General features: G+C 49.6%; 1 protein-coding gene across 1 annotated transcript; it reads left to right on the top strand.

Moving 5' to 3' along the window:
- Positions 1-21,941: 21,941 nt before the first annotated feature.
- On the top strand, positions 21,942-52,658 carry Spocd1 (SPOC domain containing 1). Its single transcript, XM_051172076.1, has 14 exons — positions 21,942-22,718; positions 40,222-40,263; positions 41,387-41,536; positions 41,983-42,062; positions 42,626-42,733; positions 43,519-43,678; positions 43,825-43,941; positions 46,166-46,291; positions 48,979-49,162; positions 49,288-49,438; positions 49,789-49,933; positions 50,571-50,660; positions 51,132-51,318; positions 52,009-52,658. Exons 1-14 carry the CDS (start codon positions 21,942-21,944, stop codon positions 52,656-52,658), a joined length of 2,967 nt encoding a protein of 988 aa, XP_051028033.1.
- Positions 52,659-71,049: the final 18,391 nt, after the last annotated feature.

The following is a 71,049-nucleotide window of genomic DNA, read 5'->3' on the forward strand; positions in this document are numbered from 1 at the left end:
AGCGGTGCAATTTTATTCCTATCAGCGTGTTCTTAGCTATGTGACAGTTTTAGTTGCCTCTGTGAGTAGAACCCAGGGTACCGCACAGAGGCTCTTGCTTGGGTGACTTCAGACCAGCCCTGGGATGCATGGTTGGCAGTGCAGGGACCTGGGTCAGGAAGCACACCTCACAGAAAGTGCTGGAGTGCCTTCACCAAGGCCTCCATGAAGGCAGCAGGTGGGTCTGCATAAGGCTTCATAGCAAAAGGTTGGGCTAAAAGCAAGAGGAGGGTTAGGCCTCAACTGAAGGAGGTCAAGGTCAAGAGAAAGAACCTTCTGGAAGTGTCTTCTAGGGCTGAGGGACCTGACTTTGTCATCAGAGGGGTCAGGAAAAGGATGGATGCTGAGATGGGAGCTGTTGCCATAGGAGCCACTCGTGGGGATGTGGCCAAGATGCTCCTCCACTATGGCGCCATCACGGCCTCAGAGCCAAGAGATTCTGTCATGCACTAAGTTTCTTAGTTTCTCTGTCCTCACCAGCAGATAAGGCTGACTTCTGAGGACCGGTTTCCGCTGTCTCTGCTGGGCTGTCACTGCACGTGTAAGGGACCGTGCCTGTGCATGGTGAGTTCATTCCTGTACAGGGTTCCTGCTGGTTCCAGGGGACACAGATGGCTCTGGGTCCATAGCTCGGCAAACAGCAGGGCTGGGGCTACAGGTACCTACTCAGTACATACACAGTGTGTGCACCCCGTGCCGAGCACAGGGTGCTGTGTGAGCAGTGTGCAGGAAAGATGCTTAGGTGGATGTGGGGCTTTGGAGAGACGGACGAGGTATTTCCCCCCTGAAGGGTCTTAACTTGTGCTCCAAAGGAAGTCCCCTGCTTCCTCTTGTAGAACATCACAGAGTGTTCCGGTTCATCTATTTTCTTCCATTTTATAAAGGGTTTCATGTAGCCCAGGCTGCTCTGTAACTCACCACATAGCCAAGGATAGCCTTTGGCTTCTGAGCCTTTCTGTTTATATGATGCCGGGGATCACACCCAGGACTTCATGCATGCTAGGTAAGCAGGCTACAGAATAAGTCACATCCCCAGCCCCATTTCATGAGTTTTCGCAGAGGCCAGGGGTGGCAGGTGACCTCTGCAGGTATGGGCAAGTCTGATGACCTGGTAGGACAGGTGCTCCCACTTACAGTAGAGACAGAAGCATGCGTGGAGCACTCTCCTTAGGTGAGATGGGAGTCCAGCTTGGTAACAAAGCCTTGGACAGTCCAGGGACACAGCCATAAAGAGCACTCGGGGACAGAGGCTGTATGAGACACAGAAAGGCTGGGTGTGGGGGTTCACTTTTTTGTTTGTTTGTTTGTTTATTCCAGACAGGTTTCTCTGTGTAACAAGCCCTGGCTGTCCTAGACTCCCTTTGTAGATCAGGCTGGCCTCGAACTCACCACACTTGGCCAGTGGAGCGTGCCTTTAATCCCAGTACTCAAGGGATAGAGGCAGGCAGATCTCTGTGATTTCAAGGCTGGCCTGGCCAAGACTACTTAGAGAGATATTGTATGTATGTATAAATAAATAAACAAATAAATAAATAAATAAATAAATAAAGGCACACAGCTGAAGAACAAGGCAGCACCAGGCTGAGAAGAGCAGAGAAGCGCATTTTAGGCTAGAGGACAAATGTGCAAAAGGTCCGAGGCTGGAATTGGAGACTCTTTGGTGCTTTTGGAGAGCTAAACATTAGCCAGAGTGGCTGGTCTTCCATAGAGCTGTCACTAAGTGGGTGTTCCTTGGGATTTCTCCAATAGTCTCACCATCTATAAGCATAGTAAGTTTGAAGACCCACACCCACACCCACTGTGTTTCTGCTTTCTCTTCCCCAGCACACAAGTCAGGTAACAACAAAGCCATGCTGCCTGTGGACCCTGTCTGCCCCCCCCCCACGCACACACACACACACACACACCCCTCCTCAATCTGTAAAATGGAAGGAAGAATGGGATTGCTGATGAGCTGTTGGGATTTTTCTGCCATCAGTAGTGCAGGGACAAGGGCAGAGGAGCTTGTTCAGTCAGTAAGACGCTTGCTGTCACTCGCGTCTGTCCTCAAGCACACAGGAAAAGCTGGGCCTGGTGGTGCACACATGTCCTCCCAGCACCAGAGGCGGAGACAGGGCAATCTTTATGGCCTCTGGGGCGGTAGCCAAGTCTAATCAGTGTGCTCTCGTCCAGTGAGAGACCCAGACTCCAAAAAATAAGCTGGATAGCTTCAAAAGAACAGCATCTAAGTCTCTCTCTCTCTCTCTCTCTCTCTCTCTCTCTCTCTCTCTCTCTCTCTCTCACACACACACACACACACACACACACACACACTTTATATACATTGAAAAGCCTTTATCACCAGGCGTGGTGGTGCATGCCTGTAATCCCAGCACTCAGGAACTCTGTGAGTTCGAGGTCAGCCTGATCTGCAAAGTGAGTCTAGGATGCCAAGACTACGCAGAGAAACTGTCTCGAAAAACCAAAAACTGAAACAAACAAACAAACAAAAAGGCATCTAGCTGGGCATGATGGTGCACACCTTTAATCCCAGCACTTGGGAGGCAAAGGCAGGCAAATCGCTGTGAGTTCGAGGCCAACCTGTTCTACAAAGCAAGTTCAGGACAGCCAGGGCTCCACAGAGAGACCCTGTCTCAGAAAAACCAAAAAACAAAACAAAACAAAAAACCAACAACACAAAGGCATCTATTGACATCTCCTTCCTCCCTTTGTCAGATGATCTCCTGGCCTGGCCACCTTTCCTCTGTCATGAGCCAGCTCACTTGTCACAGAAGCTTTCCTTTCACCTTTGCAGCATTTAGGAAAGAACTTATCTACAGCCTTGGATGCAGGGCCCAGCACGTACTCACATCTTCAAGGACCTATAGCAGAGATCCAGGGATGAACCTTGGACTAAAACTCCAGGTCAAGGTGAGGAAGAAGCAAGTTCTTCCATCAAAGCCTCGCTAGGCTGTTCCCTAGCTGCCAGGCTTCCTGTGCACCCCAAACAACAGCCTGGCTGAAAATAAAGTTTTTGAGTCACATGCATGCGCGCGCGCGCGTGCGCGTGCACACACACACACACACACACACACATACACACACTTACTTAACTGTGATTGTTTCTTTTTGCTTAGGCACCCAAAGGATTATTTATTAATTTTACAACCTAACAGTTTTTTAAAATTATTTATTTTATTTGCATTGTGTTTTGCTTGCATGCATGTCTGTGAGAGGGTGTCAGATCATCTGGAACTGGAGATACAGACAGTTGTGAACTGCCATGTGGTTGCTGGGAATTGAACTCAGGACCTCTGGAAAAGCAGACAATGCTCATAACCACTGAGCCATCTCTCCAGCCCCCCCAACAGTTTTTTTTTTTCTTACAGTTTTCCTGGGTATCATTAACTTTTCAAAACACCTCACTTTTTTTTTTCTAAAACATTTTCTTTACGTCTTAAAAATATTTATTTTATGTTACCTTGGTTGGTTTTTTCAAAGACTTCTTACACACATGGCCCATGTTAGATCTTTGTCACTGTAATGGAATACTTGAGGCAGGCTACTTTATACAGAAAAGAGATTTATTTATTTCACAATTCTGAAGAGCATGGCGAAGACTCTGGTGAGGGACCCCCTAGGATATGTCACATCATGAGAGAAATGCTGACGTATCTCTATTTCTGTGTCATCCCTTCCCCTCGCCTTGTGAAGCCACTTGGATCCAGTCATGTGAATTTTATTCAAAAGACCTAATCAAATCATTTCTTATAGGTCCCACCTCTGAACACATAATCAGCCTGACTTTCCACCTTCTTCCTCCTCCTCCTCCTCCTCTTCTTCTTCTTCTTTTAGGATTTTATTTATTTTATGTATGTGAGTGTTCTATCTGCATGTACACCTGCATCCCAGAAGAGGGCGCTAGAGGGTATAGATGGTTATGAGCCACCATGTGGTTGCTGGGAATTGAACTCAGGACCTCTGGAAGAGAAGACAGTGCTCTTAACCATTGAGCCATCTCTCCAGCCCCAGTTTCCAACTTCTTAATATTGTTAACCTACTACACTGTGGCTTAAACTCCTACAGGAGTTACTATTATCTTTATTCTGTGCTAGCAACTGTAACAAAATGCCCAAGTCTGGGTACTTTAAAAAGGAAAGAAGTTGGTTTAGCTAATGTTCTAAAGATTCAAGAGCTTGGCACTGGGCTGCTGGCTCTGAGGAAGGCTTCATGGTAGATGATATCTCAGTTGCAGAGTGGCCGTCTGTGCAGTTTGGGTCCTGGAACTTTGACTAGAGCCATGGACAGATGCACAAACAGTAAAACCTAGGGCAGGTGGGGTTCTGCGTCCTCAACCCTCAGTGGTCTCCATGAGTGAGAAGTTTGGGGCTGCGAGCGTCAAGAGGAAGGAAGCTGCAGTGGCTAGAAAAGTGATCTGTATGGAACCAGGACCAAGTTCTCAGCACAAAGGAGACTTACTTCCCCCTGAGGGACAAAGGGCAGGGAATAAGAGACAGACACAGGAGGTAGAAGAGTAGGGATGTGACAGAGGGAGAAAAGGCCAGGATATTTGTCCCAGGTCAGGAAACAAAGGACCGCCTCTGGTTTGAGAGCAGACTGAAGTGGCCCATAGGCAAATGACAGCTTCTAAAGGTCAAAGGAGGAGCCCAGTGTTAGGGTGAGGTGTTTAATTTTAAGAGGGCATGTTAATTTAATTTTAATTGGGATGTTAATTAGGTAAGCCAAAGGGGGCATTTGATATCTGGACTTCAATACTATGATAGCTGGACATGGTGGTTGGCCTCAAGAGGAGGAAGTGGCCAAATAAGGGAATAATAGACTTTGGTGTCTAGCTCTAGGAATGTTTTTTTTAGCAAGGCAGAGGGAATAGGGGAGAAGGGCAAAGCCTGTCAGAGCCGTGTTTGCCATGCTCAGTCTGCCTAGAGTCCCTTTAGCTAGTCTTTGCACACATTGGTCAATCATTTATAAACACTTTGACTCCCAATGAACACGTTGCCATCCTCTTAACCTAATTGCCTTCCACTAAGACCCACCCCTTAGAAATTCCAGCATCCAGCAGTGTTACACTGGGGTCAGCCTCCAGCAGGTGTGTGACATACTCATAGCTCCCCCAACCACAACAGCCATTTTTTTTTTCTCCAGTCAATTAAATTTAAAACTGGTCTATTTCCTTACTCTGGGGGCTGGGATTGAACCCAGAGCCTCATCCACGCTGTGCCAGCCCTCGGCCACTGCATGCGACTTCTAGCCCACTTCCTTCCGACTTTCCTGGTTTTCCCCCATCTCCTTTGCGCTTGTGTTTTGGTGGAGTTTTATTTTGTCTTACTTTCAAGCTGACTTCCTTTCTGCAGTCCTGCCATCTTCCGGCTGTCCTTGCCTGAGCCCTGAGCCATTTTGTTATCTTGTTATTCTGTTGCTTTCATTTCTTCTCAGGTGTCCTGTGTTTATTTGATTGGTCGGTTCCTCTTTTCATCTCCTGGCTTGTCTTTGCCCTCCTTGGCTCTGGTGTTCAGACGTGGAGGAGGTTCGCTGTCGACCGCTAGTGTTTGGATGCCGTGGACTTTCTCTAGGCAAGCATTGGCAAGAGGTCCTGGTGGGGAGGAGGCAGGGCTATTCCAGGAGAGCAGAATTTCCCTTTTCTGTATGAATTCCCTGAGCCTTTGTGTCCTCACAGGTAATGACTGCTTGAAATCGAGAGCTGCCTCCTCCCCACACCTCAGTTGCCTGGGTGTAACTTTTATTTATTTTATTTTTTTTAAGATTAAACAAATTTAAATGATGTATGTGTGTCTGGGTGTGAGTTTGTGCATGAGAGTGCAGTGTCCATGGAAACCAGAAGAGGGTGTTGGATCCTCTGGAGTTACTTACAGGCAGATTGTGAAGCAATGGGTTCTGGAAACCAAACTTGGTTCCCCTGCAAGGTCAATATGTGTTCTTAACCCTTGTGCCATCTATCTCTCCAGCCCCTGAACATGTTTCTTTAAATGCATATTGGTATGTGTGTGTACAAACATGTGTGTGCATGTGCATATGGAGGACAACCTTGAGTGTGTGTGCATCTTGGTTTTTTTGAGACAGCGTCTCTTTTTGGTCTGGAGCTCACCAATGAGGCTAGGCTGACTGGCCAGTGAGCCCAGAGGATTCTCCAGTCCCCACCTCCCAACTGCTGCCATTACAAGGAACTGCCACTGTGCCTTGTGTTTGCAAGGCAAATGCTTTATTTACAGGGCTGTCTGCCAGCCACCCTGCCTCCCCCACCCCACCCCCCACAATACACACATGGTGCCTGTGGAGATCAAAGGACAGCTTTGGGGGGGGGTCAATTTTCTCCTTCCACCTTTACATGGATTTGGATTTGAGGCATCGCTATGAGCCACCTTACTGGCCCTGTTTTGCTTTTTCAGACAGTTTTGCTCTGTCACCCAGGCTAACCTGTAATTCACTACATAGCTCCGGTTGTTCTTGAACTCGCAGCCTCAGACTTCTGAGTGCTGGGATTATAGCTGTGTGCTAGCATTGCCCAGAATGAGAGTGGTTCCTAATTCATCTGTAGTGGCCTCCGCTTGACGCAAACCAGTCAGGTTCTGGGAAGCCACCACACTCCAGGTAAAAAGCCTCCACTTTGTGCAGCCATGTCCCCCTCCCATCCTGCTCGGAAAGGGGACTCCTCCCAGCCACCTCGGTTTCCTTCGGTGCCTTTCCATGCACTCTGTTGACCTCTCTGACCTCATCTTCCGTGGGCCGCACTCTGCCCACACTGGCTAACATCAACCCTTCCCTTCCCGCCTCAGCTTTGACCCCGATGCATCTTCCCTTTTCTGTCTGGCTGATTTGACTCAGCCTGCAGGCCTCAGCTGAGAAGGTCGGTCCCCCCAGGAGACCAGACTCCCGGCAAGGCTCAGGCAGGACTGCGTGGAGTTAGGACACACAGCGCTCTGTGTTCACCTAGGGAGCGACTGGCCTCTTCGCTGTGGTGTTCAGAGTGGAAGGCAACAGGAGCTGGGATTCCCACAGCGCGGATCCAGGCAGCTCTTGGCACAAAATGATTACTGCGGAGAAAAGCACTTCCGCGTCTCCCTCGGGCTTTAGTTTCTATTTTTCTTTCTTTGTTTTGTAGAAACAGGGTCTTCCCTCCCCCCCTCCACCCCCGAGACAGGGTTTCTCTGTGTAGCTTTGGCTGTCCTAGACTCACTTTGTAGATCAGGCTGGCCTCAAACTCAACAGCGATCTGCCTGCCTCTGCCTCCCGAGTGCTAGGATTAAAGGCGTGCGCCGCTGCCGCCACCACCACCACCGCCCAGCCCGGAACAGGGTCTTATAATGTGGCCCAGGCTGGCCTTGAACTGGTCTTCCTACCTTAGAATCCCTGTTTCCTGGGGACTGTAAACCAATGAAGAGGCACAGAGGAGAACGCACGGCCTCATAGTATAGATCTGGCCTAAGCATGGGTCAGTGGCAGGCTGCGCTTGTGAGCTGTGGCAATCTCTGAGGGAAGAGGGCCGAGCTGTTGTCTGGAGACAGCTTTGGTATTCCCTTGAATTGCATTTTCTTTGTGCAAATGGCACTCAGGCAGCAAAGGGCTACGTTTAAGAGGCAGGGAGAGCCCCTGGCCCGCATCTATCTTCTACATCTGATAAGTCAGAGAGAGCGCTGGACCTGGAGTCCTGAACTAAGACTTGTCATCTCTCTGCCAGGTCAGGCCAGGCCACGGCTGGCAGGATTTACCACCCATCTTTGTGCCTTGCTGTGTCTTCCCTTGTCTGAGGGCCCGAGAATATGAAAGCAGCTGGGGAATTAACTGGGCAGTATGCATTTGCAAGCCCTTGGCGGAGAGTCCGGCGGAGGGTGGGTACGAGGTACAGTTTCTTTTTTATCAAAGCAACTGTTTTCATTTTTCCTCCTGTTTTCTGCCAAGCTTTTATCAGGTCCAGATGAACCTTTTGCACGCTGTGGGTACGCTTTATATTTAACTTTGCAGTTATCCTTGCTTATACCAAGGCGATGGCTTTGATATTTTCATAATTATTTTGTGGTGGAGCATCAGGCCACTGGATTGATCCGTTCTTATTTACACAGCCATCTTGCTGCTCTTGGACTCTTTCTGGGGCTATAAATAATTCTGGGCTGAGTTCTGCACTCTGTGTTAGCAATCCTTTCATTTGTATTGCATTTGTATCTCTTCTGTTGAGGCCAGACTATTCTTCCGTTCTTACTTACTGCTTCTGTGTCCTTCTGGGATTGTCTGTTCTGTTCATGGCCTTGGGCTGGATATCACCTAGCAACTCAGACTTTTTTATTGGTGTTTAGAATCTATGTAATGCAAATGCTTGGGTGAATTTTCACTTTAGGTTTTTTTTTTTTTTTTAAACAAACAAACAAAAAAACCCCAAAGTTTTGCTATGTACCCCTGGCTGTCCTGGAACACATTATAGACCAGGCTGTCCTCAAACTCACAGCAATCCACCTGCCTCTGCCTCCCGAGTGCTGGGATTAAAGGCGTGCATACAATTTTAGTCATCTTTATGTTACATAAATTTTGAAAGGTTTGTCTTTCTGTCTTTGCATTTGGAGTCGTCTCCTCTTCTCCATCTCTCACCTTTCAGCCCCCACCCCTTTTCTCTTCTTGAAACAGAGTCTCACTCTGTAGACCAGGCTGGCCTCACCGAGATCTCCCTTCCTCCGCCTCCTGAATGCTGGGATTAAAAGTGTCTGCCACCACATCTCTCCTTCCTTCTCCTCTCCCTACTGCTCTCTTCTCCTCTTTTTCTTTTAGGCTTTCCTTGATCCCAGGCTGGCTTCAAACTTGACGTGGAGCTGAAGATGACCTGGAACTTCTGAGTCTGTCACCTGAACCACCATTCCTGGTTTACGCAGTGCTGGGGCCTGAGCCCATGGCTTTGTGCTAGAAACATGAACACATCACCTAGAAACATGAACACATCGCCAAGCCTAGTTTCTTTTATTGAGTTTTTCCAACAGACATCATGCAGACTTCTGATGTGTGTGGCAGATGTGTGACGAGGCATTGGGGAACTGACACGGCAGGCTCCTGTTTGCAGAATGGGGGTATATCCATGGAAACCATTGCAGTGTGGCCGGACAAGCAGAGAAGTGAGAGCAGAGGCAGGGGGTGGTGGGTCTCCGTACCAGCCTCATCCTCAGAGCTCCCATGTGCTGCTCCCTCAAACCTCACAAAAGTCCTGTGACTTGTCTTTGGTGTTTTGAGACAGGGTTTCTCTGTGTAGCCTTGGCTGTCCTGGACTCCCTTTGTAGACCAGGCTGGCCTCAAACTCACAAAGATCCACCTGCCTCTGCCTCCCGAGTGCTGGGATTAAAGACGTGCGCCACCACGCCCAGCTGTTAAAAGTCCTGTGACTTAACAGCTATTTTTATTTACCCCATTTTGAAGATGAGGAGAACAGCTACCTGGTTTCCCCAAGCTCCAAAAGCAAGTCTCAGCCAAGCCAACAGCGTCCGAAATCAAACAGAGGGTCTTCAGAGCCTGACTTCTTCACCAGCTCACCAGCAAGGATGTGTAGCTAGCGAAGGCAGTGGCAGTGGGACCTTTGAGTGGAAAAGCCTCCAACGGAGAGGTGAGTCAGAGCTGAGAACCGGAAAAAAGAAGATGAGGGGCTGGAGGATAGCCACAGATCGGGGCTGGCAGCCCAAAGGCATGAAGAGCCTTCCCTTGCGACACTGAGTAGCCAGAGATCTAGGCTCTAGAGTCCCCCCTCGGCTTGTTACTGCCCACCTTTTAGTAACCTCTTTTTTTTCCACTACAGCTTCCATGTGAGATGCTAAGGGCATGGAGATGAGCGAGACACACAAGGTTCCTGCCTGCCTGGAGTTTACAGTCCAGGTTTGGAAGAGGGAAGAAGGAAGATGGTCTGAATACTTGTCATTCATAGATGCTCAACAACCTCTCAGATTCTTCCCCGGGGCTGCAAATATGGCTCAGTAGTTATAAGCACTGAATATCCTTCCAGAGGAGCTGAGTAGATTCCCAGCACCAACACAGCAGCTCCCAACGATCTGTAACTCCACTCCCAGTCAGATCTACTGGTGTTGTGTATGCACATGGAGCACGGACATACATGTAGGCAGAACACTCATTACACATGGATGAATATATATATATATCAGCAATGGAGAGGCAGAGGCAGGCAAATCTCTGTGAGTTTGAGGCCAGCCTAGTCTACAAAGAGAGTCCAGGACAGCCAGGACTACACAGAGAAACCCTGTCTCAAAAAAACAAACAAACAAAATATTTAAGCTGGGTATGTGGCACCCATCTTTAATTCCAGCACTCAGGAGCCAGAGGTAGGCAGATCTCTGTGAGTTCAAGGCCAGCTTGGTCTACAAAGTGAATTCCAGGACAGCCAGGGCTACAAATAAACAAACAAGCAAAAAAAATTCTTCCTGAATTTTGAATCATTCCTAGTAACTTAAGTTACCCAGGTGGTAACTCAAGCCCAAGCCCAAAATGGACTCCCTTGCAGCTACATTCAGGTGTGTGACCTAGACTCCTCCAACAGACATTTCAGGTATGGATGGGATGCTGGCATCTTGGTTCTGGAATTGGTAGCAGCTCTCCCATGAGTCCCTGCAGAGTGTGACTTGGAGAGACTCTCCAAAGCTGCTTCGAGAGATTGCTACTCTAACACCCCCAATAAGTTCTACTTAAACCAGCTGCCTGCAAGCAGGAGTACTAACAAGTGTGTGAAGAGGGAAAACATCCATTTAGATACTCAGAGGAACTCCGGGCTGGAGTGGCTAAGTCCCACCCACAGAACCCAAACCCATTAGAATACAGAGGATAGGTGTTCCCACCTGGGTGCTACTGGATGGACACACTCCCCTGTGCCTAGTTCAGCCTCCCATCCTGGTGCTGTGGTGGAAGTTCTGGTTATGTTATGTAAACATGTTTTTGTTTTGATCCCAAGTGTGGGGTGTGAAACAGACTCATGAGAGGGAGACTGATCTTTGTCAGCTGGAGATTGCCTCAGATGGGAGGCATAGTTTTTTTGCCAGCGGGAAAACATCCTTGTGTGGACTCTGGGAGGGTATAAAAAGGAGCCCTGAAACAGAGAGGAGATCGCTTTGCATCACCTTGCGTCACTTGGCTTGGCTTCGCTTCACTTCAAGATGCTCCTAGAGAGAAAGAAATTCTTCGAAGAGGCTGCTGCTGGTGCCTGCTGTTGCTCTCAGTGCTGCTGATGTGTTTGATATTGGTTTGCTGAACTGTTAGAATCCTGATAACGAAGAGTGGAATCGTCCCAAAGAACTGAGTCTAAAAAGGTCTACATCCCCTGTCCCTACTAACCTTTTCTCTCCTACCTAGTGTCAGTGGATTGGAAGGGAGGTAGAGGCACTAAGGAACCCCAAATAATGTAGTTTTTTTTTTTTTTTTAATCAAAGCCTGAGCTGGAGAGATGGCGCAGAAGTTAAGAGCACTGGCTGCTCTTCCAAAGGTCCTGAGTTCAATTCCCAGCAATCACATGGTGGCTCACAACCATCTATAATGAGATCTGGTGCCCTCTTTTGGCATGCAGGTGTGCATGTAGGCAAAACACTATACATAAATAAATACATCTTGAAAAAAATCTAACAGGTGTTTGTATCTTTAAAAAAAAAAAAAAAAAATCAAAGCTACTTGTGCTGCCGGGTGGACATTCTCCCCTTGTGCTCAGTCCCTCGGGGGCTACTTACACCCTAAGTCGATCTTTAGTCTCCCTTCTTTGATGTGCTTTGCTCTCCTCTTCCCTGGTGAGGCACACAGGTTGCAGCTGGCTGGGAAGAGCCTCTATTTGTGGTACCCAGGCCCAAGGCTCTGGATCTTTTGCAGGGACTGCTACTGTTCATCGTGTGTTGTCACGCGATCCTGTACCCAGGTCAAGGATCATAAATGAATGAGGGGCTAGAGTTTGAAGCTTGGTGGACCTGTCCCAGGAAGAAAGGACAAGTAGAGTCGGTTCAAGACTGTGGCCCTGGGCTGGGGCTGTCAGCTCTAGTGTATCTCCCAGCAGGCTGGCTCAGTGCCCTTGGGAGGCAGATTTGTGCCCTTGACATCACTGCTGATCAGCTGAGGAGAGATAAACAGGGGCCTTCGCCCACCGTTCTGGATCTGCTTTAATGAAGCCAGACTCATGTCCTGGGGGAATAAAACAACTAGGAGGGAGTTGGGGGGAATCGCACAGACAGCCTTATCCACAGGCCCACAGCCTGTTAGCAGCCTGAGATCCAAGGCTTTTTCTGTCGGAATATATTTCTCTGCATTTCCCAAGGCTGGTGGATCAATAGCTACAAACAGCCAAAATAAATTTCTGTCTCTGCTCCCCGTGCCTTTCGGATGGAGGGATGGACTGCTAGGAAACTCAGGCTCAGATCAGGGGTAACAGCTTCCCATGGGTGGGCACACTGGGGTCATCACAGCACTTTGCAGGGCAGGCCTCCAAAGATGGAGAGACTTAGCCTAGGAGGGGGGGGGGCGGTGCACCTGTGCTTGTCCTGTTGGCCTCAAGGCCTCTCTGAGTGTCACTCGTTCTGAACATTGTCAGTGTCTGCAGCTGGAAGCTATGTGCATCCTCTGGGAAGGGAAGCCTTCTGTTCAAGGTCACACAGTCAGTGCATGGCAGAGCTTGCCCGCCAAGCTTGTCCTCTTAGGCTATCTGGCCTCTGTACACAGAGGAAGCAGCCAGGGAAGAAGCTGGAGATGTCCTAGAAGTCTCCAGAGGAAGAGGGAGGATCGTCCTGGTTGCAGCACCAAAGGGTGTAGAGAGTGTCAATTCCAGACTTCAGAAGGACCTGCTGCTCCCTAGGGCTGCAGCTCTATTTTTAGCCTCACATCCATCAATAAATGGAGCCTGGTGGAGCCAGAGACTCCTGGCTGCCTGATAACTAGAAGGGAGAAGATCATTTATTAAGCACTTCCCGTGCGGGGCGTCATGTGGTGCCTCACTGGACTATCAGTTTTGGTCTGCGCAACACTGCTCTAGTCACCATGATAAAAACCCATCTATGCATACTCAGAAGCAAATGAAACTCAAAGAGTCGGGGAAGTTGCTCGAGGCTGCGTACCTTATATACTGAGCCCTGATCTAAACGCAAATCATCCTCAGGTCTATGGGCTCGGAGTCTACGTCCCATGATCCCCCATCACTACTTAGATGAAATAGGTCCTGGCTAGTGGCAGTCTGGTCAGTAAACAGTTACAACTCTTTTGTTTTGTTTTGTTTTTCGAGACAAGGTTTCTCTGTGTAGCCTTGGCTGTCCTAGACTCACTTTGTAGACCAGGCTGGCCTCGAACTCACAGTGATCTGCCTGCCTCTGCCTCCCGAGTGCTGGGACTAAAGGCACGTGCCACCACCGCTCGGCGGCAACAGTTACAACTCTTAAGGTTCTGTCACACATGAGGAGGCAGGAGCTGGCGGAGAAGGGTTTCCAAGTGACCTGAACCTTGGAGTCCCTAGATAGAGGGAACCTGGTGGCATGAGGCTGGAGAGCAGGGCAGAGGTGAAGATGAAGAGTTAAGACATGCCAGCAGCACACATCAGGGACGTAACAGTCCAGGGACATTGGAGAATCAAGCTTGCAGGCCAGGACAAGATTGAGAAAGATCTTGAAGACAGGCCTGGGGGAGCAGCTGCTGGAAAAGTGCTTGCCGGGCAAGAATGAACGAGGATCGGAGTTCAGATCTTCGACGTCTGTGTGAAAGCCAAGTGAGGCCGTGTGCACTTGTAAAGCCCAGGGCTGAGAGGCAGAGGTGGGAAGATCCTTGGAGCTGGACGGTCAATGAGTCTCACTGAATCAGGGAGCTTCAGTGTCAGTGAGAGACCTTGTCTCAAAGAATATGATGGAGAGTGATTGGGGAACACACCAGATTCTTCTCCAGTGACGGACACACACACACACACACACACACACACATATGCACAGAGCATCTTGAGTGCAAGCTGTCATGGCATAGAAAACCCTTCATCGTGGAAGCTGTAGTATGTCACGGTGTGTCCCACATCCCTCTGTCACCACACATCTTCACTTGCAAATGTTCCTTGCAATGAGTCATTGGTCTGGTTTGAGATCTCTGGCTCCCGTGACACCAACAGTATTGGATTCTCATCGGGACTCCTCCTGGCTAGCCTGTTGTCGCCCTGTGTCATGGAGATCCTGCAGCTTTGGAACAGCGGGACTGGCCCTTTCACACATCCCAACCATTCTCAGATGAATGAGGTGGGCCAAATCAGAGCTGGGGATCTGGGCCTAGGTGGTAGCCGAGCTGGTCATCAGCTGCCACCTCTTTGTCTTTGTAACTCTGAGCCCTGCTGCTGTTTTCTCCTCCTCCTCTTCCTCCTCCTCCTCCCCCTCCTCCTCATTCTTCTTTGGTTTTTTAAGACAGTGTTTCTCTGTTTTTAACCCTGGCTGTCCTGGAACTCACAGAGATCTGCCTGTCTCTCCCTCCCCAAATGCTGGGATTACAGGCGTGTGCCGCTGTTCCTGGCTTGCTATTTCTTTTAAAGGCAGGATCACAAACATTCGAGGTTTCTAGCAAGCTCTTATATAGCCAAGGGTGACCTTGAACTCCTGATGCCCCTGCACGTCACATCTCTTGATACCACACAAAATGTATGCAGGATTGGAGATCAGACACAGGCTTCATGCATGCTCGGCGAGCACTCTGCTCACAGAGCCCCATTCCCAGCTCCTGTGTTGTCCTTTAGATAAGTTTGTTCATACCCTCAGATGGTGACACTTAGTCCTCTGGCCACAAAGTTCCATGAGGCTGAGATGGTGGAAAGACTCAAGGAGGGAAGAGGTGCTATTTCTGCAGAGGTAAGACGTGAAGTCCTCACAACAGAGGTGTAGCCAGGGATCGGGAATCAGACCCCATAGCAAGCGTAGGAGCGAATGGAAAAAAAAACCCAGTCTTTTTCTCAACTGCATTCAACATGAGGGTGACATCAAAGGTCTCTATGAAGGTAGAGAATCACACAATCACACACACACACACACACACACACACACACACACACACACACACACACACACACGCTGTGTACAAATGTCAACTGAAAGAGCAGATAGTGGCCCAAGCAGAATTTTTGTTTGCTCTGTTTTTGAAACAGAATTCACACAGCCTCCAATGGCCTCAAACTTGCTATGTGGCTGAAGATGACCTTGAATTAATGAGCCTCCTGAGCGTTGGGTTTGCAGGCATGGACCACTATAAACAATTTACCCAGTGCTAGAGATCAAACTCAGAGCATCATGCATGCTAGGCCAATACTGTGCCAACTGAGCTACACTGTGCCTCCAGCCCCCAAATTGGATTATTTTCAACACCAAGTAAAGCAGTGTTGAATTATGTATGACCCATAGATAAAACATCCCGGGTCCACACTGAGAGAAACTACTACAGGAGTGAAAGCAATCAAGGAAGTGGGACAGAACCCGGCCTGTGACATTCCAAATGTTGTGTATAGAGTTTCTGCACCTGTGGGGAGATGGGACACATATCTCCATCGTGGAAGACTGTGGCCTTGTAGATGACATTCTTATCAGAGTTCACAGTGGGAAGAAGTAGTGGGAAAAGCCACCTGTTGATTGGAGAAAGCTGACCATGTGACACCCCCCCCCCACCTCATCCAGGTGGTCCGGGTCTGCATCAACCGTGATATCCTATGGATGTCACACGTATCCACTGGCAGCCTTGGTCAGGTTGCCAGCAGCACCTGGACATCTTGGAAAAGGGCCACCAGTCACATGCCTGTACATAGCCACTTTCACCAGCTGTGACAGCTGCTGGCTGGGACTGTCAATGTCCTTGCAAGAGGAGGAACCCAAGCCTCTGGTGGAATCCTCAGCTGCTGTAAACCCAGAGGTACCACGATCGTGTTCAGTCCCTTCACTGCTGCCCAGGACTCAGAGGTGCAGCCATGTGTGTGACATCTCCAAAGGGCTCCGTTAAGAGGACGACATTGCCCAGTGATTTGTAGTTATGGGGTTGGCAGCTTCCAGTGGCAGCAGGTGTGACCTTGAGTGCAAAGGAGTGACTGTGTCTAGAAGAGTCCCCAAGGATTTAGAAGGACAGTGCCGCTTGTTACTCTCAGAAGTTCTTGGGCGTGGTTATGTCTGATTGGGGGCGGGGTGGGGGCGGGGCCTCAGAACACAGAGCCTCTGGCTGGGGGCTTCCAGGGTCGGTCTTTGGTTTTCTAGCTCATGAGTTTAGCCACTATGAACGTGTCCTTCAGCAAATGAGGGACCCTGGGAGCGTGCCCATCTCACTCTCATCCCTGATTGCTTCCTGTGGTGGTTTGAATAAGAACGGCCCCCAGAGGCTCGTAGATGCATAGCCTTGTTGGAGGAAGAATGTCACTGGGGGTAACTTTGAGGTTTTAAAAGCTCAGACCCAGGCTCAGTCTCTTTCTCTCTGCCCACGGCTCAGGATGTAGCTCTCCGTGCTACGGGTGCCACCATGCTCCCTGTCGAGGTTTACCTCTGAAACTGTAAGCCAGCCCTCAATTCAATGAGGTCATTTATAAGAGTTTCTGTGAGCCAGGCGGCGGTGGCGCACACCTTTAATCCCAGCACTTGGGAGGCTGAGGCAGGCAGATCTCCCTGAGCTCAAGGCCAGCCTGGTCTACACAGTGAGTTCCAGGACAGCCAGAGCAGTTACAGAGAAACCCTGTCTTGAAAACACACACACACACACACACACACACACAAACAAACAAACAAAAAAACCAAAAAAAACCACACACAAAAAAATAAGAGTTGCTGTGGCCAAAATGTCTCTTCATAGCAATAGAGCATGCACTAAGACACTAAGGCACTTTTTTTTTCTGAGACAGGGTCTCTCTGTGTAGCCTTGGTTATCCTGTACTCGCTTTGTAGGCCAGGCTGGCCTTGAACTCACAGCGATCCGCTTGCCTCTGCCTCCTGAGTGCTGGGATTAAAGGCGTGCGCCAGCACGCCCAGTACTAAGACATTTCTTTGGGTGTGAATTCTGTCCCATTTTCTGGAAGTCACCTCTTTGTCCTTTTCATTCCTTTTTCTAGCAAGCCTTTAGCTTGCTTCTGTTTTTATGCACCCCCCACCTCAATTCCTCAGCATTTCTGCTCTGCCCAGCTATTCCTCCTACAATCACTGATAACCCAGGACCTCACAACAAACCCTTTCTTAGTTTTTGTTTTTTTTTTTAGGAGTTATTTATTTATTATTATGTGTACAGTGCTCTGCCTGCATGTACGCCTGCTGCAGGCCAGAAGAGGGCACAAGATCTCATTATAGATGGTTATGAGCCACCATGTGGTTGCTGGGAATTGAACTCAGAACCTCTGGAAGAGGAGCCAGTGCTCTTAACCTCTGAGCCATCTCTCCAGCCCCCCTTTCTTAGTCTTTTATTTCCAGGCCCTAATGCCACAATTGTTATTTAATAGAAACTACTTGGAAACATAACATTTATTTCTACCTATGTAAGCTGAGTGGGTGGTGGTGGTACTTGCCTTTGGGATGCAGAGGCAGGAGGCTCTCTGTGAGTTAGAGACCAGCCTGGTCTACGTAGTGAGTCCAGGACAGCCAGGGTGACACAAAGAAACCCTGTCTTCAAAAACAAAAACAAAACAAAAGTGAGATGTGTTTATGATAGGAGAGAGGGAAGTAGCAAGGAAGAGGAAGTTGTGAGAGGAAGGAGAGAGAAAGAACACACCACATGCCGTAGATGCCAGATACTGTGCCAGCCTGAGGATGCCAGCTGTGGCAGAGGGTGTGCACTCAACTGCTGGCAGAGAGCAGATGGGCATAGTCACTAGGGAGCATTGTTGGGTTTTAGTAAAGTGGAGCCTTCATCACGCCTCTGGTGCCGTGTCACCCTTCCTCAGCTCCCTCCGGTTTAAGCAGTTAAGATCATGTGTTATTCTTTCAGAGGACCTCAGTTCAATTCCCAGCACCCATGTCTGGCAGTTCCCACTCACCCATAATTCCAGATCCAGGGGATCTGGGATTCTTTAAAAAGATTTATTTATCATTATGTATTCAGTGCTCTGTCTGCATGCACACCTGCAGGCCAAAAGAGGGCACTAGATCTCATTATAGATGGTTATGAGCCACCATGTAGTTGCTGGGAACCGAACTCAGGACCTCTAGAAGAGGAGCCAGTGCTCTTAACCTCTGAGGCATCTCTCCAGCATAGGATCTGAAGTTCTTATGACTTCTTCCGGCACACACAGACACAGACACAGACGCAGACACAGACACACACAGACACACAGACACACAGACACACACACACAGACACATGCACAGCATAGGCACACAGAGCATGCTCAAGCATACACAGAGAAACAAAGATGCATATTTAAAAATAAAGTAAATCTTTTTGTTGTTTTGAGACAAAGTTTCTCTGTGTAGCCCTGGCTGGCCTGGAACTCACTCTGTAGATCAGGCTGGCTTCAAACTCACAGACAGAACTCCACCAGACTCTGCTGGGATTAAAGGTGTGCACCTTCAAGGCCCAGGTATAAAGTAAATCTTAACAAAAGAAAAAAGAAAAGAAGAAAGAAATTTGCTGGGTGAGGTGGCATGTGCCTTTAATCCCAGTATTGGGGAAGTAGAGATAAACAGGTCTTTGTCAGTTCAAGAACAGCCTGGTCTACATGGTGAGTTTAGGGCAACCAGACACTTGTAAAACAAAAAAGAAAAACAAAACAAAACCAAACCCCAAACAACAACAACAACAAAAGAAATTTCACACCATGTATATTATTTGTGGAACAATGGGAAATATAGAAAGCAAAAGCAGAAAATGAAGAAGAGCCAGGCAGCATGGAGCCTGGCATGGCCTCCACTGTTGGCCTACGTTTGACATCACAGGACACTGCTTTAAAATAGCCTTTGAAAATGCTGCCCCACTCCAGTTTAAGACTCTTAAAATAGTAACGTGGCTGTGGCCAAGTCTGGGAAACACTCTACCCGTGCTGAAGGTTAATGTCACTGGTAGCTGTCACTCGCCCCAGGAGGACGTGACAGAAGACACTTCCCCTCAGTGGCCCTCTGCAAACACCAACTTAATCATGAGAAAGCCCTTAGAGAAAGCCCAGCTGACAAACACTGGGCACCCTTCACAAACCGTCAAGATCAGGAGAAGCAAGGCGTGACTGGGACACTTTAGACCAGGAGAGCAAAGGAGAGCTAAGTGCAATCCACTGCCTTACGCTGGAGCCTGCGACCCAAAGGGAAGAGAGGACTCAGCCTTTAGCGGCCTGTGGCTGGCTGCTGAGCTGGAGGGAAAGTTCCTTGATAACACAGGGCACAGATAAGCAGGGGAACAGGAGAGGCTTGCGCGGAGCTTCTAGAAATATATACATCTGCACCTTCCCAGCCCCCCTCCCCCCAAGCTGGAAATTATACTGAAATAAATAAGCTTTTAGGACAAACATTATCCTTGGGTTCCACATTAAAAAAAAAAGTATGTTTTTGTATGTGTCTAAAAAGACAGTTTTGAAATATCTAAAGCAGGAATTTAGAAACATAAATCCACAATAGTAATGTGAGATTTAAAAATACCTCACTGACATAGGGGTATTTTTAACCCATGACTGCTGATACTTAAAACTACCTCACCGAGGGCCTCCGTGGGTAGAGCACTGGCCTAGCATGCCTGAAACCCGGACTGCATCCCTGGCACCTCATGAGCCCAGGGGTGGCAGCAGTCCACACCTGTGATCCCAGCACCCTGGAAATTAAAGTGAACTTTGGCTACTCATTGAGTCCTGAGTTTTGAGGTTCATGAGGCCCAGTCTCGAAGAACCAAAGCAAAGCAACCCAAAATATGGCGGGGGTTGCGGGGGGTAAGGGAAGGGGGGAGAGAAACAGGGACACAGAGAGAGACAGAGAGACTGACTGATGAATTAGATGAAAGGTAATGTCAATTCTGCTCTCCCATTCCAGTGTGCGTTCTTATTCAGAGGACAGAGGACAGGCAGTGGAAGCTGCTTCCCAGAGTCCCTTGCAGCTGGTATTTTATTTATCCATTTCTATTTAATTTGGGATAGAGACTCAGACATCCAGACTGACCTCTGAATGCAAAGGCAGAGAATGATCTTGAGTGGCCTTTAATTTTATGTATCCCCACCCACCTCTCCGCTCCCACCCCATACTTTAAACCTATGTAGCCTTAGCTGAACTGGAACAACCTACTATGTAGCCAGGCTGACCTCAAACTCACAGAGATCTGCTTGCCTCTGCTTACTGGGTGCTGGGATTAAAGGTACTATGTACCACCATGACCAGTAAATGAAAATGTTTAAAAATTAAAAAACAAACAAACAAACAAAAAAACACTGAGTGGTGGGGGAGAATGGTAAATGAAATTGAGCAGCAGTGGCGCACACCTTTAATCCCAGCACTTGGGAGGCAGAGGCAGGCAGATCTCTGAGTTCGAGGCCAGCCTGGCCTACAGAGTGAGTGCCAGGACAGCCAAGGCTACACAGAGAAACCTTGTCTCGAAAAAAAAAAAAAAAAAAAAGTAAATGAAATAATTGAATGTGGGATTAATAAATACTTAATTGATAATAAAGTATAATTACTGTGGATAATGAATAATGATTTATTATATGATTGATAATAACTATAAATAATAATTATTTTAAAATTAATGAATTATTAAGTACCATGTCATTTGGTTTTTAAAATTTAGGAACCAAGTGATATGGATATGAGAATGTACCCACAGTTATGAAATCAGACAAACTAAATCAACCACAAAGAAAAACCCCGAAGTTCCCCCAAGTGGAGGGCTGGGAAATGAGAGGAAGTTTAAACCTTTCTATTTCTATGCGTTCCACTGGGCTGGAATGCACCTAGATATATTATTGTCTTCCAGGCATAAAATAACTAATTAGGAAAACTATCAAATTTGAGTCTAGCAACCCCTTGGGGTCTCAGACACCTCCTCCACTCTGTTTACTTTTTCAGGCAGCTTTCAGGATCCAGGGGGGCCTCAGACTCCTTTGCCCACGCACCTCACCCCATTTCTTGGAGCCAGAGTGATTGGCACCTCCTCCCAGAAGCCCTCGGCAGGAAGCGAGCGCCCCCTGCTGGACATGAACGCCAGCACCCCTAGCGAGCCGCTGCTGCGTACCACCCGGCCCCTCCTCCCATCCCCCCACCCCCACCCCCGCCCGGGATCAAGGACCATCTCCCACGCATCACGTGCGCCCTTCCTCCCCCCTCCTACCCCAAAGAAGTAGAAGGAGAGGAAGCTGTAGCTCCTCGCGCGTGAGCGGTTGGAGTTTTAGGCCTGGGATCCTAGGGCATTCAGGGACTAGCTTGATTCAGAGTGGGGTCTATAGGTGGAGTGTAGGGGTGATGGTTTTGTGCTCCACGTGGAGTTTCGAACTGGACTCTGCATTTCTGTGAGAATCCTCTTCTTTCTGCTCTCTGTGTGCTCTCGGGCAGTCTCTGAATCAGCTAGACCACCAAGTGAGGTATCTCATTCACAGTGTCGTTGATAAGTAGTGACTTTTACCCTATCCCGGTTAAGCAGACTGGGAAAGCTCAGAGGCATTGGCCCTAACTGAGGGCCCCCAATTGCTTCCCTTTGGCGGGGCATGAGGTGGGGCAAATCTAGGAGGTGAGATTCCCATCCAGTCAGGCTTTCCTTAAGACTTCCCTGTTTTCCACACAGGCCTGCTGATCGGCATTTGACGGCGTGGCTGGTGGACAGACAGGGAGCCTTGTGTAGGCTCCAGGACTCTGCGTGACTTCTTGGCTACCAGAAGCTTCAGAAATCTTTCTGGTACATCACCGGACTTCCCAAATAGTGTGCTGCTGGTCTGTGCAGGGAGGCCAGTAGGGATGGAAGGGGCCGGCAGCTCCAGCCCTAGGCGGGCTACCTGGGTCGATGGAATGGGTGATGGAAGAGTCCCTGTCCTCATCAAAGAGGGGCTCAGTGAAAGGCTCCCGCCCCTCTCGCCAGCCCTGCCCCCTCGGAGGGTCCGAAGGAAGTGCAAGAAGTGTGGCATCTGTCCCGAAGATGAAGAGGAGACAGGTTTTCCCTTGAGGCTTGGTCAGATCCCTCATAGGAACTGCCAGCCTACCCAAGGCCCTCCCCAGAGTGCGTCTCCAGAGCTCTCTACAGCTCTCCAAAGCCTTCTTTCTCCTGAGGACGCCAGGCCTGGAGAGCCAGATGGAAATTGGGGGGAATGCACCCCAGAGTCTGAGTTTGAAAGCATGCTCTTTTCTAAGGATGTGGCTCAGCCAGGGAGCCTTGATCACTTTTTTGGATTCCCAGGGCTCTTTGGAGGTGAGCCCCTTAGTCTGGTCACAGAGGATCGCCCCCAGAGCCCAGCACTGTACCCAGGGATGCTTACTGGGGATTCTACAGAGCAGCATGAGGTACAGCTGGTGTTTGTGGTTGGCAGCCCTGAGGGGTCAGAGGTCAAGGCCCAGCCAGGGTCCAGGATAGGGCAGAGGCAAGGACTTGCTGCTGCAGTCGAGTCCTGTGCCAGCTCCCTGGAGCCCTTGGGTGGGCTCTGTGACGCATCCCTGGGGCAGGGAAGCCCCAGGCATGTGAAGAAGAGGCCATGGACAGATCCAGGGTCCTGTGTGGAAAAACAGTGCACAGACGACTCCAGCCAGGATCATCTCCCAGAGGAAGCTAGTCAAAAAGGTTGTCCCCAACTGGTAAGTCGAGCCTGATAGTTTAGGATAGGATGGCCTGTCCTCTCCTCCAGGTCGGGACACTTCACAGAGGGAAAAGCCACTGTTTCTTAGCGAACAGTTTTTTTTTTTTATACTTGTTCTTTTTGGTTTGCTGGGGGACTGAACCCAGCACCTCCTGCATGCTAGGCAGACACTGTGCTTAAACTGTACCCCTAAGCCCCTTTTTACATTTCTTTTGATACAGGGGCTCACTAAGTTGCTTAGGCTGGCTTTGAACTCACTGTAGCCTATGCTAGCTTTGAGCTTCTGATGATGCTGATGCTCAGGCTCTCAAGCTCTGGGATTATAGGGATGTGCCAGGCTTCCCAGATGATGTAAACCAAAATTCTGGAGTCAGGAAAGGAAAAATAAAATCCATTACTGAGCTCCTATGAGGCCATTATCTTTTGGATTCAAAATGGCTTCAAATCTTGGTTTCAGCCTACTTCCTGGAGGAATCACCTCCCACTATTTTTTTAATAAGTGTTCTCTCATTTAAAAATAGGAAACATAATTAAGTTGGGTGATGGGGCGAAGGCCTTTGGTCCCAACACTCTGGAGGCAGAGGCAGGCCAAAGGCAGATCTCTGTGAATTTGAGGTTTGCCTGCTCCACAGTGTTGAGGGCTGTGCAAAACAAAACAAAGCAAAACAAAACAAAAAACCAGCAAGTAGCTTTAGAACTCATGGAGTCTGCTGGCCTTTCGTACTACAGAGCAAGTTCCAGGCCAGCCAGGACTAGTGAGACCCTGTCTGAAATAAAAAGGACATGCACAGCCTTGTTTGGTGGGATTTTGAGGAGTAAAGGAGACAGGACATGAAGTGACGTGTTTATCATAAGCTGGGATGTAGTTCACTCAATTCGTGTTCTGTTGGCTTTGTTTTTTTTGTTTTTGTTTTTGTTTTTGTAGTGTTAGAAATAAATAGCCCTGCAAGATAGGAGTTAGTGCCACCTTACCAAATGGGGAAACTGAGGCTCAGGGAAGTTGACAGAGGTGGGGGCCAGTGCTTGCCCATGTCCCCTCTTTGCAATCATTGTCTACTTATTTATAATACTAACTTTGTTAATAATCATATCTAATGCCTATAAGCCAGGGATGGAAGGTGGCACTTAGTTTGGCCCACATAGTTGATTGTTTTTACGCTTATTGAATGCATGTTGCATGCTAAGTGCTTTTGATATGATTATATAAAGTATAGAGAGAAAAGGAAATGACAACCAGGTCATAAACCCAGGTAGTTTGTCTTTGGAGCTTGCGTGCTTTGGTGTTACCATCTAGCTTGTTTCACACACTGGGTGCTGGGTGCTGGGTGTTACCATCTAGCTTGTCTCACATACTGGGTGCAGAGTACTGGGTGTTACCATCTAGCTTGTCTCTCATACTGGGTGCTAGGTGCTGGGTGTTACCATCTAGCCTGCTTCACACACTGGGTACTGGGTGCTGAGTGTTACCATCTAGCTTGTCTCACACACTAGGTACTGGGTGCGAGGTGTTACCATCTAGCCTGTTTCACACACTGGGTACTGGATGCTGGGTACTGGGTGTTACCATATAGCTTGTTTCACACACTGGGTGCTGGGTGTTACCATGTAGCCTGTTTCACACACTGGGTACTGGGTGCTGGGTACTGGGTGTTACCATCTAGCTTGTTTCACACACTGGGTGCTGGGTGTTACCATCTAGCCTGTTTCACACACTGGGTACTGGGTGCTGGGTGCTACCATATAGCTTGTTTCACACATTGAGTGCTGGATGTTACCATCTAACTTGTCTCACACACTGGGTGCTGGATGCTGGGTACTACCATCTAGCTTGTTTCACACAGCTAGGTGCTGAGTATATTATCTACAATCTTTGTAACAGCCTCTGCTGATATACCCATTGCACTGATGTGGCCACAGAGGCTCCAAGAGATAGAATGACCAGTTAGGGTCAAGCAGCTCATTACTAAGATTGAGACAGGAGGCAATGAGCTCCCTGTATGTTTATCCCTATTTGTAGGATAATTGCATCCCAGCACTATGACATTGCTCTTGCAAGCACCCGTATTTTGGCATTTCAGGTGGTGGGTCAAGGTCTTAGGTGGCCCAGGCTAGCCTCAAACTCCCTATGTAGCCAAGTCTGACCTGAATTCCTGACCATCTAACCTTGACCTCCTGAGTGGTGGGATTGAGGTCACTACACCTGACTCAAAACTATTGATCTGTTTTGTTGTTAATTAGACTTGTTTAATTATTTACTTTGCACATGTGTCTATGTGTAGGGATGTGTGTACATGTGTGCAGGAGCCAGCGGAGGCCACAAAAGGGCACTGGATTCTGGAGCTGGAGTTACAAGTGGTTGTGAAATTCTAAGTGACCCCTGGGAACCTGTTGACACTAGTTTTTAAACTCTACTGGGGGGGGCGGGCTGTATTTACTGCCTCTACCTCCCTTCTCCACTCCAATCCCTCTGACACCCCAACACTGGGTATGAGAAAAAAAAAAAGGTTAGTGGAGACAGGGAGTGTAGCTCTCTTTACTTCTCCCAGCTGCTGATTGAAGCACCCCCACCCCCACCCCTCCAAGCTGCCCCATACTTTCTCTCCGAGCTCCTCCAGGTCCTCAGAATTAAACTAACTGCAGCTGGCAAAGACCACGCCCTCTCACCAGTCTGTTTCCAGCTGGCAAATATCACGTGCCCTCTCAAATGGCCGTTACCAGCTGTGGACAAACTGGAGCAGCCTCCATATCCCACACCTGGGATTAAAACAAAAAACATGTTTACTTAACATAACTGAGTTTTTGAAGAAATCCAAACTTCCACAGCAGGAGTCGAATTCAGATCCTTTGGAAGAGCAGCGAGCTTAGATCTCCGAGGCGCCTCTCCAGGCCCCCAGCTAGTCACCTTTAAGTTCTAAAGTAGTATGGATTCATCTTAGAAAATAAAGAGGAGCTGAACAGAGCGGTCCACACCTTTAATCGCAGCGCTCTAGAGGCAGAGGCAGGCAGATTTCTGTTGAGTTGGGGGCCAGCCTGGTCTACCGAGTGAGTTCCAGAACATCCAGGGCAACAAAGAAAAACACTGTCTTGAAAGACAAAAAAGAAAAAGAAGACGAAAGAATCCTGTATGCTGTAGTGTCCAACACAACCTCTTGTATGCATTTGGAATAGGCCTTTCACAAATCTTTTTTCCTACATATGTGCTTTGTCTCACCCCAGACTGGGATTATAGTGCCACATATTATTTTCCCTTGTGATACTTAAACTATTTCCCAGTTAGGGTGAGACCTAGCTCAGTTGGCAGAGCACTTGTCTACCATGCACAAAGTTCTGGGCTCATCACTGGGGAGACTGTATAAAAGGGGTGGGTGGGGGTACACCTATAATTCCAGTACCTGGAAGGTGCAAGGAGGAAGATAGGAGTTTAAAGGTATCCTTGGCTATGGGGTGAGTTGGAAGCCAGCCTGGGAAATATGACAGACCTTGTATCCAAAAAACAAACAAACAAAAAACAAACAAACAGTAACAACAACAAAAAAGCAAAATAAAACAAAACCCATATTCTACACCTGGGATTAAAAGAAAAACATGTTTACATAACATAATTGAGGTTTGGGTTTTTTTTTTTTTGTTTTTTGTTTTGGTTGGTTTTTCAAGACAGGGTTTCGCTGTGTAGCCTTGGCTATCCTGGCCTTGCTTTGTACACCAGGCTGGCCTCGAACTCACAGAGTTCTGGGATTAAAGGCGTGCACCACCAGTGCCCAGCATAACTGAGTTTTTAAAGACACCACAACTTCCCCTACAGAAGATGGAGACAGGAGGCTCCCTAGGGCCTGTTGACAGCAGTCAGCCTACCTCCAGGTCTCAGGAAATGTGGCAGAGGATGTTAGAGGGAGACATTTTGAACCCTCCTGTGGCCTCTGTACCTATACAGGTGCTCACCCCTGCACATACAAATGTGCAAATATACACACACACACACACACACACACAATGCATAATTAATTTTTTAGTAGAGTAAGACTTTTCTTTGAATGTTATTTGAGGCTGCCATTTGCTGGGGGGAGTGACAGCTGTTTGAGGCTTGTCCCCTTCGGGCTCCTTTTCATGACTGTCTGTGTTTGACCTTTCCGTGTGTGAACAGGCTCTTAGAGTGCTTGGTGTGGTGCCAGGCGCCTTTGTGTCTTAGGCTCTGTACCAGGTCAAGGTCTTTCCAGGTTGGTGCGCACTGTTATGCAGAAGCTCTGCATTTCCTGACCCTGCGTCAGAGCTGCCTAGAGCTGTATTTGTCACGGCCAGCCGTGGGCACTGGGACGAGAGAATGGTCAGGGACTTCCTTTTCTCATTTCTAGCCACTGGAGGGTAGCGAGAGCTGCCACTCAGCCTTGCTTTGCCTGATGACCCAAGCAAGTGCCTTCACCTTCTGGGATGTCATTCTTTTATTCAGAGCACGTGGGTATTAATAATACTTACCTTGTGGGGTGGCAGGGAGGAGTCAGTGTGATGACACATTTGGCATTTAACTCGAAGATCGTGACAAGAAATCTGCTCCAGAATGTTCCTGAAATACGCAGTTTTGTGGTGCTGTAACGGATGTTGGGGTGAGGTTTCTGGTACACCTGGCTTCTCCCCACTTGAGACAGCTTACTTGGATTGGACGCCAGGATTGGGATTCCTGGGGTTGCAGCGTTTTCGGGGGTGGGGGGCTTGTTGGAGTGCAGTGGCGTAACCAGGTTTTCTGCCTGGCTTGGCTGGATGCAGCCCACGACTGTGTGCTACTCCAGGCACCATCCTCGATGCTGCAGCACAGCCCATCATCCCACAGCTGCCCAAACAACCTGTTTCCATGGAAACTGGTGCCAGCTGCAGGAGAAGAATTGGGGCTGGGTTGTGACAGGGACGGGCAGTGGGTGGTTGAGGACAAGGCTGAGTGGGGTGTGGACAAGCACGGGCACAGAGCACAGCTAGTCATCTATCAGAACCCCTGTGTGGGGGTGGGAGGGATGTGGAGTGGGGGGGTGGGGGAGGAGGGGGAGGCAGAACTTTTTCCTGAAGGCTGCCTGGGTGGAAGCATGGACCGACTGAAGAGTTCAAGGTCAGGCTCTGAGAATGCGCAGAGACTTCAGGCAAAAGATTGCCTCCTCTGTGAAACAAGAGAGCGTCCACTCAGCCCGAGGACCACCAGGCTCTGAGAGGAGAGCTTGGCCATGTTGTGGTTTATCTTGAAACTGAGATTCTTGGAGGAGCATGGGACAGGGAGGATGGGCAACTAATGTAAGAAAATTGGCTTTCTGAGGTTATTGACTCGCTCTCAAGTTCACATGGCCAGAAGGGGTGGAACCTGGATTTATATTTAGGCCTGTGCAAGTCCAGAGGCTGCCAAAGGCCTCTGAGCCATCTCTCCAGCCCTGAAATTCTAAAATTTTTATTGTGTAAAATATACACAGAATAAAATTTGGGTCTTAGTAAGTTTTGAGGTGTACAGGTCAGTGGTATTCAGTATATTTATATAGCTGGGTGGCCATAAGCTCTATTCTTTTTCAGGACCTTCACACACACACACACACACACACACACACACACACACACACACACACACACACACACACACACCCTGCAACTGAATCTCTCTACCTATCAGACAGTAATTCCCCATTCCTGCTTACCCCAAGACCCTGGTAACCACATTTCACTTTCTTTCTGTAAATGTTGTTTTTATTTCCTCAGGTGAGGGAATGAGATGAGAGCCATTCCCAAGCCTTTCTCGTTCTTTCTGAACTCCTGTTGGCTGGTTCAACTCAGCTGTTGTGGCCTAAACTCCTCTGCAAGCTGACTGATTCAAACTGGCTTCTGACGGAATTGCTCTGGCTGGCCTCAAACTAATTATGGCAATATGTTTTAATCTTCGGGCTCCTTCTCTTTCTCTGGCTCGTTCTGTGATCATGTAGCTTGTTCTTTCTGTAACCTGTCTCTGTAAAACTGCCTGGTTAAAACAAAACAAGTCTCTCTCTCTCTCTCTCTCTCTCTCTCTCTCTCTCTCTCTCTCTCTCTCTCTCCTCTTAAGTAGCCTGTCTTCCCTGTCCTGTTCTTGTGAGAGTTTGTCTTATCCTAAGTCTCTGACTCATGCTTTCACATTGTTCTCTGATTCCTCACTTTGTCTGCCCCTCACTTAGACATCACTTTCAAACATGGCTGCTTCCTTCTATAAACTAACTTTACCTTCAGTCTTTGGGATTAAAGGATGTGTGCTAAGGGTGTTGTCTGTATTACAGCCAGGTCATATTGTAATCCAGAGCGTGTCTGCATCCCAGCTGGATCACAGACCTAGAAGGTCTTCAGATGTGAGCCCTTGTCAGAGCAGCCATGTTGCTGGATTAAAATCCACCCCCCCCTTTTCTTTTCTTTTTCTTTTTCTTTTTTTTTCAAGACAAAGTTTCTCTGTGTAGCCTTGGCTGTCCTGGACTAACTTTGTAGACCAGGCTGGCCTCGAACTTACAGCGATCTGCCTGCCTCTGCCTCCTGAGTGCTGGGATTAAAGGCGTGCGCCACCACCACCCAGTTTAAAATTCCTCTTTTTTTCCCCCAGTTTTTTGTTTTTGTTTTTTTTTAATACAGGGTTTCTCTGTGTAGCCCTGGCTGTCCTGGAACTCGTTCTGTAGACGAGGCTGGCCTCGAACTCACTGAGATGCGTCTGCCTCTGCCTCCCAAGTGCTGGCACCAAAGGTGTGTGCCACCACCGTGGGGCCCTCTTAGCTCCTTTCTGTACAGAAACAATTGTGTATGTTAAAGAATGACGAATAGGGGAGGGGCAGGCAGGGATTTGGTGAGGGGAATGAAAATCCCAAAGGGTTGGTTTAAGTGTGAGCAGGGTAATTTTCTTCTAGATGACAGATAAGGATGAGAGGACAGGCCCTGCCTGTAGGCGTTGGCACAAGCAAGCAGAGAATCCCGGGCCCCCACTGGCCTTCCTCAGGCAGGTGACTTAAGTCTAGTGTCATCTTAGGGATGTAGTCCTGAGCTTTTAAGTCCTTATAGACGTAAGTGTGAGAGCTGGTTGAGAAGAGCCCTGGATAGAGTTAGGGTCAAGGAGACATAATCTTTGTCACTGGCTCTGTTTTTTTTTTTTTTTTTTTTCTGTAGCTCCTTACAGAAAATGATTTCTGATTCCTGGAATGAAGGAATGAAGCCCTTTGTGCTCTCACCCAACTCTAGCCACCAGTGTTACCTTCCCTCCAAGTTGGCAACAATTTCTTAGTAGTATTAACAATTAGATACTCATTCAAACTGGGTGGTAGTGGTGGCGATGGGTGGCGCACACCTTTAGTCCCAGCACTTGGGAGGCAGAGGCAGGCCGAGCTCTATGAGTTGCAAGACAGCCTGGTCTACAGAGTAAGTTCCAAGACATCCAAGGCTACACAGAGAAACCCTGTCTTGGGAAAAACAAACAAACAAACAAACAAACAAACCAAACCTCAAAACCTTATTAAATACTAGACTTCCAATAGATTTATTTATTCTATTTTATTATCTTTTAAAAAAGATTTATTTTTTATTATGTACACAAATCTCATTATAGATGGTTGTAAGCCACCATGTGGTTGCTGGGAATTGAACTCAGGACCTTTGGAAGAGCAGTCAGTACTCTTAACCTCTGAGCCATCTCTCCAGCCCCTATTATCTTTTTTTTTTTTTTAAAGACAAGGTTGTATATATCCAAGACTGGCTTTGAACTTGTCATGTATTTTTAAGACAAGGGTTTCGTGTAGCCCAGACTGGTCTGAAACTCAGTATGTTGGTGGGGATGACATTGAACTCCTGAACCTCCTAAGTGCTGGGATCACAGGCGTGCACAGGAGTGCCTGATTTATGCAGTGCTAGGGATTGAACCCAGGGCTTCATGCATGGTAGGTAAGCTCCTTATAACTGAGCCACATTCCCCAGTGCAACCTGGAACTCTGATCCTCTTCCTCCCTCCTCCTGAGTGTTGTGATTGTCTGTGTGTGTGTGTGTGTGTACGTGTATGGCTGCGTTCAATTTATATGGTGGTGGAAATTGAACTTAGGGCCTTGTGTGTGCTAGGTAAGTGTTCTACCAACTGATTTACACCCCTAGATCCTAATTATATATATATATATACATATATATATATAAATTTTTTTTTTTTTTTGAGACAGGGTCTCCTTGTGTAGGCCAGGCTGGCCTCAAATGAGTACTCCACCTGGAATAACAGTGTGTGCCACCGCATCCAGCTCCTGGTTTATTTTTATAGTTTGCTTTTTAATGTTGGGTCCAAATGAAGTCTGCACATTTTAAGTGGTTGATAAGTCTTTCATGTTTTCTTTATTCCATGGGCTCTCCCTGTCTCTTGATTGTTTTTTGTTTTTTGTTTTTTTTTTCCTAGCAAGCTGAAGAAATGAGGCCGCTTATTCTATAATTTAGTGCATTCCTGTTTCATAGTTAAACGTGGTTCCTCTCTCTCTCCTTCCTCTCTCCCTCCCTCCCTCTTTCTTTTTTAGACAGGGTTTCTCTGTGTATCCCTGGCTGTTCTGGAACTAGCTCTGTAGACCAGTCTGGCCTTGAACTCAGAGATTCAGCCTGGGACTGAAGGTGCATGCCACCACTGCCCAGACCTGTGTGTGTTCTTCTGTCGCTGTGAGAAATACTGCAGAACCACCCACGTAGGATTTATTTTAGTTTGTGACCTCAGAGGTTTTAGGCCATCGTGGCTGGGAGCTCAGGGCATGGCAGAGTGGGCTCACAGTGACCAGGAAGCCGAGCAGCCACCCTTGCTTCCGACTTCCTCTCACTCTCTCGTTCCATCTAGCCAATGGGATGGCGCTGCCCATGCTCAGTGTGCTGCCACCCTTCCCCCAACACACACACACTTCATTTTCTCCGAGAGACCCCCCCCACACACACACACCCCCGCCACAGGACTCTCAGAAGTGTGTTTTTCACATTCTCCCAGTGTTCCTCAGTACAGTCAGGCTGCAGGCAGACTAAGCCCCCCTCTCTCTGGTTCCCTTAATTCCTCCTCAGAGCTTTGATTGGAAGTAGACGGTGCGGTGCCCGGGGCTCTTGCATCTTCCTAGGGCATGCGTTCTTTCTGTCAGAGGGCCCACAATATATGCACTCGTTACTACTTGATACTTTTGAAGCCTTTCTAACGTGCTAACTTCAAAAAATGGCAGTGTCTGGCTGTTGCTGGCATATTAAAAAAAAAAAAACCACATGATTGATTTTTTGCTCATTGATTTTGTATGTAGGAATCTTGCTGAACTCTTACTAATTCATATAATTTATCTGTTGGGCTGTCTCTGTGTTCTATAGATGCAGTTCCGTGCAGACAAATGGCAGTTGTGCTGTTTCCTGTACTGTCCTTTGTACGATCCCCTCTCCTCCTTATCCACTACATTAATATAGCCCTGGAGAGCGTTGGTTGTGGGGAACTTTGACTTGCTCTGAGTCTTAAATGAAATTGTTCAGGGCGTCACGTCCACAGTGTTTTCCTATTGATGTGTTTTAGCAGGCTGGGGAAGCTTTCTTCTGTCCCTGGATTGCTAATTATTCTGAAAGCACAGTGCATTTGGGGAGATGGTCATATGATTTTACCCCCTAATTTATTAATGTAGTAAAGTTAACGAGTTTTTAAATGGGAAGCCAATCTTGCCTTCCTGAAACAAACCTGACTTGATAATGTCCTGGTGGGTTTGTGTGTGTGTGTGTGTGTCCCCGTCCTACTTGCTGAGTTTTTATTAATAAGAACGTGGTTTTTTTTTTTTTTTTTTTTTTTTTTTTTGCATTTCAATCGATGAGTTAACTGTCCTGAAATAGCTGATCTGGGGGTTCCACTGTCTTCTAGGGTAATTTCAATGAGGTTGGAATTACATGTTTTTTGTTTGTTTTTCGACACAGGGTTTCTCTGTGTAGCCTTGGCTGTCCTGGACTCACTTTGTAGACCAGGCTGGCCTCGAATTCACAGAGGTCCACCTGCCTCTACCTCCCGAGTGCTGGGATTAAAGACGTGCGCCACCACCGCCCAGCTCACTTTTTGGCTTTTTTTGAGACAGGGTTTCTCTGTGTAGCCTTGGCTACCCTGAATTCACTTTGTAGAGCAGGCTGGCCTCGAACTCACAGAGATCCACCTGCCTCTGCTTCCCTGAGTGCTGGGATCACAGGTATGTGCCACCACTCCCAGCTCATTTTTTTACTTTTTACGTGTATGATGTTTTGCTTGCATACATGCCTGTGTACCATGTGCATGTATGCTGTGGACAGAGACCAGAAGGGAGCATCTGACCCATGGAACTGAAGGTCCGGGTCACTGTGAGCCACCATGTGGGTGCTCAAAATCAGACCCAGGGCCTCTGGAAGAGCATCTAGTGCTCTTACCTGCTGATCTTTCCAGACCATCATGTATTATTATTATTATTATTATTATTATTATTGCGTTTGTGGAGTATTCTGGTAGTGACAAAAGGCAGTTAGACTACCTGATGGGCTAATAGATTGCTTACTCAAGGCAGTGAGCGAGAGACCAATAGTGTTACCTAGGGAGTCAGGCTGCCCCATCACCGGTGGCATCTTGCTACCAGGAGAATGAACGTCAGAAGGGGTACTTATAGAACATGGGGCCAGTGAGATAGCTTAGTAAGTCCAGGTGCAGTTGGATCCCTGGCATCCAAATGGAGGAAGGAGAGAACACACGCACACAAGTTGCTCTCACCTCTGTAGCATGCCTCCCTACACAGATAGACGTAGGAAAATTAAAGCAACCCCCACTGTTTATCACTAACACTGATGGTGACTTGGGCGGATTTTAATAGCACCTGCCCAGTGCTTCAGGAAAAGGTAACACAGCCTTTCCTCTGTCTCAACTGTACTGACTATGTTTTGAGTCAGTTCTGTTGAGTTATATTTTCTGTTGGTACGCATCCGTGATCTAGAGGTATGTCCATGTTATCTGCACTTGCAGACTCATTGGCATAGTGGCATGAATATTTCACAACGGCTTCTTGCTAATGCACCTTCCAATCCCTCCCAAACAGTTCCATACGATGACCCTATTGCGGCGTGTTCATAAATACTACTCCAGCTCCATCCAGCTGTAGCTCCTCCCTCTTCTGTGGTCACCTGTGGTCACCTGTGGTCATCTGTGGTCAACCTGGCCAGGAAACTGCTTCCTTCAGAGTCTGTGTTTGATTTTGTCCATCTGTTTTTCTGTTTCCAGTGTTGTCTTTCTTCAGCACATTGTTTTATGACACCTTAAAATGATACTTAGTTTATGATTTTATATTTTCCATAAAGTTACTTAAAGCTACAAAATGAGCCTTTTAAAAACCACGTTTGCAGCACCCACACACATTAGCCTCAATGTTTTTATATAACTCTATTACAAATTGTTTTTGTGCCATATCCTCTTCTTTTTAAATTTTTATTTATTTGTTTATTTTGTCTTGCAAACTTTATTTTTTATTTTTTGGTTTTTCGAGACAGGGTTTCTCTGTGTAATCTTGGCTGCCCTGGACTGGCTCTGTAGACCAGGCTGGCCTCGAACTTACAAAGATCCTCCTGACTCTGCCTCCTGAGTGCTGAGATTAAAGGCGTGTGCCACCACACCCGGCTACAGACTTTATTAGACCTGGGGAAAGGGGGACAAACAGCTGTCTCCTCCACCCACCACTGTCTGCTGTTGCCATTGAAGGGACGGTTCACATGGTTGGGGGGCGGTGGGAGAACAGAAAGGCTTTGATCTTGGACCGGGCACTGAGATGGACAGAGGGAAGTTGTCCAGGCAGCCAGCCAGGCTCTAGGACCTAGTGGATCAGCAGCAGGTCCAGCAAGTGGATCTGGTCACCTAGAATGAAGGCTTTGCCTCCCTGGTTCTGGGACAGCGGGGTCTCCAAAGGCTTCAGGTGGCCAGGCAGGGTCTTTACATAGTCGCTGTTACCATCCTCACATCTGGTGTAGATGAGGGTGCTGTGTGTGCAACAAAGGCCCTCACCCCATCATTCACCGTATGCAGCCCCCCTCTGATCTTTCCCATAAAGCCCAAAGGAGCAGTCCAAGTACTTCAGGATGGCATTAGATTGGTACAGGGTGAGGTCTCCATCCTTAAATTTGCAGAGCTGCCCATACAGACGGGTGGGCTTGAGCAAGCCTTGCATCCAGGTCTCTTTGGTGAGCCGCTCTGGCCCTGGTCAGCCAGCAGCATGGGCATGGCCCCACAGTGTTCTTGAACCGGGAAGTTCAGCGGCATGGCTGCTGCGAAGACGGAGGCGTGGACTCAGTGCTGCGTAGACGATGAGGGATCTTGGACACTTACGTGAGCCTAAAATTTATTTTTAGTGTGTGTGTGTGTATAGAAGTGTTTTTGTCTGTGTGTATGTTAAGTGCATCATGTTTGTGCAGTGCCTCTAGAGGCCAGAAGAGGGCGCCAAACATTAGGCTTTGAGTTGCAGACTGTTGTGAGTGAGCATCATGTGGGTGCTGGGACCTCTGTAAAAGCTGGAAGTGCTTTTAGCTACTGAGCCATCTCTCCAGCTCTTAGTTACTTTTCTGTTGTGGTAAAATGCCATGGTCAAGGCAACTTGCAAAAGAAAGGGTTTTTCTTTTATAACATAAACCAAAGACGTCACAACTCAGTGACCCTCAGGTCCACCCCAGAGCTACAGCAAAAGATGAGGAGACCTACAAGGAAAATTCACCATTACAACAAGTGTATCTCTAAGTCAAGCTGATAAAACAATTGGTAGGAATAAGTAAGATTTTTAATTTAATTTAATTTTATTTCTTTGAGACAGGATTTCTCAGTGTAACCTTGGCTGGCCTGGAGTTTGATCTGTAGTCCAGGCTGGCCTCGAACTCACAGAGATTCTTCTACCTCTGCCTCCTGACTGCTGGGATTAAAGGTGTGCACCATCCACTGCCTCGTAGAGTAAAAAAAAGATTTGACAAAACAAATAGCCAACTGCTTTAACCAGATGATACTGCCCCTAACCTCCCAGCACTCGGGAGGCAGAGGAAGGCGGATCGATGTGAGTTCGAGGCCAGCCTGGTCTACAAAGTGAGTCCAGGACAGCCAAGGCTACACAGAGAGACGCTGTCTCGAAAAACCAAAAAAAGAAAAAAAAAGTCAATTAAGAGCTGGGCGTGGTGGCGCATGCTTTTAATCTCAGCACTCTGGAAGCAGAGGCAGGCAGATCGATGTGAGTTTGAGGCCAGCCTGGTCTACAAAGCGAGTCCAGGACAGCCAAGGCTACACAGAGAAACCCTGTCTCAAACCCCCCCCCAAAAATATGTGAAAGAAGAGAGGAACAGCGGAGAGCTCACAGTTTGATTCACAATCAAGAGGTAGAGACACAAGGAATTCCAGTCTTCTAGAACCTCAAAGCTGCCCCCAGTGACACACCACCTCCAAGACCTTTCTAATCCTTCCTAAACAGTTCCCCTAATTGGGGACCAAATAATCAAACTTATGACCTCAGGAGGGCCATGCTCATCCAAACCACTGTAAACGAGTTAATGTTAAGAGCACTTGCTGCTTTTGCAGAGGCTCCAAGTCCGGTTTCCAACACCCACGAGGAAGTTTACAGCAGCCTCTTAGCTCTAGTGCCAGGGGACTCGGTGCCCTTTTCTGGCCACGTTAAGTACCAGGCACACACATGGTTCACTTACACTCACCCATTAAATAAATAATACTAATCTTTTGGGATTTGCTAAACTTCGCTTTATGGCCCAGGCTGTGCAGTATATTCATGTATGTTACTTGTATACTTGAAAATAAGCTGCTCTCTGTCATTGTTAGGGGCAGTATTATCTGCAGAGGTTAGAGCGGTCAGTTATTTGTTTTGCCCAATCTTTTTATTCCTACCAATTGCTTTGTCACCCTGATTCAGAGATAAACACATGTGTTTTGTTGTAATGGTGAATTTGTCTTTTTCTGGTACTTCTGTCAGCTTTTGCTTCCTAGCTTTTGAGATTATGTCATTTAATGCTTATAAGTCCCGAGCTGTAGCTCTCTGGTAAACCTGCATATCGCTGAGTCTTTGGGACTATGTTATTCTCGCTCTGAAGTCTCTTATTCTTTGCTGTTTACGCTGCCGTGGTGTTTTGTTGTGCCTGGCGTATGCCTGCCTTCACATTACTCAATTTTGACTCTTGGCTTTCCTCATCATTATATTTTAGAAACAGCGCTTATATTTCATAACCAGATTTTTCCCCCCTGCCTGTTGTGCTGCTTGCAATGGAGTAAATAAGCATATTTTTCTAATCAGTGAATAAATAAGTAAAAAAAAAAAAAAAAACGTATAATTTTTGTAGTTGTATGACATGTTAATTCGTTTAGGTATTACCCTTTGCTCCCATTTGAGAAGTGATTTTGTTATATAGCCCACACCGGCCTCTTAGCTCACGGCCCTCCTCCCTCAGCTGCTGAGGTCGCGGGCACGTGCCACAGAGCCGAGTGCGTTCTCGCAACTGCTGGCTTCTCTGCATCTGTCCCGTCTTCCCTACCGTGTCCTGCTTCTACCCTTTCAGTGGCTCTCGTGGGAACCTTAACACTAATAATTCACTTACCCAAGGATGCATCCTCCCCCTAAATGGTACAAGGGGCTTGGGATGGTTTAATTCCAAGCATGCTCCTTCCCAATTTGTGTAGTATTGTTATCCGGTAAATTGGTCCTTTCTTACGTTTTTAATTCCCCAAATTACACACCATCATTGTAATTCTGGACAATGGTTAGGTTTCCCACGATATTTTTCTTCTTCTTGGCCCAGAGTTTCTCACTGCAGCTTATCTTCCTCGTGTGGGATAATTTGTTTTTCCTTCCAACTCAGGTTCATCCTTAAATGCTTTTTAAAATTTTCGTCTTTTTGGTTCATTTTGCCTCAAATATATTTTGTTTGCTGAGTACCACACAATTATCATGAAGAGCACCTTCTGTTTTTCTCTGCTTATTTTTCTCATCTTATTCTTAAAAAAAAAAAGGGGGGGGGGTTTGCCCTGATCTACAGTGACTATGGATGGGTGCTTCGTTTGAGCACCTTAAAAATAATCTACTTCTTTTCCTTCTTCTTACGGACACTGGGGAGCCAGCTGGTTGGCTAAGTGCCCGTCCCTTCATCAGCACAGTGCCATTTAGTGAATGCTGTAGCATGGTGGGTGAAGGTGGCACCTTCTAGGATCAGACAGGTTGGATTTAAATGTCAGCTCTTTGGTTTGCCAGCTAATTAACCTATCTCTGTGCCTCAGTTTCCTCTTGTGTCCGACATGCTAGTGACAGTATGGGAGCCAACCTGAGGATGGGGTAGGGAATTCACGGCACTGATGACGTCATCCTCCACAGCAGCGGACCCTTTTAATGTTCTTGCTGGCCATTATTTTTCTTTTTGATTTTAAAAATTATGTTGTTATGCTTTTCTTTTTTTAAAAAAGATGTATGCGTTTATATGTGCACCTAAGTGTACCCCCATGCACGCAGGTGCTTTTGGAGCCAGAAAAAGGGGTATCAGAGTCCCCCAAAATCCCAGTTAAAGGTAGTTGGTGAGTTGTTTAATATGAGTGCTGGAAACTGAACCCCAGTCCTCTGCAAGAGCATCAAGTGCTCCTAACCCCTGAGCCGTCTCACCAGCCTCTCCCCCCTTTTAAGTTTTGTGTGTGTGTGTACGTGTCTATGCATCACTGTGTGTGTGCGTGTGCACGTGTGCATGCAATTGGAGGTCAGAAGAGAGCGTCTACTCTCCCTGGCACTGGAGTCACAGGCTGTTGGGAGCCATTAGATGTGGGTGCTGGGAACAGAACTCAGATCCTCTGAAAGGGCTGTTGAACCATCTCTCCAGCCCCTTTCCTGATGCTTTTTGACTTTTCTTATTATTGAGGATTGATGTCTGCAGGTGTGAGATTCCTTTAATTCCTTTAATTTTCCTGTTTGAACTTTTAAAAAAAAACTGTGAATTGCTCTCTTTTATCAGTTCTGGGAAGAATCTTAGCTATGTACCTTCAAGTGCTGCCTCCACCACTTTTTCTTTCCTCTCTCCTAATTAGTTAGATTAATTAGTCCTGCTCACTCCTATCATTTGCATCTTCTTGACTTTGCTCCACAGTCTCTGTGCTGTGACTATTCTGGATAATTTCTTCAAATCTATCTCCCAGCTCATTAATTGGCTTCAGCTGTGTCTAATATGCTATTAAACCTATACACCAAGTTTTTTTTATTTTAATTGTGTTTTTATTTCCAGAAGTTGTGTTTGGTTCCCAACTGTATCTGATTGTTTTCGTCTTTTTCCCTTGCAGTCCTCTCTCCCTTTGTCTGTAACGTACATCATCCTGTTAATGTACATCATCCTGTTAATGTACATCATCCTGTTAATGTACATCATCCTGTTAATGTACATCATCCTGTTCTGCCTTCTGTCTCATACATCGAAAGACTGAGCCTCCTGAGGCCGCTGGAAGGACCCCTGAGTCCAGAGCCAGCCAAAAGGCTTTCAACTTCGAAGGACAGGCTGCTTCTAATACTTCTCCCACTTCCCCGCCCCCGTGTCCCGTTTTCCCTCTTTCTCCCTTGTTCTCAATTACTTTTTTTTTTGAAAGGCTGATTCATCCCATGGTTTGAAAAAGAAGCCGAGTGCTGGGTATCTCTCCCGGCACCCAGTACTGTCCCCGCCAGTAGGTCCCCGCCGGCAGGCAGCACTATTAGGATCTGTAGAGACTTCCAGATATATTTTATGTGTAGTCAAGCAAATACACATTTAAAAATTCATTCTTTCTGTAACGCAAACGGTAGCATGCTACATATATTGTTCTGCACTTGCGTTTTAATAAAAAATATGTTTCTGGTTATGAAAGAAATACGTGCTCATTTTGAATAACATCAATTCCCAAGTGTACACATGTAGAAAATGAACGTCTCTCTGGAGTTCATTCCCTAGAGATAACATCTATTTTGCATCTATAAATATATATTTACATAAATGGGCTTATGCAACAGACACTGTTTTCTAACTTATCCCCCCCCCCCCTTTCTCCCAATAACACATCACGACATCAGTCTATGAATCTTGCCATGGCTCCACGGAGCCCCGCACGTCTGGGGCTGTGGAGTCAGAGAGGATTAAGTTCCACCATTAACTGCTCAGCTCAGTAGCTTAGGCTCTTTTACAGCCGGTTGAAGCCTCAGTTTCCTCATCTGTGAGGTGGTAGCCCAGCATACACCCCCTCCTGTTCTGAGGCAGCAGTGAGTTCGGGCAGGTCGTGTGCCCTCCAGGCCCTGGGAGAAGGTACATTTTTAATGACTGTCTCCCCTGTTTAAGAACCACATGGAATTTATAGCCTGGATATGTCATAGTGTATTAATAACGCCCCATTAGTAGACACTGGATTGGGTCTGGTGTCTTCTTACCAATGCCAGGCCCGAAAGCACCCCGTTCTGGTGAATTCTCTGGATGGGGTTACTGGGTCCCCTGGATTCTAATCTCCATACCTTCTTTGTTTTCTCACCAAGGACGAGATGAGAGTGCCCTGTGGGGTGAAGATCGTGCACTACGTACGTGTTCCTCTTTTTTTTTTTTTTTTTTTATATTATTTATTTTTATGTGTGAGTGCTTGGTCTGCATACTGCTGTTTATCATCTTCCTTTGCTCTGGGATGCCAGCCTTCTTCATGCTGAAGGTTAGCCTCACTAAAACCTTGCTGCCCACCTCCCCACTACGCATGTGTGTGTGTGCGTGCGTAGACACACACACACACACACACACACACACACACACGCGCTTTCAACACAATTCCTGTGGCTTGCAACATAGTAAAAGTTTTGAAAAAGAAAGGAGAAGTCCGAGCTGGGCGTGGTGGTGCATGCCTTTAATCCCAGCACTCGAGAGGCAGAGGCAGAGGCAGGGAGATTGCTGTGAGTTCGAGGCCAGCCTGGTCTACAAAGTGAGTCCAGGACAGCCAAGGCTACACAGAGAGACCCTGTCTCAAAACAAAACAAACAAACAAACAAACAAACAAACAAAAAACAGAGAGAGAGAGAGAGAAGTCCAAAGGAATCAAGAAAAGGAGAAAACCAAACACTGTGTACAACAGCCCCTCACCCTCTATTTAGCAGTCCTGAGAAGGCACAACCTCAAGGCTCCAAAGGAGCACTGGGTCTCCTGTAGTCATGGTGAAAGGGGTTATGTTAGAAGCCTTCTAACTACTCGAACTTTTAAATAGCCATGACGAAATTTCTCCCAGGAGCAATACACGGGTGATAGTAGCTTCAGCTTCGCAGAGCTCCCGGCTGAGGCATGAGAAATGGAGGTGGAGTCAGGACAAGGGCGTCCTTCTTAATGGATGGCGGAGAGAAAGGGACAAAGATCCTAGCGTGGAGCCCGTTGATACTGAAGAAGGGGTGGGGTTTGTGCGGAAGTGAGAGGGTGAAAGACTGTAAAGACAGAGCGCTGCTCCTGGGACAGAGGCTGGCCAGGCAGCAGCCACTTAGTGAGCCCTACTATGTGCCAGGCTCTTGTGGACACCGGGGGGGGGGGGGGGGGGGTGAGGGGGTATAGTACCAATCTTGTCTTTATGAAGGTCAGAGGCTGGTAGAGGCCAGACTGTAAATAAGCAACTGAAGCTGAGGCAGGGGACTATTTGGGACGGAGCGGCGGTGACATGGTCTCTCCGTGCAGGTCTGGTCTGGGACAGTGATCCAGCTCCTGGGAGCCATCAGCTGCAGCCAGCCAGGGGGACAGATTGAAGCTCTTGAGGACTTGATGGAGGTTAGCTCAGCAAGGAGGAAGAAAAAAAGGCTTACGACTCCTCACCCTGCCAGTTGGCAGGTACAAAGCTTGCTTCCTTGCCTGGGGGCTAGAGATTTATCCTGCCTCCCCTCACCCCCCACCCCCGTGGGTACCCTCCACCTGACGTCAGACTGAGGTCCAGTGTTCAGAAGTATGCTACCTCACTTGACTACTGGCCTGGGATCTGTGGGTACTCTTTCTACTAGGTTTGGGAGTTTGGGGGTGCGGAGGATGCTCTTCCTTTATTGTGTTTGGAAAGGCTTTATCTACTGTGACCCCAGCTGACCCACATGTAATGCTGCACCAGAGTTCCCACTCTCCTACTGGAATGGGGTCATGGAGTGCTCTTAGATGCTGTCCTTGCTCCAAAGCTCCTTAGGGATTTCTCCATAGGAGCTGAGTGGCCATGGGTAAATGCAGCCCCCACCCTGCCCATCCGCTTTGGCTGGAGTGGATATCTCTACCATGTTTGTCTCTCTCTGCAGTGTGAGCCTACAGGAATGGAGCCTATGGAGCTTCTTCAGCAGAGGGCAGAGAACCCAGGTGATGGTCCACAAAGCCTGGAGTTGGGGGGGGGGGTGGGGATGGGGTGGGGGTGGGGATGGGAGTGGGGAAGGATTCTTTTCGTTTGTTTGTTTTTTGTTTTTCAAGACAGGATTTGTTATCCTTGGCTGTCCTGGCCTCGCTTTGTAAATCACTCGAACTCACAGTGATCCACCTGCCTCTGCCTCTCGAGTGCTGGGATTAAAGGTATGTGCCACCATGCCCCAGCTGGGAGAGGATTCTTTTTTTTTTTTTTTTTTTTTAAGGTTTATTTATTACGTTGTATACAGTGCTCTGCCTGCATGTACACCTGCAAGCCAGAAGAGGGCATCAGATCACATTATAGATGGTTGTGAGCCCCCATGTGGTTGCTGGGAATTGAACTCAGGACCTCTGGAAGAGCAGTCACTGCCCTTATCCTCTGAGCCATCTCTCTAGCCCCTGGGGGAGGATTCTTAACCAACTCCCAGATCCTGCTAGGATCCCTCACTCCCCATCAGCCCAAAGTTCTCCTCCCAAGGGCCCCAGATGGGGGAACCAAGCCCCCTCAAATCTGCCCCTCCTTGTGCTCCCTGCCGTCCCCAGGATCGCATGGTACATTCCCTCTACTGCAGGTGAACAGGAAAGTGCGCCCCTGGATGTTGAAGTGCGAGCCACCGTGGTCCGTGCCATGCAGGAAGCGCTATGGACTCGGTAAGGCTTTGCTCGCTACCTCCCAGCTGTGCGGACAGGCTATATCGTGTGTAGCTTTGGGCCAGACCATATTTGAGTGTGTGTGTAGGAGTGAGTGTGTGTGTGTGTGACTGACAGTGTGTGTGTAGGAGTGAGTGCTTGTGTGTGTGTGAGTGTGCATGAGAATGAGCGTGTATGTGTCCAAACCTTTGGGGGCCCACACAGCCAGTGACGAGCTGACATGTGACCCTGGGTATCGGTAATACGTGGCTTCAGTTCCAGGGAGAGTCCGGGCTGTGAGGTCTCAGAGATCTGAGGCCAGGGTTCTCACTTACAGAGGAAGCTGAGAGAAGGCAGGAGCTGGCCAAGGCTGCACAAGTCAGTGCTGGATCAGGGTTGTGTCTACCCATGCCTTAGTTGATGTTTTACTCCCCTCAACCCAGCTTGGTCCTTTCCTCTGGCTGATATCTTAGCCCCCAACCCCAGGCTTGAGTCTCTCCACACAGACACAGCTCCCTTAATAGCGCCGAGCAGCCCGGCTTCCGACACTTGCGTTGCCACTGGTCCATTGTGTCGCCTTAGGCTGAGCCTTGAACTCTTGAGCTCTCCCTAGATAAACGGAAGACAGACCATGTTTTCCTCATAGAGCTGGGGCAGCGGGAGAGCGGTGGGGTGGGGTGGGGTGGTGGGGTGGGGTAGCCTCATCCATGGGGAAACACTCACTATAGAAAGGAAGTCCCCCCCCCACCTCCCTCTGGGGCTGAGGGAGTGGACTGTCCCTGCATAGGGCTTATTTGTCCCCACAGTGCCCAGGAGCTTCCTGACCTGCTGCTGAAGGAAGAAGAGGTAGCAGGCATTGCAGAGGGCATCGAGGCAGCCCTCTTCCACCTGACCCAAGACACCAACATCCGCTACAAGACCAAGTACCGCAGCCTGCTCTTTAACCTGAGAGATCCCCGAAACTCTGTGAGCTGCGGGAGGGGGAGTGTGGGGAAGGGGGAGAGGTTCAGCCTGCCTGCTCAGCCCTCCCTTTGGGATACCAGGAGAGCAAGACGGCAGGTTGGAGTGGGCGCTCTCAGGTGGAATGGTGCATTCATTCTCTTCCCCCACAGGAGCTGTTTCTCAAAGTGGCTCACTGTGATGTCACCCCACACGACCTGGTACAGATGAGCTCAATCCAGCTGGCCCCCAAGGAGCTGTCCCGCTGGCGGGATGAGGAGGAGAAAAAGGTGAGCTGAGTGGACACGTCACAAGAGGTGGGAGGGCATGTGTAGGGAGGGTGGCCCTGCAGTAGGACAGAGGAAGCAGGACAGATGGACAGTTAGGGCTGACAAGGAGCTGGAGAAAACAGAAAGCAAGCCGGGGAGCCTTCCAGGACAAAGGGGAGGGAAAGAGGCCACACTCTGCTTCTCTGTGGAACTGGGTTGTGTGGGGGGAGGGGAGGGGGCCAAGAGGACTTCCGTGAGCAAGTCTCCTGTGCTCTTCTTTCCATCCCAACCTCAGGTTTGGAAAAGCGGCCCCACAATCCCATCCTCCTCAGTCAAACCTTCCTACGCCCTGCCTGTGGGCCTCGCCCTGCCTGTGGGCCTCGCCCTGCATGGAACTCTGGGGAACAGGGAAGGCACAGCATTGAGCTGGCTTCTGGGAAGGCTGGCATAATGCTTGGTGGCCAGAGGCAGATGGGACTAGTCCAGGGCTGAGGGGCTGAGGTGGAGAGGATGCTAAGGTGTTGCTCTGGGAGAGCTGATAACCCAAGTCCAACCAGTGACTCCACTACTCAGCTAAGTTTCTGTTCTAGGCACTGTAGGTGTCATAGGACAGGAGCAGCTGGGTAGTTTAGGGATCAGCACAGCCTCTGTGCAGCAGCCATTAAGAATTCCAGGGTTGAGATCTGACTTTCACACGAACTCTGGTGTCCCATATTTGACCATGTCCCCTGGATGGGGAAGCCTGGTGGCACTCAGAGGAAGGATAGCAGGCTACCAAGAAGAGACTTGATACCCTATGAGCATATACAGGGGGAGGAGGTCCCCCTCAGTCACAGTCATAGGGGAGGGGAATATGGGGAAAATGGGAGGGAGGGAGGAATGGGAGGATACAAGGGATGGGATAACAATTGAGATGTAATATGAATAAATTAATAGGATATATTAAAAAAAAAAAAAAAAGAAAAAGAAAACTCCCGTGGCTGGAGAGATGGCTCAGTGGTTAAGAGCACTGGCTGTTCTTCCAGATGCCCTGAATTCAATTCCCAGCAACCACGTGGTGGCTCACAACCATCTATAGTGAGATATGGCGCCCTCTTCTGGTGGGCAGACACACATGCAGGCAAACATTGTATACATATTAAATGATTTAAAAAATCCAGGGTAGGGGCTGGGAAGGGAGCTCAGCTCAGAGAACTTGCTGCACAAGCGTGAAACCCTGAGTTCACCTGGTCATTTTGTTTTGTTTTTTGAGACAGGGTTTCTCTGTGTAGCCTTGGCTGTCCTGGACTCTCTTTGTAGACCAGGCTGGCCTTGAACTCAAAGCGATCCACCTGCCTCTGCCTCCCAAGTGCTGGGATTAAAGGCATGCACTACCACCCAATGGCCTGGTCATTTGTAATCCCAGTGTTGGCTGGGGAGGTGGAGATACAGCCTAGTGAAAGATTTTGTCTCAAAAAGTAAGGTGGTCGGCTCCTGAGGAAGGACATCGAAGATTCACCTCTGCCTTCTACATGCATTTATACACACGAGCACAATGCACCCAGCCATCCGCTACCATGCACACCCACATGTACACATGTGCATAAGCAAGCATGTCAGGGTAATGAACACGGGGCCTGAATCAAAGCCCAGTATTCGTGTCCTCATCCTGGAGTGAGTCCATCTGCCTGGGGGTAGGATGGGGGGGTGCAGGACCCCTCTCTTCCTGCACCATTGGAAAAGAAGAGACAGGCATCCAGGTCAGGTGACATTGGTCAGCAAAGGGAATGACAGCTAGCTAAGTGGCTACTCTGAACCTCGAGCCAACCAGAGCCCTCCACATGTGTTTATTAACTCCTTGCTCTTAATCGCCAGAGAATAGATAAACTGAGGCTTAGGGCAACTAAAGTGGTGGCCAAAAGTCCAAACTAATCCTTAAAATCTTTATTAATGGCCCATCTGGGACTCAGCCTGCATCCTTGTCCCAGACACCACAGCCTCTCTGGGGAGGGGTGGGATGGGGTAGCCAGAGGCCTAATTGACTTGGGTGAAGGCCAAGTCCAGGAACATTCCTTAGAGGAGGCGAGACTTCAGTGGAACCTGGAGAGGTTAGGGCTGACGGGGGGAGAGGGTGGTTGGCTTTCTGAGTGAGCAAAGACGGGCTGGAAAACGAGGGAGCCCCCCACCCCCGCAAGGGAGAAGCCTGAAGGAGGGAAGGTCACTCGCTTGCCAGAGGCCCCTGGCTGAGCTTGGTTGGCCTCTGCAGGGCCTGGACATCATTGAGCAATACCAGAAAGAACTGTACAGACTTCCCGCCTCCAAACTGACTCACAAGGGGGAGATAGAGATCCAGCGGGACTCGGACCAGATGCTGACCCTGGAGGACCTGATGGTAAGGGGCAGGGCAGGGCCTGACATAGGCACAGGTACTACTAACTGTGCCACGCTCCCCACCCCCCTCCTACCTCTCCCTACCCCCACCCACCCCCACCGCCAACCCCCGAGCAAGGCCATTTCATACTCCTTTGGCCCTGTGTTCAAGGCTTAGCAGGGACTGCAATCCTTGCTGTTCGTGGTGGAGGCACTGAGAATGGGTGGGGCAATAGGCCTGGCGCTGGTCTCCCTTCTTTTAGCCTAGCTCCAGGACACTTAATAGAACAAGAGGGACACTAAGGCCGGGCGCACATCTATAATCCCAGCACTCAGGAGGCAGAGGCAGGCAGATTGCTCTGAGTTCGAAGTCACCCTGATCCACATAGTGAGTCCAGGACAGCCAAGGCTAAACAGAGAAACCCTGTCTTGGAAAAACAGAAGGGGAAAAAAAAAAAAAAAAAAAAGAGGGACACTAAGGCTTGTCACTGCAGTCACCCCAGCCCTAGCCATTGTGGCTTCAGGCAGTGGCTTTTCTAAAGGTTAGAAACAGACACCTGTTTTTGTCAGTGGGTTTGTTTGCTTGGCGTAGCCGCAGGTAAGGAACCGCCCACAAGCCTGGGCAGTCCCGTTAGAGGCCCACCTGACCTTGCCCTTTCACCTGGAGGAGGCTCAGTATCTAGGCCTTTTTACTGATGGGTCAGCTCCATCCCCTGGCACATCCTGTATCCACCTCCAGTGGAGCGCCTCCATCTTGTCCAGAGCCTTCTTAGTGTACATGGCTAACTGGTGTCCTTTGGCCAGCAAGACTTTCCCCTTTGCCCCACACTCATCACCCTCAGAAGGCCACTCTGGCTTGTTTGGGGTCTCTATGGGTCAGTTGTCGCCTGCTTCTGATCAGAAGATGGGTGGAGGGCAGGGGAGTTCTCTCAGTACAGACTTGTTGATTCTCTCCTGGGTGCCAGGCCCTGGGGGGGGGGGGGGGGAATGACAGCGGGTGTGATAAGACAAACTCCCTGCCACCTCCCACCCGACTCCCCAGCATCCAAGCCAAGAAGCATCAACTGCCTGTGTAGAGAGGAGCCCTCAGGGGGCACAGCTGCTCCCCAGCCCAAGCCAAGCCACTTTCCCTCAAGAGCTGGATGTGTCAGCATTGGAGAGGGAGGCGTGTACAGAAAGTGCCAGGGGAAGAGAGGGAAGAAGATGGCACAGGGGAAGGGAAGGTGACAGAGAAGAGCAACCTTCGCTCCTATTGAGTACCTGCCATATGCCCCCTTTACAAACAGCACCTCATTGGAACATGGCGACTGCTGACACTGCCTTGCTGAAACTCAGCCATTGGACTCAGCTCACTGGGGTGGAGCGGGGATGTGAGCCTGGCAGTGTTTTGAGGATCTAGCTTTTCAAACCTTCCTGGCGCAAGGGTTTCTGTTCTGGTGGGCTGGGGGGGAGGGAGCGGGGAAAGGTGATTAGAGTATTTATTCTCCTGGGTTCTGTCATCTGCTTCTGAGGACTAGACCTAAAGAAAGGATGCACAAGTTAGGGGAAAAAACTTTATGTACAGAGATGCCTCCGGGGCTTCGTGCTGGTGACAACTGGAGGTGACCCTAATGTCTAGCAGCAGAGGTGACAGTCTGCCACACAGTCTGCCACGCAGTCTGCCCATGGGGGGCCTACAAGGGGGGGGGGCAAATGTTTCTACTGCAATTGATGGGTAAAATATGAATATAAAGAATATTTGACCTCAAATCATAGGAGGATTCCCGCAGACCCTCTGCATAGGGAAAGTGTGAAAAACTACCCAGTGTCTCAACAGGTGTCTGAATGAATGGTGGGATTTTTAAAAATTTACAATATTAATTATTAATTAACTTTACATCCTGGTCGTAGCCCCATCCCCCCTCACATCCCAATCCCACCCTCCCTCCTTTCTCCTCTCCCCTTTCCCCCTCCCCTTCCCCTATTCCTCAGAAAAGGGGAGCGCCCCTTCCCATCCACGCCAGCTCAAGTCACATCAAGATTGTCCGCTTTGGGCCTGGAGAGAGGCTCAGAGGTTAAGAGCACTGGCTGCTCTTCCAAAGGTCCTGAGTTCAATTCCCATCAACCACATGGTGGCTCACAACCATCTATAATGAGATCGGATGTCCTCTTCTGCTTACAGGCACTCACACAGGCAGAATACTGTATATATAATAAAATCTTAAAAAGGGAAGAAAAAAAAGATTGTCCTCTTCCCCTGTAGCCTGGCAAGGCAGTCCTGCCAGGAAGAAGTGATTGAAAAGCTGGCAAGAGAGTCCATGTCAGAGACAGCCCCTCTCCCCTTACTAGGGGACCCACATGAAGCTTGAGCTGCCCATCAGCTACATCTTTGTAGGGGGCCCTAGGGCCAGTCCATCATGGTCCTTGGTTGGTGCTTCAGTCTCAGCAAGCCCCTCTGGGCCCTGGGTAGGTGGTTCTTGTGGAGCTTCTGTCACCTCCAGGTCCTTTGCTCCTTCCCCCCACTTTTCCACACAGCTCCCTATGTGTCACCCAGTGCTTGGCCGGGAGTCTCAGCTAACTTGCGGAGGTTTCTTTTACAAATTTCTAGTGCCTTGGAGTATAAAAACATATGTAGGAAAATAAGCCACTTTCTCGAGGCTCTACCTATTGAGGGCCATTGACCTTCCTGACCTCTTTGCCATCTATCCCTCTCTGTCCTGTGCTTTGCAGGAACCCATGGTACCCAGAGAGTGCAGCCCACAGGCCCTGCCAGGCCCTCTGGAGGACACCACAGATCAGCATCAGCACCACCTCTGGGATACTAACTGCCACATCTGCAATGGTGGGAAGGAAGCCAGGAAGGATGTCAGTGGTAGCCCGCCAGAGCCACATACGGGCAGCAGCCACAACATGGGTGGGTAGCCCAGTGGGAAGGTGTCGGAATGGCAGTGGCTGGGCCACAGGTCACCTTGGAATGGAGCTGTGGGCTGGCTTCTGTCTCCGCATACACATGTCAGTCCTTGCCTCTGCTCTTTGCAGATCGGAAATCCTCAACTAAACCGCCTGGCTTCCCCAGAGTCCTGATGGACATGGAGAAAAATGTCATCCAGAAAGCCCCAGATCCAGCTCCTGTGTCCTCTTCAGAGATGCTCAAAGCTGGGGAGACACTCCCCAAAGAACCACAGGACAGGTATGGAACTGACAGCCAGGAGGCAAGCAACCCAGAAGCATGGGTGGGGGAGGCCACCAGCTGGAGCGACAGCGCGCACACACACACACACACACACACACACACACACACACACACACACTCTGCAGGAGCTTCCTTCCTGTATGACCTTAAGTCTTCCCATGTCTTCGAGCCTCTGCTTGTCCGTCTGTGAGATGGAACTTGTGCGGCTTCCTGGTCCCCTCCTTCACAAAGCTGTGCAGTCAGTGCTCAGCTCTCTGCCATGAGGACACGGTACCGGCTCTGCAAAGGAAGGGGATACTGGAGGAACATCCTAATGAGTGACGCTTGCGTGGCCCTTGCCCCGTCCTTCTTTCTAGACTCCAGATGCCTGCTGGGCCCAAAAATGGCCTGCCCAGCCCTCCCCCCTGGGAAGGCTCACTGGATATGTTCTCGATCAAGCATTTCCGGGCCAAGGCGCAGCTGATCTCGGGGCACAGCTGTCAGCTCGTCCAGGTACTCCACTCCTGCTCACAAGGCCCCTCCCTCACATACTTCTCAGCCTGGTTGGTTATTTATTCATCCACTGGGTTTACAGATGATCGGTGAGCCCTGTGCTAACTTAGCATGAGGAAAGAGGGCACACCTTACTTAGCCTGATTCTGAGACACACTGAGGCTAATAGCTCTACCCCAAGGCATAAGGCAAAGGAGTTGCAGGGAGAATGTTCTGGGGCCTCTCAGTTCACAGGAGGGGTTTGTTTGTTTGTTTGTTTGTTTGTTTGTTTTTCGAGAAAGGGTCTCTCTGTGTTAGCCTTGGCTGCCCTAGACTTGCTTTGTAGACCAGGCTGGCCTTGAACTCACAGCGATCCGCCTGCCTCTGCCTCCCGAGTGCTGGGATTAAAGGCGTACGCCACCAGGAGGGTTTTAAGAGTCACTATTGAATGACTGGTGAGCTAAACTTAATCAGGGAGCGAGTGAGAGCCCATGAAACTTTGGCGAGGACACTACTGGAGGTCTCCAGGGGCAGCTAGAGCTTTCTGGGGGAGCCCCTGGCGTGGGGGGGGGGGGGTCTGGATACACTACCCTTCTTCTTCCCAGGCTTTGGCCTAAGAGGGTGGGAAGCTGGGTGCTGACCAGCCACCTGCCTGCAGGCTCTGCCACAGGTCATTCGCTCAGCGGGCTGCCTCCCCCCAAACAATGTCTGGGATCTTCTCGACAGCATGTGCCCAGCCAAGGCAAGGGTAAGCTGCCTGCCCTTAGAGCATCCTCTCCTTCTGCCTCTCCCGCTCCCCCTCCTCTCAGCTTCTTCCCTCCCTCCCTAGCTCACCAGTGACCCTGGGCAAGACAACCCCCTCCCCCGTCTGCCTTGCCTCTCCCCACCCCCCACCCCCCCCCCCCCTCGCTTCCCTGTTTCTTCCTAGAGCAGCGGTTCTCAACCTGTGGGTCACAAGGTCTTTGAGGGTCAAACGGCTCTTTCACAAGGGTTGCACATCAGAAATTTTTTACATCATGATTCATAACAGTAGCAGAATTACAGTAACATCAAAAATGCCTTCCTGGCCGGGGGTTGCCGCAGCATGAAGAGCTGCATCAGGAAGGTTGAGAACCACTGTTCTAAAAGGAAATAGGCTCGCAGAGGTCTGTTGAGTCTGAGTGTGCCTGCAGGCCCAGAGGATGGCTGCCTCTCCTTTACCTCTTCCTGTATCCTCCAGGACATCTGTGTGGTCAGACTCTGTCCCCATGGGTCTCGGGACATCAAGAACTACCGTCTGCTCTACTCCTACCTCAACAACAAGCAGTGCCACTGCCTGGCATCTGTGGAGCCCGTGGCGATGGTCCTGCTGCCCCTGCCAGCCTTCCAGCCTCTGCCAGCCAGACTGCGCCCCCTGGGGGGCCCAGGTGAGAACCAGTTACATGCCCAACTAGAACTACAGAGCAGCCACATTTAATCCAAGTAAGTGTAGCCGGGCCGGAGGCAGATCCAGACAGCTTACTGAAAGACTTGTAGCAGCCAGCGGGAGGGATAGGTGTTACTCTGCAGCTGACCTAGCTAGGCCTGGCTTCAGGGCAGGCGTCAGTGTAGGCATGGCCCTAGGAAATCACCTGTGGAAAAGGACTTCAGGGACTCAAGAACAACAGGATGTGCCTGCCTGCTCTGAAGAAGAAGAAAAAAAAAAAAAAAGTTTAAGACCTTCCTGAGCTGCAGTTCCCAGTTCTGGAGGCAAATTGGCATGTCCTCTGTCGGGCGGTTCTGAACAAAAGCCCAGCTTGCGTTGGGACACCTTTGTTCACAGGGTCCCACTAAGTGATCCAGTCATCTCATTGATTGATTGATTGATTCATTCATTCATTCATACCTTGCCTTATGGTAGGCATGAGGACAGATGCCACCAACCCCTGGGATGGTAACCAGATGACCCTTGATCACCTAGACCACGTATTCTGAGACAGGCTCACTTGCCTGCTTGCTTTTCCCCACCTCACTGCCAGGAAGTTGTCCTGATCAAACCCACAGAGCCATGGCAGCTTTTGAGGAATCCAGGCAGACTTCCTGCAGGTCTTGGGACTCTGTTCTCCTCCTCTTTGCAGGTCTCGAAGCTACTCACACGAGCCTGTTACTAGCTGTACTGTTCCCTAAGGATGGGCTTCCAGACACAGCTGTGCCCAGCCCCATGCGGAAAAAGGTGCCAAAGACTGTCTCCTTCAGCAAAAAAGTGGAGATGAGACGCTACCAGCCAGAGGACAGCTCAGAGGCCACCCTGAGAGGATCATCTCCCCATGAGGAGGCCTCACATCAGAGCTTGGCCAAGGACAGCCTGGCACCAAGGACTGTTTGTACTCCCCAGGGCCTCCCCAGAGGCAGGGGAAGGCAGGAACGTGGGAGAGGACAGAGGTCCTCAGAAGAAGGCTGGTGCCACCCCCAACATCTCAATTTAGCAGGACCAATTTTTCCTGGCATTGGCCGTGGGCAGCACCTCCATAGGCCTTCCTGTTTCCACCGAGACCTACTCCAACACCTCAGGGTCTTAGTGACCATGACTCAACAGTTCCAGGCCTCACTGTGGCCCCCAGGCCAGGAGCCCCTCCTTCCATCCTCTGCAGTATCTGCAGTTGCAGATCCCCCTGGGCCAATCCCAGACCCTTCATTGGGCCCTGTGGATGGAGGTGGCTCTGCGTGTCCCCTGCCAGAGCCTTCAGACTCACCGGAACGGGAGTGTGGATTCTCTTACCAGTGCTGAACCAGAGGAAAAGCGGATCAGCTCTCCCACACCTGCCCAGTTTGTATCTGTTCTGCAGTGTTTGATGTTGATTTTTTTGGTTCAATAAAAACTTGGCAAAGTAAGAGTTGCATCTTATGGCTGTGTAGGAGTCTCTAGTCTCATCCAGGTGTGGCTTGAGGTCTCTTTAAAATTTTGTGCACAAATACATGCCCTCCCTAGTTGCTGATCAGAGGTGGGGGAGTGTCCTGAGTCATCACTTTGTCCCTGGACAGGGCTCTTGCTATGTGGTGTCTGGAGGCATTTAAAAACTACTCTGAGGGGGCTGGAAAGATGTCTCAGTGGTTAAGAGCACTGACTGCTCTTCCAGAGGTCCTGAGTTCAAGTCCCAGCAACCACATGGTGGCTCACAACCATCTATAATGTGATCTGATGCCCTCCAGGGGTACAAGCAGGCAATGTATACATAATAAATAAACAAATCGTTAAAAAACAAAACAAAACAACAAAAAACTACTCTGAGATGAGTGTGGAGGTCCCCGCACTCAGGGGGCAGAGGCAGATGTGTTGAATTTTTGTTCCACACAGGGAGTTCCAGGCCAGCCAGTGTCACACAGTGAAACTCTGTCTGTGGTGGCCATTCTTTTTTTTAAATATATTATTATGTATACAGCGCTCTGCCTGCATATATGCCCACAGGCCAGAAGAGGGCATCAGATTACGTTATAGATGGTTGTGAGCCACCATATGGTTGCTGGGAGTTGAACTCAGGACCTCTGGAGGAGCAGACTGTCAGTGCTCTTAACCGCTGAGCCATCTCTGCGGCCCAGTGGTGGCCATTCTTGAATGTCAGCTTGACTGCATCTGAAACTGACTAAAATCTAAATGGCTAGGCATACCTTTGAGGCATTTACTTCTTTAACCATCTGACGTGGGGTGACCCCTCCCCTAATGTGGATCTCTGAGGTGAGCCAATACACCTTTAACTCAGATCTTTGGAGGTGGGAAGATCCACCTTTGATCTGGACCATGCTTTCTGCCGGCAGCTCTCTCTTCGCCTGTGTGCTCTGGCTAATGGCGATTTAAAGCCTGCTTCTTGGGGATTCTGGTGTATACCCAAGACCAGCTGAGACTTGCAGCGTTGTGGACTGAGCAGCTACTGGATTCTTGGACTTTACATTGGTAGACAGCCATTGTGAGACTAGCTGGACCACAGCCTGTAATCCACTCAGGCTAATAAAGCTCTGTGTGTGTGTGTGTGTGTGTGTGTGTGTGTGTGTGCGCGCGCGCTGTAAGTTCTATCTCTAACTAATACACTGTCTTAAAAAAAAAATTGAGTCAAGGGGAAGACTCATTGGCAGGAGGGAAGACAGACTGCAAGGCCACAGCAGGTAGAGCTATTAGAAAGGCTCACTATTCATTTAGTTACCTTATGCGCGCACCTGTGAGTCTTGGAGGTCAGAACAGATGCACGCGCGCCTGTGGGTCTTGGAGGTCAGAACAGAGCTTTGGCATCTTCCTCTTTCACCATTCACGTTATGGCTCATGGAACCAGAAACTCACCGTTTTGGCTAGGCTGTCAGACTAGCTGGCAATCTTTGCAAATTAGGAATTTGCTGTCTCCCCCTTCCCCTAATGCTGGTGTTAACAGACTCTTAGCCATTGGGCCTTCTCCCCAGCTGCAGGAGCGATTTAAAAAGTTCCAAAGCCAGTAATTTTTCTTTTGGATAGGTTGGGGTGATGTCACAAAACAGTGTTCTCTAGGAGTCTGTGTCCGTGTGTTTCTGTGAGGACCTCTCAGTACACACATGTCGTGTGTGATTGCAGCTTGCTCACCCGCCCTCCCTCCCCCCCCCCCCCCCCCCCGTATGTCTCTGTCTCTGTCTCTGTCCTGCAGACAGGTCTAGGCCTGAGAAGACATTCAGGTCTGCCGAGGTTGGTATGAAGGCTGCCTTGCCTTGGATCTGGAGTGAACTTCTCACAGCAGCTTTGAGTCTGGAGACTGACTAGCTGCCCCAGACTGATTAGCCAGGATCCTGCCCTTCACTGCAGCATCCAAAACATGCCTCATTTTGTAGCCTGCTGGACTGGAAAGGGAGAGGAGCCCCTCTTTCTTACCCCAAGAGCTCTGCGGCTGCCCTACCCCCAGCAGACAGCAGAGGGGGCCCTCTGCATTGGGATGGAGGTCGGAGTTGGCAGGACCGAGGCTGAGCTGGGGGCGGGTGAGAGAAAGTGGAAGGGGTTGGAAGCGGGGGGGTGGGGGGTGGGCGAGGGTAGGTTGTTAAGTGGGAGCAACGAGGGTGTGCCGGACCGGTGAACGAGGGAAAGGAACTGGGCTCTTGAGGGAACTCCCCTGGCACAGAGGGCACGGGAATGCCGCAGACTCAGCGATAAATGCAAATGATGCAAATTACTATGCAAACCCGCAGCTTCTCTCAGAGCCCGCAACTTGGGTGGCTTTCCTAACGCAGCCGTGGTTGGGGGAGACCGCAGCTCCTGTTTCTCCTTGGCCGCGGCTTTCTCCAGGGGAGACAGCAGAGGCATCGAAGAAGAGCTAGCTAGCCTCTGCCCTCCGCCGGTGCCTGCCCTTAGAGCTTCAGTTTGCCCTTCCATAGGTGGGCTGCAAACGCAGCCATCTGACAACTCGCTCGGGGGAGCGGGATATAGGTGGACCCCAAAAACCTGTATATGACATCCCTTCCCCCACTCTCCCCCAAGCTCCCCCCTCCCCCCGCAAACCTTCTGCTCCTAGTTCCCAAGCCCTTTGCTTATCTCTTGATAGGGACCAGGAACGCAGCTTGGCACGACGTTGCTAGGGGGTGTGATCGGCGGTTGCTAGGTTCTAGGAATGTTGCTATGCAACGCCGGGCGGGGCCCTGGTTGCTAGGCCGAGGAGGAGTCGCCCGCTGCCCAAAGGGTTTTAGCTAACTATGCCCACCCCCACCAGGACCCGCGTGGACACCCCCAGGCTGGCCGCAGTCTCCGGGGTTCCTTCCGGTTCACACCCTCTGTCACTCCGTGATCCTCTGGGCTCCAGAGCGAGGAACCCTGGGTCTTTGTACACGTGTCTGTACGCCTGCTGGTGCCGGGGGGGGGGGTGCGGGGGGAGGAGGGAGTACGGGGAGATTATCTTTTGAATTTCCATAGCAACTGCTCCGGTGTCACCCTATTGCTCCCAAAGGTTTAAGCAGTTGCGTGTGTAAATTTACATATATCTGCATGTAATTAACATAGAGGCGGAGCCGGAACTTGTTTGGGCAACTATCCCTGGACAGTTCCCTTCGCTTTGCTTTCATACCGTCCGATGGCCACCTGGACTGCGCATGCGTTGAGTGTTTTGCATCTCGGTGTTCTTGGATTTGAGGTGGGTGGGAGACCTTTGACGGTGACCATCAGCTCTGGTCCACTCATGCCCATACAGAACCATCCTAACCGAAGACTCAGTTTCCTAAGCAGCACTGAGACTTGTTGGACTCCAGTTCCGCCTTTCCTGGCTGTGTCTGTCGTCTTAGGTTGGTACCTTACTCTGTGACTCAGTTTCCTTCTCTGTAAATAGGCATACTAATCTCTAACTCACTAGGTTATGCGAGGGTTCATGGGCTGCCACTTTGGCACACACTCTGATGATCTGGGGCACAGTAGGCAGTGTGTTGTTGTTCCTGCCTCCCTCCTTAGAGCCCAGTTCCACTCAGAGTCCAGATAAAGCAAACGAACTTCCTTTGCAGCTCCAGACATGAAAGGAGAAACTTTCAGATGTCAGGGCAGACTGGATTCCAGGCATGAGATGAGAGCTATTGGCCAAGCCAGTTGGTGCACCATGGACCCTGTCCTCCGTTGTCACCCTCAAGGAGTCCACTGTGTTGGGAACCCTTGTATTGTTATCCAGCTCTGGGGCTTAGGGTGGCTGCAGCAGCTAGGAGGCTGGAGTGAGATGCTGGTGATGGCATAGGGGTCAGGGGAAAGGAAAGCAGAAACTTTGTTTTGAGAGTTGCATATCTGAGCTTTCACCAGAGAAGACTGAAGAACTCAGGGGCAACTTCTTTCTTTTTGTTTTGGACCTCAGTTTTCCTACGGAGGATACTTGGGTGTCTTTGCAACAATGAGAGAGAGGGGGGGCGGGGAAGGGGGGGAGATAGAGTGAGTGTTGGTGCTGCAGTTGTGCAGGGAGTGAGTTCCATCTTGGGACTCTGTAAGCAGACGTGTGTCTTTCCTGAGCCTGACTTGTGCCCTTCATGTTTTGGTAGAGGCTCTCTTGCTTTTCTTTTCTTTCTCCTAGTGTCCTTCTATTCCCGCCTGCTAGAGCCACAAGGAGGCAGAAAGAAGCACTGAAGGGCAAAACTCAGTTCCATTCTGTGCTGGGGATAGCTCTCTTTAGACTTAATTAAAACAAATGGGATGGCTTCCTGTCTTGGGTAGAACATGGCTGTTGGTGACGAAGAAGGGCATAGGAGCTTGGCTTGGATCGGTCACTTGGCATCTGGGAGGAGATAGGACTATATTCGGACCATACTTTGTAGGCGTCATTCTGACTGCCCTGTGCAGGACCGCTCTCTGCTGGCAGTAGGCCAGCCTCTGCCCTGTAGCCACCTGTGCTCCACAGGTGAGAGTTCCAGGGACAGGTCGAGAGCCTGGCAGTGCCCGGCTGGCCTGCCTGTGTCCCACTCTAGGGGCCAATTAAGTCTCTATCCCTAGCCGCGCCGATTAACGGTTAATAAGGCAGCAAACACCTGCAGCTATGGAGGCGAATTAAGAGCAACAGTCGGCATAATACACAACCCGATAAGTGAGCAATTAACAACCGGAGAAAGATTAATAGAAGCAATTACGTCCTACTTGGAGCTCTGTAAATACGACTGTCAACCGCTGGGGAATTCAGTCCAGCCTCACCTGGCCCCACCCTGGCCATAGTCACTGCTGGCAGTAGAGACACTGGAGCTAGTCTGTAGAGACTGGACCACACAGCCATTGACCCGTGGGGCCCAGATATGTACACATAGACACATACATCCAGGCATACAGAGAAATGGCCCATAGGACATGGTAACACAGACATACCCCAACTGTAAAACTCACAATCACACAGATAGACACAGACACATAGAGGTCCTTCCAGAAATACACATAGACCTGCAGGGGGAAAAAAAAATGCCCACGTGTCACAGAGGGATACTCGCATGTGCACCAGAGCTAGAGCTATACAGCGTATGAGATATACAATGACCTAAATGTAGACACGTAAACACACAGCTTCATACACATGGGGCGTATTTGCATTACCGTGTTTACCATCTTCTGTTGCCCACCTTGCATGGGGCCATCTTGCTGAGAGCTAAAGCATAGGAGAAGTGGAGCAAGGGTAGGAAAAAAAAGGCAAAACATATATGGGCAAGAACGATGCAGGCTTATAGTTCTAAGCATTAATGCCTGTGTGTGAACATGCTGTCAGTTTGTAGAGACATTCTAACACTTAAGCGTGCATGCACCGGTATGTTTACATTCGTATTAAGCTATATTCGTGTTTCATGATGTAAACATGATTGTGTATCCATCATGTGCTTGGGTCTGGTGGATCTGTGACTCTGTGTGTGTGTGTGTGTGTGTGTGTGTGTGTGTGTGTGTGTGTGTGTGCGTGTGTGTGTGACCCAGTTCTGCATAATACACCACTGTACCTAAGAGTGGATTTACATGTGACCTGTCTCTCTATGGGGGTGGGTAAGGGGAAGATGCCTTGAGGAACCTAGGAACTCTGGTGACCCACAAACCCATAAAGCTGGAGTGGGGCTCCAGGAAGTGGGGCTTGAGGAGAATTAGGGATCCCTTATCTTCCAGCTGCTCTAAAGAGATGGTCCGGATCTGAAAGCGGTCCCCATGGAAAACCCTCAGACCGGGAAGCTGAGGCAGAAGGATGGTGTCTTGGTTAGGGTTGCTATTGCTGTAATGGAACATCCTGACCTAAAACAAGTTGGAGAAGAAAGAGTTTATTTGGGTTACACTTCCACATGAACTTAAACAGGGCAGGAACCGAGAGGCAGGAGCTGATGCAGAGGCCACAGAGGGGTGCTGTTCACTGGCTTGCTTGCTCTCCATGGCTTGCTCAGCCTGCTTTCTTATAGAACTCAGGACCACCAGCCCAGAGATGGCTCCACCCACAATGGACTGGGCCCTCCCACATTGATCACTAATTGAGAAAATGACCGACGGCCAGATCTTATGGAGGCATTTTTCTCAATTAAAATTCCTTTCTTTCAGATAACTCAAGCTTGTGGCAAGTTTGAGGCCAGCCTAGTCTACAGAGTGAGTTCTAGGCCAAAATTATGCCAACAAAATTAATATCCGAGGCTGGGAAGACAATTCAATTAGTCAAATACTTGCTATGGAAGCAATGAGGACCTGAGTTCCACCCTCAGAACCCACAAGAAACATTGGCTATGACATGTGCTTGCAATTCCAAAGCTGGAGAGGCGGAGATGGGGACCTCTGGCCTTTGGCCAGCCAGCCTTGCATAACCTGTAAGTCCCATGCTCCAGTGAGAGACAATGCCTTGTTTCAAAAGCAAAACAAAACAAATTAAAAAAAAACAACAAAAAAAAATGAACCGTTTCTGAGAAACAATGCCTAAGCTTGCCCTCTGGCACTGATATGCATACACGCACACACACACTGCACACCACACACCCAACACACACACATACCACATACCACATACCTAACACCCATACATAACACAGCTAACTCAAATACACTCAACACACAACAGACATACCTGACCCCCCCCCAAAAAAAAACCTCTCCCCACACCAAGTCTCCAATCTGGGACACACACCATTATACACAAAACCCTCCAGTAAAAGGACATAGGGCGACATGTAAACGTAGAAACTCATGAATATAAACATAGGAAATGCTCCTCACAGGTGCACCAGGACCTAACGGCCAGGCCTAGGCTCTCTCACACACCATTGTCTGAGGTGAACCTAGGGCTAGGCCCGGGAACACAGAAGATGTCCTTTGACAGGTCCCCCACCTCCTTCAACCTCAGACTGGCCAGATGGTGGGAGCTGGCGGATCCCAAGAGGGCTCTCCATCACTGCTAGGCTGCCTGCTGACAGGCAGGTGCACCGAGGCCTGGCCGTGCTGCAGAGGTGGGGTGTAAATAAAGAGTAACAAGGCTCACCAGCATCTCCCTAGCCTCCCCACCCTACACCAGGATGGACAGCAAGTTGGCTCAGAGCCACCCCCTACACTCAGTCCTTCACAGGATCTATAGGGCACAGGCTTAGATGGGCACTCTTAACTCCCACAAGGAAGAGCCGCCTCCCAAAGCCAGGACTGGCTTGCAGAGACCACAGCCTGCCCGCTGCTCCCCTGCTGACCACTGACCAAGGAAAGTCAACAGAAAGTGATAGTGGGTGAACCAGGCTTGGAGATCCCACGAGCCTATCATAAAACATCTGCGTGTCTGACTCTTCCATCCAGTCCCTCCAGCCTGCTCTTTCTTGGACTCAGTCTCTCAGCGTTTCATTCATTTGTTTGCCTTCTCCTTTATTCAGTCAATAAAGCCATTGAAGAAACCATGACATTTTGTGCTCCTGCTTTCCTGGATCCTGGGCTGGGCAGAGGTGGTCGGCGCTGCAGAGATATACGGGACCCTGCTTCTTCCTCAGTTTCTTGAAATGAGAGAGCAGCTGCTGCTTTTGCAGCTGGAGGGACACACACCAAATCCCAGGGTGATGGATAATAACAGCTGATGTGCGCTCATACGCTGTGCCAGGCACGGTTCTGAGTCCTTTACATGAATTAGCTCAGTAGATTGGCCCAACAACCCACAGAGGCAGCCACTGTGGTTAACCCCACTTGTGGTCACAGGGAGGTTAAGTTAACGTGGCCAAGGTCAAACAGCTTGTCAGAGTGTTTAAGGCATTCCAAAGGAGGCAGCTAGCTCTCCAGCCCCTCCTCGATCCTATAGCTCCAGGGGCCTTTGATGCATGCCCATGGACACCTCCCCTCCCCTCTTTGAGTCGGGAGATAACCCCACAAACTCTAGTAACTGGCTTCTGGCTGTTTGGGTGGGGAATCCTGGGGTCCCAGGTTGAGGTTCAGGCTATTCAAGAGGGTTGGAGTCCCAGCTGATATGACCCTTTGGTGACCCTGTGGACCTATGAATTCTCGCCCCCCCCCCTCCCCGGCCTCTGCCACCACCACAATGACAGGGTTTCTCTCTGTAGCCCTGGCTGTCCTGGACTCACTTTGTAGACCAGGCTGGTCTCGAACTCATGGCTATCCGCCTGCTGGAATTAAAAGCGTGCACCACCACGCCCGGCCTGAATTCTTTAACTCTAGCAGAAAAGGGCTGAGGTGGAGTCATCTAAAGTAGGGGACCCAAGAAAGAGATACCTGTTGCTTTGGGTCTCAGAGTCATGGAGGTAGGTCATAAGTGACTGGTCCAGGATGAAAACAGAAAAGCAAACATTTCCTCAGGAGCCCGTGGAGAGGGCAGAAGCGGCTGAGAATTTTCTCTCCCACCTCAGCCCAGCCCTTGCCAAGTTCAAGCACTTTACTTGCACCCAGAAAAATACTTTGGGTCCAGTTCCATGCTGGAAGCCACGGAGGGCCTCTCAACGATGATTTCATTCCTAATCTTGTCACCTCTCCCACTTCATTCTTACCCCTCTAGCCCCAGGGGTTAGAGAGGAAGTGAGGTTCTCAGGGTGCTCTAGCTGGAGATCCTCAGTGCCCACAGGCAGCCCTCTGCCGCTACTTCCAGGGCCCCAGGATTCTTGTTTAGTCACCAGAGGCTTTTTCACACAATTACCCAGGCCAGGAATTTCGATCCCTGGTGCCAGCGCAGCCCTTGTTATGCAAATGTAGGCAAATGAGATGCAAACAGAGCAGTCCCAGATTAACAGAGAAATCCCCAGCAGCTGGAGGAGTCACCACCAAGTCAGCTTGCTCTAGCGTCCCTATTACCCCACCCCCACCCCACCCCCACCCTTCTCAGGCTTCATCTACCTGGATCTGCCAGGGCCACCATCCTGCCCTCCCACCCCCTAGACCAGTGGTCCTCAACCTTCCTAACGCTGTGACCCTTTAGTACAGTTCCTCGTGTTGTGTCGACCCCCAACCGTAAAACCATTTTCGTTGCTACTTCATAACTGTAACTTTGCTACCGTTATGACTTGTAATGTAAATATCTGTGGACTCTGGTGGTTTTAGGCGACCCCTGTAAAGGAGTAGGCTGACTCCCCACCCCAGGCCCAAGGGGGGTTTCGACCCATGGCTTGAAAAACACTGCTCTAAAAGCTGTCTGCTCAGACTTAGGAAGGGGCTGTGCTCTCTCCTCACATTTACCAGATCGTGGCAGGGATAGCAGGGGGGTGATGTTTCCCAATTTTGTTCGTGTAAAAGAGGGAATGCGCTCTCTCACGTGCGCTCTTTCTCTCTCTCTGTCTCTCTGCCTCTCTCTCTTTCTCTCTCTCACACACACACACATGTACACACAAATACACTCATTCAGACCCAATTACACACAGCCTTGCCCACTGTACCATATAAATCAGCCGCTAGCCTTTGTCTCTTCCATCCCGACACACTGTAAATTAAGTCAGAGCCATCCACAGCCTACAGTGCAGTGGGCTGTAAGGCTGCGTCCCCAGTTTGGGACTAGAGGGGGAAAGAGACTCCTGATAGAAGGCCACTAGGTTGGGTGAAGGCAGGTAACCAAAAGTCCTCTCCACTGGGTACGACCCTGGGGAAGGAACCCAACGTGGGCAGTGCCTACCAGAGCGCCTTGGAGGTTCTGGCTGGTGTCTACGCCTGTGGGAACCTGGCCCCTGGCAGGCCCAACCAGTCCAGGCCCAACTTCTAAAAATAAGAGGCGAGGAGCAAAGCCTCTGGTTGGTTCCGTGGGAGCCTGTTGCCGTGGCAACCCTTTTCAGAGGCCTCCCTCCTGGCTGGGCTGCCCCGTTTGGCTGCAGGTCTCCGTGCCAGTCCCCCTTGTGCAGGCCCCTCTGCCAGCCAGCCCTCTGTCCTGTCTTCCTTGGTGGTGGTGGTGGGGGAGCAGGGGTGGGGCGGGGGCGGCACAGGAGGGAGGGCCTTGGGAACCCTGACAGAGCACAATGGCCTGTGTGTGAGACCCAGGCTGGATCTGCTTGTGCAGAGGCTGTGTGACAGTGGGGTGTGTGGCTGTGTGATGGCCTCAGTTGAGCTGTTTCCCTGGGTGTACATCAAAGCCGGTGACTTGCCTGTTAAGAGTCCCTGTGGATATCAGTATACATCTGTGGGCTGAGGGAGGGACCAGGCCATGGCTTTTTGGAATGCCCCTGCCCTGTCCCTCACCTTCTGGGGTTTCTGGCTGGCAGGAGAGAGGAGAAGAGAGTACAGAGATTCCTGGAGTAAGCCAGAGGTCATCAGGGCTTGGTTAACTTCTCCTAGGGCCTGCTATCAAATACCACATAAACTCCAAATCTTACCCATGTGAGAGCAATGGAGGGGGAACACTCCAAGCATGCAAACTGAACCTAGGAGTTAATGGATGCATGCATGCATTCAGGCATGTGGCTGTCTGCAAGCGTGTGCCACAGTCACTGTCAGTGGCACAGCTCCCCTCCCCCAGCCCACCTCCCCTCTCCAATCAATCACCAAGTCTTGTCAAATCTGCTGTAGTCACTGTTCCAGTGGGCCCCCTCCCATTTTCCTCTCAGCCACCACGGCTAGACCAAGCCCACTGCACTGTCACGCAGGCCACGTGACGGGCTCGTCGGGATAGCCTGCCGCTTTGGAGGGTTCATGTGTTGCCACGCCCCATCTCTCACATCCCTGTTTGTTCTGCATCCTTTCACCTCCCTGCAAGACCCACTTGGGCTTGACTCTCAAGGCCAAATGCGTCTCTTCAGCCTGGCCTTTGGGCCTCGCCACTCTAGATTCTGACAACTTCTTGCGGCTAGAGCTACCAAGAGCTTCCGCTTGTGGCCGGGATGACTTTCTTGCCTAGAACTCAGAACCATCCTGCACTAGTCAAAGCCGCACACTTGGGGACCCAGGATCAGAGTAGACATCACTCCCCTGACCCACATTCCCATGGTGGGTGAGCTTGTGATGTCCTGGCATCCTGGCTGCCCTTGCACCATACACAGTGCGCCACCCCTGTCTCTCTCTTTATGCAGATTGAACTTAGGGCCTTGCTCATGTTACCACTGAGCCGTATCCCCAGCCTTTTTTTTTTTTTTACTTTTTATTTTGAGACACAATTTTACTAAATTGCTTGACCTGGTCTTGGAATCACCCCGTGACCTGGGCATGGCTTGCATTTTGAGTCCTCCTATTTCAGCCTCTGGAGTAGCTGAGGTTCAAGGCCTGGTGGCACATTGCAGAAGTGTGTGTGTGTGTGTGTGTGTGTGTGTGTGTGTGTGTGTGTGTGTAGGAGATGCGGGGAGCAGCTAGAGGTGACCTCAGGTGTATTTTTTAATGGCTCTCTATTTTGTTTTTTGGTTTTTTTCCTTCTAATTTTATTTTTCTACCTTAGTTTTTGAGGCAGAGTCTGGCACTGACCAGCAAGTCCTAGGCATCCTCCTGTCTCTGCTTCCTTTCTTTTAAGAATACAGGCATGGGGCTGGAGAGATGGCTCAGAGGTTAAGAGCACTGCCTGCTCTTCCAAAGGTCCTGAGTTCAATTCCCAGCAACCACATGGTGGCTCACAACCATCTGTAATGAGATCTGGTGCCCTCTTCTGACATGCACGCACACGTGAGGGCAGAATACTGTATAAATAATAAATAAATAACATCTTTAAAAAAAAAAAAAAAAAAAAAAAGAATACAGGCATACACCAATGCACCAAGCTTTTTTACAGTGCATTCCCGGGTATCGAACTCAGATCTTCAGGCTTGTGCAACAGGCACTTTACTGACCACCATCGCCCCAGCCTGCATGTGCTTCTAAGAACATTTCCCCTGAACATTTATAGATTTGGAGGAAAGATAAAAGCGTAAGTTGGAACAACGAAATCACCCCTAATCCTTTAGATCAACTGAGTTTAGTATCAAAACCTCATAATCCTTTTAGATCAACTGAGTTTAGTTCTCGCACATTTCCACACATTGATTGCCTGTTCTCTGTGTGCAACCAGTGCCCTCTCCTCCACGCGGTTTTGTTTCTTTGCTTTGTTTTTTCTCTACAGCGAACACTTCTCGCCCCAGGTGATTAAAAATTCTTCAAGAACATGACTTTTAATGTTTGCATAATATTCTTCTATATGGATAGATCATAATTTATTTATCCAACCGTCCACCACTAGACATTTTTGTCAGCTATAATTTTTCACAGTTATAAATAATGGCACTGAACATCCTTGTACACGGCTCGCTTTTATTTATTTATTTATTTATTTAAAACATCTCTGGTTACTTCTTAGATTGAGCCCCTAAAAGTAGACCAATGGAGTGAAAAGATCTGTGGGTTTTTTAAAGCTCTTGACATCCAGGACACCACATGACACCACTACACACAGGGTCAAACGTTATTAGAAGTACCACTACCACAAAAGTGCCCAATAACCTCCCAGGGAAGTTTGCTCCAACTCCCTTCATCCACAGAGCCTAGCTACGGTGGGATTTCAGTTCTCATCAACACTGCAGCTGTCTTTAAAAAAACAAAACAAAGCAAAACAGAAAACCTGTATTAATTTCAGTCGATGGAAACAGGTATTGTACTGTTGCTCTCATTTGCATTTCTTTGGCTCCTGGTGAGACGAGCCCTTTGTACTCCTTCCTAGCAGGCGAGCATCACAGAAACTGTAATTATATCTGTACTCCCGGCCTCTGCCACGCCTTCCACAGCTCAAGGGACTGGAACAAGAAGGAGGGGGGGGGGGGGGCTGCATTCCTGGATTTCCTGATAGACTGAAGTGATTGAGACTCTGCCTTTAGCCTGGACTTCGGCCTAGCTTACTCTGAGACTTTCCCTTGCCTGTGCGGGCCTGGGTTTCCTCATGTGTTGAGCAGGGTGTGGCCTAATGTGATACAGGAATGGGTGTGTGAACAGCAGCTGCTGTTCCAGCATCAGGAGGTCTCTTGGCTAGTACTCACAGCCACTGGGCTTCTCCAGGGAAGAAGGAAGGTGTAAGAATAACTAGTTCCAGCCAGGGCGTAGTGGCACACACCTTTAATCCCAGCACTTAGGGATGCAGAGGCAGGCAGATCGCCGTGAGATCGAGGCCCGCCTGGTCTACAGACTGAGTCCAGGACAGAGAAACCCTGTCTCGGAAAATAAATAAATAAATAAATAAACAAATAAATAATAGCTATTTTTTCCCTTCCAGAGGCCCGAAGGTTCTCAGATGCCTCTTGCTCAGAGACAGACAGGAGTCTACAGGAAAAGGTGCAGGCAAGACTTGGAAAGACTGTGGCAGCAGATAGGCCTGAGTTCAAATTCAGCTGAGAGGTCTGTGGCTTTGTGTAAATCCAGGCACAGCTCTGTTAAAAACCAGCAAGCTTTTGTGTGCCGTGTACTTTTTTAGTCCATGCCTTTGGCTGGAAGGATTTAATTACTGTCTTTGATGCTCAAGGAACAGAGGAGGAGAGCACCTCTCCCTGGATGGCACAGCATCTCTTCAGGAGTTGGCCCTCTGCCACAGGAAACATCTTGGAGGCAAACCTCGACCGGGGTGCCCTCACCCATTCTGGCTCAGGACATGTTCCAAGGCAGACACGCGCAATTTCTCTGCACATTACCGGCCTAATGATACTGTCGTTTGGAGTCTGGGAATGAGGAGAAATCGGCTTTTTCTCGGTAATTAACGTGAGTGATGGGCCCTGAGATGGAGCAGTAGCCCCCTAAGTGAGAGAAGGAACATCTCAGGGAAGTCAGCTGGGTCATCCCCCTGCCTCAAGGAAGGTCTGTGCTCTAACCATGGCCTCTTCCTGGGCTCCTGGGACTGATCGGGCCCCCTCCCCAACTCTCCTTGCTTATTGGTTATTCCTCCAGTAATCACTAAACACTAAGAGCTAGGATAGGCAAAAGTTTCCTCCTTAAGGCTGTTCACAGTCCTTCATGCTGCAGTCAACACTCTGCCATCGCCTCAGGGGAACTGCTGTTACTTTCGAGTATCCTTAACTGTAGGGATCCTGTGTGTAGTATGTATGTGTCTGTGTGTATGTGTGTGTGTGTGTGTGTGTGTGTGTGTGTGTGTGTGTATGTGTCTGCCACACCCACTCAATTCTCATATGTGTGTTGGGGATCTGAACTCGGGTCCTCACCATCGTCACATTTCTACAGCAAGTACTTTATCCACTGAGCCATCTCCCCAGGCTCTCCCTGTAGGGATTTTTATCCTTCTGTGTTTGTTGAAGGCTGGGGTGGGAGTGAGTGGAAGCGTCTCCTGCAGGCTCTGTGAAGAACATTCAGGAATGAGCCAAGACAGGCTAGGGGCAGGAGTGTGCAGAGGCCTGGAAGCTGACCTGGCCTTGCTTCCTAAGAGAAACTTGACTTGTGACATTTTCTCTGAATCTCAACCTCAGTGTCTGCACCTGTCCTCGGGTAGGGGCGCCGGGGGGACGGGACACACTCTGAGACCCACTCACTGTCTTCTTTAGTCACTCACTGTCCTTGTTGCTGGGTCAATTAGGGGTGATAATGTCAGCGGCTCCACACTTTGCCCATGAAGAACTCAACTCCAGGGACGCGGGGGCGGGGGCACCCAATGCACACAGCTCAGCTGCATAGTGACCAGGCTCTAGAAGAAAGTACAGGGAGCCAGAGGGGGGAAGAGTGGAGGCTGGGGAGGATATGGGGGAGCTGGAGGAGGGGCCGGGAAGCTGTACTTGCTGATCAGCAAGGGCTATTGGCAAGCACCCTGGGCATAGGGGAGCAGCCAGGGCTTGGAGGGGTGCACAAACCTGGCCCGGTTTGCGCATGGCATCGGTGCCTGGAGTACAAGAGAGCATGGAAGGTGAGATGAAGAGAGTGCTGGAGGTCCCCGGGCATTAGCCAAGCCTAGGGCAGAAACTTGAACTTGCTTCTTCTGACAGCACCAGGGGGCCGTGGAAAGTTTCAACGAAAGGATAGGGTTGGGTTAGGGACCCACGGTGACTGCTTAAAAGAGATGTGGGTAAGAATTGGTGTGGGAGGGAGGGGCAAGTTTGAGATGGCTTAGTGGGTAAAACTGTTTGTCACAATCCAAGTTTGGATTCCCAGAACCTACATGAAGGGCCCGGTGTCATAATCCTCACTTGCAATCCCAGCCCGCTCACGGGTAAATGAGCGGTGGAGACTGGGAGAATCTTCTGGAGGCTCACTGGCTAGCTAGCCTAGAGTACGTGGTACAGCAGTAGAAACAAGAGACACCCTGCCTCCACGAGCCAAGGTGAGAACCGGCACACACTCATCCTCACCCCAGTGTGTAGTACGGGAAGCACAGGCGTGGTCTGGGGGGCCCAAAATAGGCGTGGGAAGCTTCAGGTTAGTGAGTAGGGAGACTAGACCACGCTTCATGAATCTGAAGATGGGCTACGTGATTGCTGGTGATCCAAGGTGAGTCTCAGCGGCCTCTTCCTCCTATGAACCCTCAGTGGCTCCCACAGGCCTCCAAGAAAATGTCCTGGAACAGTGGTCCCCATCTGTTCCTCTGTACCTCTGAAGTCCTGTGCCCTCCCCCATCCTATATGCTGGCTGGCCAACTGTGTCCCCCAGTAATGTTGGGTACATTTGGCTCATTTCAGCATCCAGGCTTTTGCTCACATTAATTACTGTCCCCTCCCGGACTCCACCCAAGCCATCTTCCCTCCTGCCTCCCCACCTCCTCCATGAAGCCTGCCCTGTTTGTTGAGTTCTTTCCTCTCTTAGCACAGGTATGGGTGGAGCATGCAACCATCGCAAACAGTTGCTTAAGGACCCTGAAAGAAGACCTGAGTCCTTGGTTCGGGGTGGGATGGAAAGCTCCATCCTCCTGGGGTCCTCTAGGGCCAGGGTGGGGTGAACAGTCTCATCTGCAGCTATCTTTCTCCCCAGCCAATGGAGCTGTTGTTATTGCTCCAAATTAGGCACCAATTTGCCCGTGTAATTGTTTGCTAATTGGCATGAAATCCTAATGTAATTAGTTGGGCCCCTTATCGGGGAGCCTGGGGAGCCAGAGGCAGTGGGGGGCCGCTACAGCATGGAGGGTCTGAGAGGCTAGGGACACATTTGAGAAAAGAGAGGCCCTGAGCTGCCATCGGGGCCAAAGCAAGGAGTGGTGGAGATGGCAGAATCTCATAGGTGAAAGGGCTTTGGCCCTTCTCTCACAGATGGGGAAACTGAGGACGAGGGAAACTCCTGGGGGCTAGTGGCGGAGCTGGATCTTACATCCAAGTTACCGGTCTACAGCGACCATTGCTGGGGGTCAGGGTAGTAAGGAACATGGCGTTTTGGTATCCGTTTCCAAAGGCAGGGGAAGTGGGTTCAGGTAGGGACCCACCCTCTTTAATGTGCTGGCTACAGAGCTTGGGCAAGATGCTGAGGAGCTAAGGAGCTAGAGTTGGAGGGACAATTGGGCCATGAGGCTCAGAGAGTTTCTTGCCGGGGCATCGGTGAGAGACAGGTATTGAGAAGATGGGGCTGGCAGCCTGGCTTTCCTTCCTCCACTGCCAACCAGCAGATTCTCTGCCTAAACCCCAGGCTCCCTGCCTCTCCCCATCCCTCTGGAAAGGATCCTGGAGAAAGAGCTGGAGCTGACTCCTCTCGGCCTGGAAGTGCTGCTTTCCAGCTTTTCTGGAACTGTGCAGGCAGTTGACTTCCCATTGGTAATTTAAATTGTCTATTCTGAGAGCACTGACGCCATGAGAACTTCCAAACGCTACAGAGCATAACTCCCCAGCTCTGTGCCTGTCCCTGGACAGGGACCAGCGTCCTACAGAACCCATCTGAACGTAAGGACCTCATCCCAAAGATCCTGAACACGCTTTGCCTGGAAGATCAGGCTTATGTATCGCCCTAAAACCTAACAGCAGGGGAAAGCAGGCTCACAGGCCACTTGGGGAAGCTGGCCAGACCTCTTAACTCTAAATTGGGCTACCCTGATCCAAGGTTGGATAACAGCTGAGCAAGAGCTATAAAGACTCCTGCTTCATCTGGTGGGCAGACTGGCTCTGCCGGCCAGGATGAGAGCAGCAGGCCCCTGGGAGTCAATCTAGAAAGGGCCTGCTGTCAACAGCCTGGCACACCCCCTCTCCCTCCCTGTCTCCCCGGCTCCCCTTCCTCCTCCCCTCCCCCCTTCTCTGGCAGCAGAGGAAGTGGCATTGGAAGAGGCAGGTCCCAGGATTATCCCCCCCCCCAGGAACCCATCTCCTCACGCCTGACTTTTCTGCCCTCTGGTCACTCATGTGCCCAAAGTTCTCTGCACCAGTGGCCAGGAGTTCTTTCCCTTTAATTCCTATCTTTCCTATCTTTGCTGTTTCCTGGTCACTGTCTCTTCGATGTCCCGAAGGCGCCTCAATGCAGCAAGTCCAAAATAGAAAGATCGACTTCCCACAGCCTTTCCCCATTTGAGTAAATGGCACACTCCTCTCCAGGGCCTTTGCACCTGCAGTTCCCCCCTCACCGCCCCCCCCCCCCAATTTGGACAGCTCTTCCTCCTTCTCCTCCCTCAGGTGTCACCTTCTCGGAGACAACTTCCTTAAGAGCCTTCCCCAAGCAGCCCTCTGTGCTCCGTCACTCCTGCCCCCTGAACCTGCAGCATTCTTTCCCTTGGTTTTCAGCACACATTCTCCATTCAGGAGCCATTTTTTTTTTTACTGAGCCAACTCTCCAGCCCCCCCCCCCCTTTTTTTTTTTTGAGACAGAGTCTCACTCTGTTGCTCTGTATAGCTTAAACTCTGCATAGACCAGGCTGATATGGGACTCACAGTGATCCACCTGCCTCTGCCTTCTGAATGTTGAGATTAAAGGTGAGTGCCCCCACACCCAGACCCTGTTTGTTTCTTTTTGTTTGTTTGTTTGTTTTTCAAGACAGGATTTCTTTGTGTCGCCTTGGCTGTCCTGGACTCACTTTGTAGACCAGGCTGGCCTCAAACTCACAGAGATCTATCTGCCTCTGCCTCCCGAGTGCTGGGATTAAAGGTGTGTGCCACCACCGCCCAGCTTTTTTTTAAAATAGATTTATTTGTTTATTATGTATACAGTGTTTTTTTACCCACCTGTTCCCCTGCACGCCAGAAGAGGGCACCAGATCTCTTTATAGATGGTTGCTGGGACTTGAACTCAGGACCTCTGGAAGAGCAGACAGTGCTCTTAACCTCTGAGCCATCTCTCCAGCCTCCTTCTTGTTTCTTAACACATTTTTGTTTTCCTTTTTTTTTCCGTGTTTCTACGTTTGTGATGTGTGTGCATGCATGCTCATGTATGTGTGGGAACACATGTCCTAGGGGATACATGTGTATTTTTA

The sequence above is a fragment of the Acomys russatus genome, chromosome 29 (assembly GCF_903995435.1).
Source record: "Acomys russatus chromosome 29, mAcoRus1.1, whole genome shotgun sequence".
NCBI lineage: Eukaryota > Metazoa > Chordata > Mammalia > Rodentia > Muridae > Acomys > Acomys russatus.

Coding starts and splice junctions, on each gene's coding strand:
- Spocd1 (XM_051172076.1), top strand. CDS start 21,942: ATGGGTGATGGAAGAGTCCCTGTCCTCATCAAAGAGGGGCTCAGTGAA. Junction 22,719..40,221: donor AAAAAGGTTGTCCCCAACTG/GTAAGTCGAGCC, acceptor TTTCTCACCAAG/GACGAGATGAGAGTGCCCTG. Junction 51,319..52,008: donor GCGCCCCCTGGGGGGCCCAG/GTGAGAACCAGT, acceptor TCCTCTTTGCAG/GTCTCGAAGCTACTCACACG.